General features: G+C 41.3%; 1 protein-coding gene across 1 annotated transcript; it reads left to right on the top strand.

The window, feature by feature from the left end:
- The first annotated feature begins 38,874 nt into the window (after positions 1 to 38,874).
- CD8A (CD8a molecule) lies at positions 38,875 to 59,398 on the top strand. The gene is made up of 7 exons (XM_036752549.1): positions 38,875 to 38,932; positions 39,281 to 39,487; positions 39,706 to 40,074; positions 41,643 to 41,759; positions 42,927 to 43,034; positions 44,414 to 44,444; positions 59,291 to 59,398. The coding sequence occupies exons 1-7, from the start codon at positions 38,875 to 38,877 to the stop codon at positions 59,340 to 59,342; spliced, it is 942 nt and encodes a 313-aa protein (XP_036608444.1). The 3' UTR covers positions 59,343 to 59,398.
- The last annotated feature ends 6,624 nt before the right edge of the window (positions 59,399 to 66,022 follow it).

Raw genomic sequence — 66,022 nt, 5'->3', positions numbered from 1 at the left:
GAGGTTGTCAAACAATCAACCGAGTCACTGTAAAACTTCTACTGCTGGCAACAGGTGGAGTAACTATGTTACTAGTTATATAGCACTATGTAACTAGTAGTTACTATTCAAAATAGCAAAGGGGGTGGGGTGTCAATGTAGTGATGGAGAAAGGACCTTGAGTTTGGAATCAGGAGACCTAGATTCAAACTTTGACACTTACTAGCCAATCAACAAACATTTATGAATGCTTACTAGGTGCCAGGCACTGTGCTAAGTTCTGGGAATACAAATGCAAGCACAAAGAAAGCCAGTCCCTGCCTTCTAGGAGCTTACACTCTAATGGGGGAAGACAGCATGTAAAAGGAGTCAGAAAAGTGGGTGGGTGGGGTGGGGTGGGGGGAGAAGGCAATGATGGAGAAGTCCAGAGGAGTGTGGCCTGATGGGGAATGACTGAAGGACTCTAGGAGAGTCTTAGGATTATGGCTCTTTGTTTGAAAAGTGCCTTAGAAATCACTTAGTCCAACCCATTTTATAGATGCTGAAATGAGGCCAAGGGACCTCTGAGGCCATCTAAATCAACCCAGTCATGAAGGAATTTCCACATTATGTACCTTGGGGCAAAGCCAGCATTTATTTATTTATTTTTGAGGACAAATGAAAAAGAGAAATCAGGCCTCTTGGGCCAAATGTCCTATCTATAAGATACTAAATGTTCCGTCACTACATATATTGAATGCTTACAGGATACCGCATAGATTATATGCAAGAAAAAGACCTAACCCTTAAGGATTTTGCATCTAAGCTTCAGCAGAATGTCAATTTCAAGAGATCAAAGATTGTGTTATCTTTGTCCTGGTGTTCCAGTCCTAACACAGTGACTGGCACATAGTAGGTTCTTAACAGATGTTCAGATGAAAAAAGGGAAGGGCATAGGAGAAGGAGAGAAAGGGAAAGATACATCATGGGAAAAGAAGAGAAGGGAAACAGAGAAAAAAGGGAGAGAAAAGACAGCAAGTAATTATGGAAGTTGGGGGAGGAAGGAAGGAGGAGAAATACAGACATTGAGCCGGATCTGTACTGAGGGGGCCCAAAGGCTGCTGGTTTCTGTCCTCCCCCAATGCCATGAGTTTGCTCAAAGTGAAACTCGATTTGCCGGGTGGGTTTTAGAAGGGGTTGCACTGGAAAAGAAGATGTTCCATTAGGGGGTCTACATGCAGTTTGAAAATAACATCCTCATCTGTTTCAGTGTCTAGTGCCATGTTGCTGCTGAGCAAACAGCAACTCTTCCAGCCAAACAGCTGGATCGAGTCAGAAAGTCAAGAGACTTTTAAAATTTTTATTGCTCTCCTCTGTTTTTACGTCATCTTCATTTTTAAATATTTCCCTCCTCCCTCCTTTTCCCAGAGAACTACTCACTATTACAAAAAATAAAGGGAGAAGAGAGAAAGCAGTTCAGGAGAACCAACCAACACATCAACCAAGTCTGATGGGCTATGTATGCATTCTTCCAAACCACAGTGTTCCGTCTCTGCAAAGAAAGGAGGGAGGTACATCGTCTCCTTTTTTCTTTGAGGAAAAACTTGGTCATTATAATTACACAGCATTCATTTTTATTGTGTGTTCATTTTTTTCAACTAATATTTACAAATGCCTGCTGTATGTTGGGGACTGGGAGAGATGCAAAGTCGCCAAAAAGATTGAGCCCCTGGCCTCATGGAGCTTACAGTCTCCTAAGGGGATATGACAGAAACATCAATAATTATAATACAAAAAATACATAAGTGAATGAAAGCATAAAAAAGCATTTATTAAGCACCTACCATGTTCCAGCCACTGTGCTAAGCATTGAGGATACAAAAAAAAAAGACAAAAGAAAGTCTCTGCTCTCAAGGAACTTACACTCTAATGGAGAAAACAACAAACATCTCAATACAAACAAGACATGGACAGGGCAGTTTGAGGCAATCTTAGGGAAAAGGCAGTAAGATCTAGGAGGGTTTTAGTTGAGAATTGAAGAAAGCCAGGAAGGGAACAAGGAGGGAGCATTCTAGGCACCGGGGATGCCCAGGGAGCGTTAGAAGATGAAATATCCTATTTAAGGACCTCAAGGAAGCCAGTGGCACTGGATCTCAGAGTATGAGGCTGGGTGGGATAGTGGTGGAGGAAGAGAAGTTAGGTGTAAGAAGCCTGGAGAAGTGGGAAGGAGCCAGGTCCTAAAGGATTTCAACAGCCAGACAGAGGATTTTATACTTGATCCTGAAGGCAACAGAGATACTGGAATTCATTGAATGAAGGAGGGGTGAGGGTAGAAATATGGTCAAAAAGGATCAATATCACAGATTTAGAGCTAGAAGAGACCTTAGAAATCATCTGGTCCAACCTCTCATTTTACAAATGAGTAAACTGATCCCCAGAGAGAAAAAGGGATAGCCTGGAATGGAAACCAGGTCCTTTGAATACAAATCCTGAGCTCTTTCTACTGCACCACAGTGCTACTGGGGTTGGGGGTAGACCCTGGATGGCTTTTGAGCTTCCTTCCAATTCTGTAACTCAGGGACTCAGTGAGATTGGTGTAGTATTCCAGGTATATAGTAAAGAGGGCATGCATTAGGGTGAATGAATGAATAAATTCAAAAAAGCACTTTGGGTTACAAATATGAAAAAGAGAGACAATCCCTACTCTGAAGAAGCTTACCTCCTAATAGTAGCAATGGGAATAAATATGAGAGACTGAAGAGATGAGTCCCCAAAGTCAGCAAGCTGAAGGATCCTGACAAAGTCACCGACAATAATCAGAACTGAACTTACAAGGTGATTCTGGGCAAGTCGGCTCAATTCTCCACGATCTCTGGCAACTCTTTGAGATGCTGTTTCAGGGCAGGGTGACTTGCCTCAGTAGAAGGATTCTCTTCGTCCGGGGGTTCTATAACACCAGTGAAAACACAGATCTAGTCCCAAAAATATTAACTAAAATAAAAAACAACCAACTGGAGTATAATCAGTACCAACCACCCAAGAAAACCAGGAATTTCCTCCTCTCCAAAGCACCCAGAAACCACCACAGGGACCGCTGAGTTTCAGTAATCTGGAATAACTGGAGAGAGGCTCAGTAGAAAATCCGAAAGATTGCCAGCTTCAAAAGGATGAGGTGGGATGGCTTTTCAGGACATCAGTGATGATGCTGAGATAGCCTATGTTAAAATTCATTATCTGAAATGAAAAGGAAACTGAGGACAATGTTACCGAGTCATCTATGATTTAATCTGCAAAGCTAGAATTTGTATATCTTTTTAAAAATTGAATTTATTTTATTTTTAATTTATGGACTAAAACAAGCATTTCCATAACAGTATAATAATAATAATAATAAAGATGATTGCATGTGAAATTGCAAATCTATTATGTATAACTTACTATTCCTTTTAAATATACAACAAAGTTATCATGTAAATTCCTTTTTTTTCTTTTTTTTCTTCCCTCCTCCTTCCCCGCCCCCCATGCTCAGAAAGCTCATCAGTCTAGATCAGAATTTCCTGTTTTTGTACTGTGAATCCCTTTGGCTGTGTGGCCAAACCTATGGGCCCTTTCTCAGAATAATGATTGTAAAGGGACAAAATAAAACATAAAGTTTTACAAAGGAAGTCAATTATGGAGAAATACAGTTCTCAAAATATTTTTAAGCACAAGTATATGGACCCCAGATTAAGAACCTCTCATCTGTCAGTCAGTCAACAAGCGTTGACCAAAGAAGACAGGTACCCAAGTAACTAGGATGCAGAGGAGAACATGATCATTGCATTGGGAATACAAAATGCCTCTTATTTCTTCTTGGTTTAAGGGACACCACTTTGGTGAGGGAAAGTTACATTGGGTAATGTAGGTGATGTAAAAACAAAAAATATGAATAATTTTTTTTAAAATGCTTGTTGATCGACTGGCATATATTTGTGCATTTACTTCTCTGCGTTTGTGTTGTTCACCCCCAAAAACATAAGTTCTTTTCCGGTAAGGACTCTGGCAGTTTTGTCTTTGAATCCCCACAATAAATGCTTGTTAATAAATGAAGGAATCCATAGCATCTTTTACGTTCTCTCATCTCTCTCCAGGGCAGATGCACATCTCAGCCCTGTGAGTATATTTGTACCCTTTGTATTTCTCCATAATTGAATCCAATCTCATTATCTCAGAACCCACCATTTTGGAATTTAGGCTGAAATAATATCCAGGCTTGAGTTAAGCGTTTATTTCATCTATCTATAGGGGGAAAATGATGTTGGATAAATGAGTAACATAAGATAGGGAGAATGGATTGCATACTGATGAGAAAAACCCCCTTTCACATGCTTAACTTTATAAGTACTTTTTAAACCTAATCATTGATATAGGGATAAAGGCTGGATCTGTGATTGAAATGGTTTGGGGAACTCCCATGGGAGGAAATTCTCTCTCTCAATTTGGGTCAGCACCTACTCTGCAACCTATGCTTCTGAGAAAATACTTTATAACTTCAACCAATTAAAGACCACTTGCCAGACTTTTCACTGGCTCAGAGCTGGTCTTCATTCCTGCCTCTCTGCCCCAGCCAGGTCTAAATCACTGAGGTTTGGCCATAGATATGCATTTCCCTATTGTTCATGGCCATCCAGTCAACCAAAAATGAAGAAAATCGTAGGATCGTAGATTAAGAGCCATCTAATCCAACTCCTTCACTGTTCAGATGAGGAAACTGAGGCCCAAAGAGGTTAAATCATTTGCCCAACATCAAAGACTTGAATGCTTTCCTTCTTCCTTTCTATTCTTCCCTATGTACTCATTCTGAGAAAGCCTGTCTGAATTGGGAGGTTGAATGCCATTTCTCTCCTCATTTTCCCTTCTTGTCTAATAACCTTCACTCCTAAAATTAGTTATTAATACCTATAAAATAACCATGAAAATTAAAAATGTTTTCCAAGAAAAGTCATCACAACAACATAAAACTTTCATTTAACTTCTTTCCAAACAATCAGCCCCAAGGAACTTGACTTAAAGATTCAAATCATTTCAAAAAGCTTTCACAAATTGGCACTTACTAGTACCCTATGCTCCACAGTTGTGATACAAACACCAAAAAAAACCCAAAACCCCACAGTCTTGGGGGTCAGTCCCTTACTTCAAGGAGCTTATATTCCATAGGAGCACAGCCCTATATGTACTCATATGCCTTATTTTTTTTTCTGGAGTCAAGAAAATCCCATTATATTAGACCCTACCATTTTCGATCTGAATATATTTCCGGGACTGGACTAAAGTTTTCTTCACACACACAGACAAGTAATAATAAAGTTATACTAAGTACAAGTGTCTTCAAATTTAGACTAAGAAACAAGCACAGAGAATCTCCAGAATCAGAACACTATAATATAGAAAAAAAAGAATATTGAACTTCTCAGTGACTGAGGTTAGGTCCACGGATATACTGGATCCAACTCAAATCAGCTGGTGAGACTCCACTGTCAAATTTTCAGTATGAGCATTTACACCTCAGAAATGAGCAAATGCTACAAATTAGACCTTGATTTGTTGTTTTGCTGATTGTCTAGACTTAATAAAGTGATTAATACATATTAAACTTACAAATGTGCTGTGTCTACATTTTTTTAAAACATTAAACATTCAGGGGTAAGTTATCTCACTTAAAAGAGGCAATCAAAAGCTTTTACAGTAGAGGGGAAGAGGGGGAAGGTGAGAGGGAATGAGTGAACCTTACTCTCAACAGATTTGGCTTAAGGAGGGAATAACATACAAACTTACTTGGGTATGGAAATCTATATTACCCTACAGGAAAGGAGGGGGGAAGAAGATGGGGAGTGGATATTAGAAGGGAGGGCAGATTGGGGGAGGAGGCAATCAGAATCAAACACTTTTGAGGAAGGACAGGGTCAAAAGAGAGAACAGAATAAATGGGAGGCAGGATAAGCTAGAGGGAAATATAGCTAGTTTTTCACAACACAACTATTATGGAAGTGTTTTGCATAACTACACATGTATAACCTATATATAATTGGTTGCCTTCTCAATGAGGGTGGGTGGGGAGGGAGGAAGGGAAAGAATTTACAACTCAAAGTTTTAAAAACGAATGTTAAAAATTGTTTTTACATGCAACTGGAAAATTAGATATACAGGTAATGGGATATAGAAATCTGTCTTGCTTTGAAACCATGCCCAAAGGGCTATAAAAATGTGCATATCCTTTGACCCAGCAACACCACTTCTAGGACTATATCCCAAAGATCATATAAAGGGGAAAAGGACCCTTATGTACAAAAATATTTATAGCATCTCTTTTTGTTGTGGCAAAGAATTGGAAATCGAGGGGATGCCCATCAATTGAAGAATGGCTAAACAAATTGTGGTATATGAATGTAATGGAATACTACTGTCCTATAAGAAATGAGGAGCAGACAGACTTCATAAGAACCTGGAGAGTCATATATGATCTGACGATGAGTGAAGGGAGCAGAACCAGGAGAACATTATACACAACCACAGACACATTGCTTCTGGGATAAATAACTTTAATAGACTTGGCTCTTCTCAACAACACAAGGTTCTAAGACAGCTCCAAAAGATCCACGATGGAAAAGGCTATCCACATCCAGAGAAAGAATTACGGAATCTGAATGCTGATTGAAGCAAACTATTTGCTCTCTCTTTTTTTTTCTTTTTTCTTTTCTTTTTGGTTTTGTTACATCTTTCTCATAGTTCAATTCATTGCTTATAATAGTTCTTTACAACTTGATTATTGGGAAAATAAGTTTAATGTGAAGGTATATGTAGAACTTATATCAGGTCACATGGCGTCTTGGTGGGGAGGGGGGAGGAGAAGGAGAGGGTGTAAATTTGGAACTCAAAAACTTGTGGAACTGAGTGTTGTAAACCAAAAAATAATAATAATTAATAAAAAAAGAAATCTATCTTGCCCTATAGGAAAATAGAAGGGGAAGGGGATAAAAAGGGAGGGTGTGATAGGCAGGAGGGCAGATTTGGGGGAAGGGATAATAAGAATGCATGCCCTCTTGGAGTAGGGAGAGGAGAGAGATGGGGAGAAAATTTGGAACTCAAAATCTTGTGGAAGTGAATGTTGAAAACTAAAAATAAATAAATAAAATGAAGAATATATACCCCCCCAAGGGGAAAAAAAAAAACGTTAAACATTCATCAGTGTAACTCTGGTTAGATCTCTCTAAGGCAACTGAATTGAACTGCCCTGTGTAGACAGCCAGAGAAACATTTCAAACTCGTGACCACATGATGCAAGTCAGTGGTTGATTCAGTCAAGCCATGGAGAGAAAGAAAAAAAAGAAACTCATAAAACAAATTATCTTGTGTCTTACAGCCCAAAAAAGCAGCCAAGAGACTGAATTTCTTTTACCTGTTTTATGCTGTATAAATGTGTTCTAGAAGAGCCCAGAAAAAAACGAATGTTAACAATGAGAAACTTCTATCCTGCATACTAAGAAAAAAAATCATGTCGTGGTTAATGACCAGTGACCCTGAGTTCCTCTCACCTAAAAACACAAAACCAAACAAAGCCCAATCTATAAATCAACACATTTTCGATGCATTTAATTGTATATTTTTAAAAACTAGCTCTAGTTTCTAGTAGTCCAAGAACAAAGTCAGAGAGTATTCCAATGCAAGTTGAAGTTAAAACACACACACACACACACACACACACACACACACACACTTATATATAATCAATCAAGACAAGCATTTATTAAGTTCCAACTACAGGCCAGGCTTTGTGCTAGGAATGCAAAGGCTAAAACCAGTCTGTCACTTCAGGAAGCTTACATTCTACAGGAGAAACGAAATATAGACATAGAAATAAATACAAAATCAATGACATATAGACGTAGAAATAAATACGAAATCTATGACATGTAGGCATAGAAATAAATACACAAAATCTATGCAATGTAAAAACAACATAATGGGGGTACTAACAATCCATATAACCTATAAAATATTCTATACAATTACATAATATAAATAACATAATGCAATATGTCATCAATAAGACAAGGAACATAGCATGTATAAATACATACACAGATTTTCCCAAGGGAACATTTTCTTCAACAGCTAACAGCTCCTTTCGTACTGCTTTTTCCCCCTCCCCAAAGGCAAATAAGTTTGATGCTCAAAACCGTGATCTCTAAGGCATTTGTTGACTAGAGGATGGATCTCTGCCAATCAGCTCCTCAGAAACACTAAGGCTACTCACCAAGTCTTCCTTCTTCCTTATTCTTCCCAGTGTGGTACAGTGGAAAGAACTCTGGCTCTGGAGTTCCCACGACCTGGATTCAAATCCCACCTCTGGCACTTATTACCTGTGTGACCTTGGGCAAGTCACTTAGCTTCTCTGAGACTGAGTTTCCTGAATCTATAAAATGAAAAGATTTGACTGACTGGCCTCTGAGGTCCCTTCCACGTCTAGAGCGATGATCCCCTTTTCATCTGATGTTACTAGGTTTGACCTTTTCCAGGTGCCTCCCAAGCTGTCGCTCATCCCGCTGGACCAAACGAATCTCACCTTCCCTATGTCTCCCAGTTACTGCTTGCTCAACGAGGGCAGGGAGGAAGAGGCAGCCTGAGATGAATCCTGTAGCTCAAGGGCCATCCGTTCTAGTTCTCCCCAATACCCCAAGCTCAGGAATGAATCTCTGCTGCCTACAAGACCAAACAGAAGGAAAAAAACATCTGGTTTCCCAGCTGGAGCACCCACAGGGGGACGGCGCAGACATGTAGACATGCTCTGCTTTAGCAAAGAGAGGAAACCCCAAGGTTTCCCCACACCTCAGCCCCAGGCCCTCAGCTGAAAGGGAACAATTGACTCGGAGCAGAAACCTGGGGGCAGGAGAGAGGAAAGGAAAGCCTCCAGGTGAAATTACAGCTTGGAACTTGAGGCCAGGAGTGTGAAAAGCCCTAGAAGAAAGTTGTCTCTGAACAAACAGCAAGTGAGAGCTGGGGGCCCCAGCTCTACCGACGTGCCTGACTCAAAGGAGAACTGGGGCCACCCTTCTGCAATGAAACCTCCTGGAGAGGCCTCGGGGAGCCTGAAAACCACCCTTGGGTTTGGAGTCCCACGGGAAGAGTCAACCATGACCTACCGCCAGCTTTCTCAGGAGCTCTCTGCTCCAAGGGTAAGTGTAAGTGCCAGTGAAAAAAGCCTCATTCAAAATCAATTTCCCTCCATCTCTAAATTGTATTTATTTCCCATAGAGCCTTACTCTCTTTTTTCTCACTTATCCTTGCAAGAGAGATGGCCATATCAATAGATGTAATCATATCTGTCTGGTCACATAGATAGATGCGATTTTATCGATCTGGCCATATAAATAGATGCAATTGTATTGATCTGGCCACATAGATTCACTTATATTGATCTATTTATATGTCAGATATTTGCAGTCTAACCTTCTTTTAGGGTTAGATAAAATGGGGGAAGGGTGAGATAAAAGCCATTTAAAAAAAGAGGCATTTTAAAAATTTTTATCCTGTTGGAATGAAAAAAAAAAACAACAAAGGAGTTCATCTCTACGTAACCATGAAATCAGAACCAGCTACAAGAATTAGCACCTGTCTTTTTCCTGCTTCCTCTATGGGTCTAAGGCTGTCTGGCAAGGACAGATGGGGCAATAGTTACAAGCCCCTGCCCAGTAACATGGCCAATGCACCAAAAGACACGGAGAGAGGACAATTTCCCAGGAAGGAAGACCCAAGCATCAATTGCTTCCCTACCAACTGGCCAGATGGGAAGAGGGGAGACTCTGTCTCAGCAAGACTGAAGCTGGCAGGGATCAGGGTACTCCATTGGGACCCCTCTCCTTGTAGATTATTGGCTAAATGGAGTCAGTTTATCTACCCTGCCCATGCTTCTCTTTGCTTGGATAGAACATTGGACTTAGAGTCAGGAAGATTTGGGTTCAAATCCTGCCTTTAACACAGTGAGCATGGGACCTGAGCCTCAGACATACTTCAACACTTATGGAACATATAAGACCTCTGTAACAAAGGCACCATGAGCCAGGGATTTTTAGTAAGATCTGGAATGCTGTATCTTGAGTCTTGAGGAGACTGGAATCTACCACTGTGGAGGGCAAAAGGATGGCCTTAACTGGGTGATCACACTTTCATTCACCTACTCCCCAAATGGTTATTAACTGAGCCAGAATTACACCTACTTTATTATACATCAGACGTGTGGATGAAGTCTAGGAGTATGGGTTTTATTTAACATTCAAGACAAAGGCTAATTTCCTTGGTTATTGGTTAGGGGAAGGTAGAGGAAGTAAGCATACCCCAGACTGGAGGGTAACCATTAACTTAATCTTGACTGGTTTGGCTTCCTCTCCCCACCATACATTTATTACACAAAATGTAATTATGGGTAGAGGGCAAACATATTTATCAAAGCAAGTAATAAAATGCTTATCACAGAAGCCATACAGATTAGTTTAGGATAGTGATAAAATCCACAAGAGTTAGGGGGCTCTGCGATCCAGGAAGAAGATGAAATCTCAGCTCAGCCAAGGAAGAGGATGATCTCACCCAAGTAATCCACTCTTAGCAGGCTCCGGGGATGCAAGCAATGAGACTGATCAAAAAGCCACATTGAAGTCCTGGGTCCTTTCCACAAGCCTATAGCTCTGGGAGCCTTCCCTTTGCAACTGAAAGTCAGTGCCTTCTCTCCTCTTGCCCAGTCTCTCTCTCCTCCACTTCTCCCCTCCCCAAAGTTTCTCAGTCAATCAGAAATTGCATATAAAGCTTCACAAAGTATCAGAGCTCTCTTTTAGGGGACCATCAAACCTACCCTGGGGATAGGACAACTAAGGTTCTACTCTGGGTTAATTAAGAGGGCTCCCACATTCTCTCTATTGGCTCTGATTCATATCCTAAGATAGAAATCAATTGCAATCTACTGGTGATGGAGCCCATACTAGTGAAATTACAAATCCCCTATATTTTGCTATATCCTCCCCAAAACCTTGTGAAATAAAAATCAATCTACACTCATTTTATTATAGACCTACTATGTGCTAGGCACCTTCTTAGGTGCTGGGAAATCAAAAACAAAAATGAAACTCTCTCTGTCCATAAAGAGCTTACATTCTATTGGAGAGAGATAACATACATATTTAAGTCTATGCAAATATATATACATATATATGAAGACACACAAATACATATATATATATATGTATATCTATACACACGTGTCTCTCCAAAGTAAACACAAGACAATTTGAGGGTTCCTATATTGATTTTACAGGTAAGGAAACAGACTTGGAGAGAGTAAATCACTTGCCCCAGGTCACATATCTGGTTCATTTCACTGTACATACAGAGGCTAAGTGACTTCTTCTCAGTGATGTCTGAGTAGAAATTCCTACTCACTGTGGTTTGGAAATAATCTCTAAGGTCTCTGTGACTGTGTCCATCAAACAAGGGCAACCAGAATGGGAAAAGGACAGAAGACTGTGTCATCAGAAAATGGGTGGCTGAAGGAACTGGGGGTGGTTCACTGGAAGAAGGAAGACAAGAGCCATCTTCAAGTGCTTGAAGGACATTCTCTAGGAAGACAGATTAGCTCATTCTGTGTGGCCTCAGAAGTCAAAATGAGAAGCAATGGGAGGAAGTTGCATAAAGTGAGATTTGGGCTGTATGTAAGGGGAATAGAGCTATCCAAAAATGGACTGGATGCCCCAGGAGGTAGAGCTGACATCACTTCATTGGAGGTCTTCAAACAAAGGCTGGATGACCACTCATAGAGGGGATAGAGGGATACATGGATAGGTGGTCCTCCATGACCTCTGAGGTACCTTCTGGCTCTGACATTTTGGGATTCTCTGCTGGCCCTGGAACCTTGATCCCCTGACTTCAGGCCCCAGGGTCACAGGGCTAATTAGCAACTGGAATCGATGGAAATCCTCCCTTGTAGACTTAAAACACAAGATCGTTATTGGGAGACCCACAGCCCAAAGCTTCAGTCTCTATAGGCTTCAATTTTACCATCTCTAAAACTGCACTGTCTCACCAGGTTGTTGCAAAGAACATATTCTGTAAACTCTAAAGCACGAGATAATATAAACCATTATAATAATGGGAGGCAGATTTTTAAGGAGCATTTCTCCAGGTCCTGTGGGGAGAGGCAAAAAAAAAAAAAAAGTAAAGACATTCCTTGCTGCCATCAAGTGGCTTGAGAAAAGATGCTTCTAAAATACCATTCAAGAGACCAAAGCTGACAAACACTGAGTGACTGTTCTGACCAAAACCAGCCTCAGAGAGGAGACATGGGAGCTCCTCCCTCCTTCCAGGAAAGAGGTAGCAGACGAAGGTTGCAAAATCTCACATATATTATCAAATGCATGTCACTGTGTCAGCTGGTTTGGGCTGTTTTTCTTTGTAACAAGGGAGGGTTCATTTGGTGGGAGAAATGGAGCATATTTAGAAATTACTCTGATACCAAAACAAAAGGTAACTCTCAAAAACTTATTTTTTAAAAAATTAAAATTAAAAAGTTAGGCAAGGCTATGCCCCTTTCTGGTGCTATTCCTGTTGCAGCTGCCCCTTTCACACAGGCCTAGTTATCTCACTGAGACCGGAAAAGTCCACAGAATATAATATTTCTCAACCCACACCTGCTCTTCTTTCTAGAGGCTTCAGGAAAGCCTTTTGTGTTTTTATCTGTTGCATAAGTGACTGAAGCTAAAAACAAAACAAAACAAAAAAACAAATGAGTCACCCAGTGGCCACTATGGTGACAAATCTCTTTATACTTAGGCTGGATCTGGGACACAAGATACATTTAGCCCACACTTAGCCAGTTCTCCCTGAAAGTTAGACTTCAAGAGCTGGTTTTACAAGCCTTTCTACATGTAGTTGAAAATTCTTAATTGTTATTGATGGTGCCTTTTATTTGGAGATTTGATTGTTTTTATATTCCCTCATTTCTGAATATATTATCCCCCTACATATACTTTGGGCCCTTCCTTGTAACAAGGGGAAAATATTCCAGTTTAAGGGACCAACCAAGTAACCACATCTGAAAATATAGAGACCACCCTCTGCATAGTTAACAGATTCTCTACCAAGAGGAGGGATGTGTGTTTCACCCTCTGCTCTCTGGAACCAAGATCGTCCATTGTGATTAGAATATCTGAGTTTAACTGCCTTTCAGGGGTTCTTGTATCTATGTTACTGCTATTACTCTGTCCATTGGTTCCACTTTCTTCATTCTGCATCACACTATGTAAGTCTTCCAGAGTTTCTCTGAATTCTTCATTTCTTTAGGCAAATATAATCACTCTCTTTTGGACTAGGTATGTCCCGTGCGGCAGCTGAATTTTGCACACACTCTAGTGCGCTCTCTCTCTCTGTCTCTCTCTCTCTCTCTCTCTCTCTCTCTCTCTCTCTCTCTCTCTCTGGGATGTTTCTAAGTACACAAACTGTACCGAAAGGAACTCCTGTCATTTAAAAGACTAACCTCAGTAACCAAGACTTGAGTCAAACAGGATGTCACAACATCTCAGCTGTAGGTTCCTTTTCATTTGGGGCAGAAGAAAGAAAAGGCTGTCAGAACCCCTTCCTTGTCATGGAGGGAAGAGAATCTAGGCCTTTTTGGAGAGTGGGGGAGGTTCTCTCCACTTGAATAATCCTGTTGATTTTGGTGTCCATTATATGTATGGCATTTTACTGGTTAGAATCACGGTCCTTGACTGGTTAGAATCAACACCAGATTTGAAGAAAGGACACTTGGGTCTGGAAAATACTCACACTTCTTTACAGATTTAGTCTTTCTCCGCTGTCTCTGCACTTTCTCCTGCCTAGAACCCTCTGGACTCTGGGGCACTAGAAACTTGTATCTCCTAGGCACTCGTTGGGTAACATGTAGCATTACACTCTCCCAGTGCCTGGCACGGAGGAAATACTTAATAGACACTTGTGGATTGATTGACATCAGAAATGGCAAACCAATCAGCTGCGGCTGAGAAAGAGACCCTATTCCTCTCTATAAAACACCTGGTGCTCTCCAAGATACCGAAGAGGGTGGACAGTGAGGATGGAATGATGGGAGGAGAGGAGGCTAGTGCTTGACTTAATGATGGACCGTCCCCATAGCATCCTGGACTCCCTCTTCCTGCCCTAGTACTTAAGGCCTCCCTCTGGATTCCTACCACAATCTTGTCCCCAGGCATTTGTGACAGGACTCTGTATGCCCCCCCCATTCTGGTTGTAACCTTTGCCCTCTATTCTTCATACCCTGAGGTATTTCCATATAACCTGTGAGATCTTCCCTTGGGGTGTTGGGATTTGTCAGAAGGAGGCTGGGGGGAGGCTTGCTCCAAGTCACACGTTCAGCGGCAGAGCCAACCTTTGAGTCCTCGTCCTCTGTCACCAATCCAGCCACCTTCACCAAGTGCCTTGCCAATAGCAAACGCTTAGCAAATGTTTGTTGAATTGAATGACGAGTTAAACTTGGTAATCCTGCCTATTACCGGAAGCTCATTGTTTTCAGAGTTGACTGGCTGGGAAGCCCCTTACAAATCCAGCAACTCGTGCCTTCGGAAGATAAAAATGAGAAGACAGAACTGGGGAATAGAACAGTTTAAGTCAAGGCAAGTCAGAAAGCATTTACTATGTGTTGGGAATATGAATACAAGCAGAAAGGACAGTGCCTGCCCTCAAGTTGCTTATATTCTCTTGGGGAAAAACAACACACAGAAGGGGGTTGCAAAGCAGAGATTGAGGGGAAAGGGACAGATGAAGATTTCCAATGGGGGAGGGGGAGAGAGGGTACATGGTAGAAAAAAAGGTCCAGAGAGTCAGGAGTACAGTCCAGAGAGAAATAAATGTATGTATAAATGCCCTGGCATCCTTCAAATGGAGATTCTAGAAGGAGTCACCCAAACAGGAGTTTCTTCCAATAGGTGAAGTCTAAGAGCCAAGTTAATTTGCAGACGAAGAGGTGTCTTATGGCATGGTCGAGAAAGCCTGGAGAATCAGGAGAGCGGCTCTGGAGAGGAATGAAGATTGGAAAGAAGTGCCAACCTGACCTGTTCAAAGACATTTTCTACTAAAAAAATAATAATAACAGGCAATGAACAAAAAGATAGTGAGTATGATCATCGCCATTTGTTAGCAAAGTTTAGCTGATGCAAAACAGCGACCGCAATGAAGAGACTCAAAAGAACCCGGAACCCACATCAGCCAGCAAAGTTCTTGATCTTGTTAAACCTGAAAATTTGGTTGAAGGAAACAACAGAGCTAGGTGATAGAAAAATCCATGTTGTTTATTATTTTCCCTTAAAGCATAGCAGAGCTAGCTTACTTGTATGTACAAGGAGTCTGAGCATAAGCTCTGGCTGTCTGAACAAAGCAATGAGAAAACTTATATACGTTATTTTAGCAGACCTAGCAAGCCTGTATGACCTCATTTTTATGACCCCCATGTATGTTTAACCATGATACAACAAGAGGATTTTCCTTAATGGAATAGAATTGTAAAGGATGTTGACACAAGTCAGTTGAAACTACAGCCCAGCGTCTCTGTGTCTCATTACATTCCATAACATAGTATATACCTGTAGAATATTAAGCAAGGTAATCTCTCTTGGGGTTAGGGTCACATCTTTTAATAATCTGGCCTTGTTGACAGTGGTAAGGGTATTTCCTGAGCAAACTTTAGAGAACAAAGAAGCCCAGGTCCTGGATCTTCATCCAGTTACTCATTAATTCAGGCTCTGGGTCTAGTTGAAAGTAAAAATGATATAAAATAGTATAATATTTTCCACAATTTTCATGCAAACCGAGAGACGCAGCAGCCCATGGCAATATTTGCTTAGAATGTAGAAGTTCTTTATAGAGGAGAGGTAAATTACAAGTAACAAGGGGGAAAGAAAACAGAAGAGAGAATGGCATGGAGCCCAGCTAATAATAATACCTGACGCTTGCTTCCTGCACTTACCTCACGACTCTGTCACACCTACAGGTGTTATTTTCACCATTTTGCAGATGAGGAAACTGAGGCAGGGGACGTGACTTGCCCAGGGTGACAGAGCTGGCAATAGAAAAGGTGCATAGATTTGGGGCTGGAAGGGACCTCAGCAGTCTCCTAGTCTGGCCCCTCATTAAATAGATGGGGAAACTGAGGCTCACAAAAGTTAAGTGGCTAAGGTCACTTAGGTAGTATGGGGCAGAGCTGTCATTCAAATTCAGATCTTCTCTGAATTCAAATTCTGTTTTCTGTCCCATGAATCATGCTATTTCTCAATCTCAGGATTTGAAATCCAGGTTCTCTTTACTCTGAGTTCAGCCCTCTCTCTTCACACTGAACAACCTGGGTCTGCATTTGCATAAATAACATCACCATGAAATGGAACAGGTCTACCAGCCCTTCTAGAGTGCTCTTCCCTCATCAACAACCATCGTGGTGCTAGCCCATTTGTCTCTGCACCATCCATGTCTGTGACAAGAGCGCCTAGGAGTCCAAAGCCAGGACAAGTAATTGGAACTGACCAAATCTGTATGGAAGAAATCCATAGCAGAGGCATCAATTTCTAAAAAGATCTCACAGATCAAGTTTTTGAGAAATTTCAAAGCAGGAAAGCTTTCAAAAGAATTAAAGTTGGAAAGGACTTCATTGTGCCCAACTCCCTCATTTTACAGATGAGAAAACTGGGACTCAGTGAGAAGTAACTTGTCCAAAGTCACAAAGTGCAGGAAGTGGCATTTGAACCCAGGTCCTGGGGAAGGAAGAAAAAGAAAGGAGGGAAGAAAGAAAAAGGAAAGACGCTTCAATTTTCATTCTGAGCCCATCACTTCTCTTTCTGGAGGTAGATGGTATGTTTCATCATGAGTTCTTTGGAATCATGGTTGGTCATCGTGTTGATCAGGGTTTGTAAGTCTTTCAAAGTTGTCCTTTGCTATTGTATAAATTGTTTCCGCTAGCCTTTCTATGATGATCTTTTCTCATCAGCAACCATCATTTGTACTCTATGACATAATCATATAATTATGGAGGAGTTTAGAGAATATATCTCCTGTTTGTTGTTTGTTGATTTTTTTTAATCGACTGGTAGATGAGAACTCAGAACCAGGTGTCTGTCGAGTTATCTGCTGTACTCATGTAAGATTCTTTCAAAAGAGATCACTCTGTGCTGTTCAAAGACATGTATCAACCTCAAAGGAAAAAGAAGGCATTAAACAAGGGAACGTGCTCAACAAAGGTGTTTGTCAGCATTTAGCATTCAAAGTCCAGATAGAAGGGGAATTCCCTCCTGATGGAGCAGCGTCCCTGAAGCACTACTTTGAACATGACATCGTCACTATTACATCAAGACTGGGAATGCTTACAGGGCTTCCTCACTGAGATCCCTAGGCATACCAAAGACAATGGCCAAATCATTCTCATGGGGAAAAGTGAAGAGATGAAGAAAACACATTGCCCAGATTCTGATAATGCAGTTGCTTGGGTAGCCCACTGAGTTAATCTATCAGCATAAAGACATATGTACATACATATATATACACACATATATACCCACATACACACATGTATGTGTGTGCACAAGTGTGTGTATATGTATGCATGTATGTATGTATGTAAATATATACTTACATATAAATATATATTGTGTGTATATATACACACACATATCCTGGACAGGCATAGAGGATGTCTGGGCTAGAAAAGAATCAGAGGAGATGGAGACAAATTGTCTTTGGGAAATTACCCATCACCAGGAAGGATCTCAAAGCTGTTCCCAGTGGCAGAAAGCCCATTTCTTTACTATCCATTGGGAGGTAGTGTAGTATAATGGAAGGAGCACTTGATTGATGATAGGATCAGAAGTCTGAGGATCTGGGTTCAAATCCTGGCTTTGCCTTTTACCACCTGCATGAATTTGGGTGTCATTAATTCTCCCGGGTCTCCTTTTCTTCATCTGTAAAATGAGGGAGTTGAAATAAATGAACTTCAAGGTCCCCTTGGGTTCTAAATCTATAATCATGTGAATAATCTCCCAGTATGAATGAAAAACAAATGAAGATGCATTTATTAAGCACTTACTGTGTGCCAAGCACTGTGCTAAGCTGGACTGCAGATAAAATAAATGACAACCCCTACCCTCAAGGAACTTATGTTCTAATCGGGGAGAGCACAAAGGGGAGTCCAGAGGAGGGACATTTTGGTCCAGACAGTTATAGAGATGGCAAGTAAACTCTCAGGGAAGGCACCGTTTAGAGTAACAGTGATGACTTACTTGATCATGGTTCCAGAACTTGGGGTTAGAGGTGGGCGGTGAGGTGAAAAAGTACCAGCCTGGGGGCAAGGAGACTATGGAAGAAATAGTCTGAACGAAGCAAGGCATAATTGGGGCTTTTCTTGACATAGGGGTCTAAGAACGCAACCTCCAATTAAGAGAGTAGGGCCCCAAGGCAGGAGCTTATTCGGGGTCAGGAGGTAAGGAGGGAAGGTTATGAAGAAGAATTAGTGAAAAAGCAGTTCTTAATTGCTTAGTACATACAAAGGAGAGGTAGCTAGGTAGCTCAGTGGATAGAGTGTTAGGACTAGAGTCAGGAAGACCTGAGTTCAAATTCAGTCTCAGACACTTACTAGCTGTGTGACCCTGGGCAAGTCATTTACCCCTGTTTACCTCAGTTTCCTCATCTATAAAATGGTCTGGAGAAGAAAATGGCAAACCACTCCAGTATCTTGGCCAAGAAAACCTCATAGACGATACTAGCACACTATGGTCCACTGGGTCACAGAAAGAGTTGGACACAACTAAACAACAAATATACAAAGCACTGTACTGAACAGCAGGGATACAAATTAAAAAATTATTTATATAATTTTCTGCTCTCAAAGAGCTCACATCCTCCTAGGGGAGACAACAGATCTTGAAGATTTCAGGAACAAGTCAGATGAAAAGGTCCCTCGGTCCTGGTAATGGCTCTTCTTTAATGTCACCAATAAAATCCGATAGTTTCTGATGTTGAACTATTTGAGAGTGCCAAGGTCTTGGGTGACTGGCTGATTGATGCCTGATAGGAGATACAAGGCCAGAAATCCCAGAAACAGCAGACCACACTGGCAAGTGTCCCAGAGCTCAATGGAGAGGTGCATGATGGGCATAAGTGGCTGCGACCATTACCAGGTAGGGCTTGCTCATATCATCATGGGCGTGTGTAACTGGAAAAGGAGGTAAACCAGGTACTGAAAGCAAAGGACAGCAGATAAAGCAGCCCAAATACTTCCCCAGGGGAGCCACAGAATAGTAAAAGAACCATCATCAGAAAGCCTTCAGCCCTTTGAGAATCCACAGCATTCTGGGAAGGATTCAGGGAAAGACGTGGACCAAAAAACAAAACAAAAGAAAAAAATCCACGAGAGCCCATGGATGGACAGTGATCTGCTCTGTACAGGAAATTGCCACCTCAATCAGTCCATAAGCTTCTATTAAGTGCCATAGACTGCAGAGCTCAGAGGTCATTTAATCTAAGAGGAAACTGAACCCCAGAGAAGGAAGTGGCAGAGTAGAGAAAATGCCACTCCAAAATAGAGCAGCACTTTGCACATAGCAAATACTTATTAAGTGATTTTTTTCTTCATTCTTTAATTTAAAATGTCCCCCATACCATCAGTGAAATTATAGATTAAAGAGTCATTCCTTTGTCTTTGTTTTCCTATTAAGATGCAGATAACACTGGGAAGAGTGTAACTCATAATCACCTATTAACACCTGAGGGAACTTTAGTTTGTGGGGTGTCTTCTGGTTGGGGGTGGAGGACAGATTAAATTTGAGTGGGAGGCTGGGGACCGGAAGGGGATGGGGATCAGCTGGAAGGTAGATAAGGACAAGAGAGTCAGGAGGCAGCATCCTAGGCAGCCGGTGGCTGAGAAGCAGAGCCAAAGGCAAAGTTGGCCCAAGGAACAGCCCTTGTCCATTGCACTCATTTCTGCTCAATTGCATCGAGAAAAAAAAATTCCCATCAAAAAAAAAATAAAGAGACAGCACCCCCTACTGCACCGATTTAGTCATGTTCTTTAGGGTAGTCTAGCTCAGTTAAATAAATGCTTAGCACGTTGATTGATGATAGGATCAGAGGTCTGAGGATCTGGGTTCAAATCCTGACTTTGCCTTTTACTACCTGCATGAACTTGGGTGTCATTAATCCTCCCAGGTCTCCGTTTCTTCATCTGTAAAATTAGGGAGTTGAAATAAATAAACCTCGAGGTTATCAAAGCACCTTACATATGTTAGATGATTCTCACAACAACCCTGCGAAGTAGATGCCTTTATTATCCCCATTTTACAGATGAAGAAACTAAGGCTGAGAGAAATTGAATGATCCACCCAAAATCACTTGTCAAAGGAAGTTCCTGAGCCCGGATTTAAACTCAGGTCTTCCTGACTCCAGGTCCGGCAGGCTATCCACTATACCACATAGCTGCCTATTTTAGGTGAAATATAGATTGGCCTAGATGTCTCTGTGGTTCCTTTCCTCTCCACCAACCCTTCCACCGTTACCTTCTATCCCTTCACCCAGACTCGGAGAGGGGTTGTGATGCTGAGTAGAGGTGGCCCACACCCCCTCCGGAAGCAAAGTCCTTTTCATTCTGTTTGTCCCCCCCCCCCCCGACCCGCCCCCCCATCCAACATTTTCACTGAACAAATGGTGGTTTACAAGCTGATCTCTTTGGGTCATGGAAACAGCCCACCCTCCCTCAGCTAGTGTTTCCACCATCACTTATTCCTTTATTTGCCCCAGCAGGTGTAGGTACCTGGTGAGCCCAGATCCCTGAGAGCCCCGCAGAAGCTTCTAAGACAGAATGGAAATCTTTCTGATTGAAATGAGCTTACGCTACTTAAAGGAAACCCAAAATAAAGAAGGAACCGTCTCCCACATCTTTCGTCTCATGTACAGTTCAACGGTAATTCTATTCTGTGTGTGCAATTTTTTTTTCAGTTTCTATTTCAGGAAAACTGTTTACAAGACAGAAAAAAAATAATTCCCCCCCCAAAAAACAAGTACATTTGTGTGAGTTTAATTTTGTCTAACCAAACTTTTACTGTAAAACAACGAACCATATATTGGCCTGAAAAGTGCATGCAGTGCAGCCCACCTGCAGACAGAGAGGGATGGGCTCAGGATGCAGAATGACACATTTATTTCTTAGGGCCAATGTGGGAGATGTATTTGCTACAAGTGGTTTGTTTTTCTTTTTTTATTTTCCATTGGAGTTGGGAGAGAAAGATTTTTTTTCGTTAATTGAAAAAAAAAGAAAAGTGCATGTAAGGGTAAAGCAGGTCTGAAAAGCAAGGTTCCCAGAACTATCCTGGCAGTTCTTGTATTTTTAAAAATATCATTGATATCTTTTGTTCTTACATTAACTTCATTTGTTTCTTAATATATCCCTGTCCTTTCCTGGAGAGATATCCTTATTATCAAGGAATAAAAAAGAAAGAGGAAAAACACAATTCAGCAAGACTAACCAATATAGCAGTCTGATGATATATTCAGTATTCCACACCCATAGCCCCCCCCACCCTTGGGTTCATTCTTAAGTCTCCTCCTGGAAGTCATATGTGGCCATAAGAAGTACACAGCATTCAGTTCTGATTCTACATAATCAGACAAAGGAGTTGCCTTCGTCTGTAAATATCTTTGGGGAAGAGAGAGAGAGGGAGAAGAGAGGGGATACACAGAGAGAGACAGAGAGAAAGGGAGAGAGGGAGAAGAGAGGAGATACAGAGAGAGACAGAGAGACAGAGAGAAAGGGAGAGAGGGAGAAAGGGACAGTGAGGAGGAGGAGGAAGAGGAACGGGAGGGGGGAGGAGAAAACTGTAAGAATCAACTAATTGACACTAATAAGAGAGGGAAGAAAGAAAAACCCATTTAAATATGTTTTTATTTGCAGGGTTTTTTAAATTTATTTTTTATTTTTAGTTTATAACAGTTCTACAAGTTATTGAGTTCCAAACTTTCTCCCCTTCCCCCCACAATCCAATATAATTTCTACATATACCTTCACATTTAACTTATTTTCACAATAGTCAAGTTGTAAAGAAGAACCATAACCAATGGAATGAACCATGAGAAAGTAGAAACAAAACCAAAAAAAATGTTCTTTATTTGCAGTTTTTAAAAGAGGATGTGGACCTATGGGGATGACTGAATTCGCTTAATGAGTTAAAGGCGGTAACCCACAGAGGGGAGAGTATCTTCCGTGATGTCATTTAGAAAACCAGCCACATGAGTTTCAGAGCAAAGGGAATCATTAAAAATCACAGTTATAAAAGTGCTGGAGTTTGACCATAGAAATCTGTTCAGTTTGTAGGACACTGCGCAATTAATTATAATGACCAAATTTAGCCCCAAAGAAGAGATGAGAAAATCTACTGCCCTTCCTTCTTTGCAGAGGTGAGTGATTATGGGTGTGGAATATCACACATATTGTCAGACGTATTTGATGTGTTGATTAGTTTTGTCAAACTGCTCTCCCCACACCTTCCCTTCTCTTTACATTATTTGTTACAAGAGTAACCCTTGGGAACAGGGAGGTTATTTTGAGGCAGAAGGTTATGTAGGAATAAAAGATCAACAATTTAAAATTTTTTAGTCATCTGATTACCTATTTATTACATAAATTTGATGCAACTGTTATTTCCCAGCAGACTAGCTTTTCCCTTTACTGAAACTGCATTCAGTGATCTCAACACCAAATCCAACAGGTTTTTCTCAGTCTTCATATTCCTTGATCTTGACACTCTTTTTTAAAAAAGTTTGATGGATGTTTTCCCTCCTCCGCCCTTCTTTACATTGCTGTCACTTTGCAAAGACTCCTCTCCTCCAATCCCCATAGAACAAATTGGAACAAATAAATACATTCCAGAAAAAAGCTTTTGCATTCATTTTTAAAGTCCTATTAATTACTCATTCCTATTAAAAACACTAGAGAACATAAGAATAAATGGAGCTTACCTTAAAATGATAAGCAATATTTATCTAAAACCATCAGCCAGCATTATCTATAATGGGAATAAGCTAGAAGCCTTTCCAATAAAATCAGGAATGAAGCAAGGATGTCCATTATCAACACTATTATTCAGTATCATACTAAGAATGTTAGCTTTAGCAATAAGAAAAGACAAAGAAATCAAAGGAATTAGAATTGGCAATGACAAAAAAAACTATCACTCTTTGCAGATGATATGATATATACTTAGAGAATCCTAGAGAATCAACTAAAAAGCTAGTTGAAATAATTAAAACTTTAGCAAAGTTGCAAGGTATAAAATAAACCCACATAAATTTCATCAGCATTTCTATATATTACCAACAAAGCCCAGCAGCAAGAGATAGAAAGAGAAATTCCATTTAAAATAACTGTAAAAAGTTTTTTTAAAGTAAAAAAAACAAAATAAAATAACTGTAGACAATATAAAATACTTAGCCAAAATACTACCCAGACCAACCCCAGAATTATATGAACACAATTACAAAACAGTTTTCACACAAATAAAGTCATCTCTAAACAATTGGAAAAAATATCGATTGCTTGTAAGGTAGGCTGAGCCAATATAATAAAAATGACAATTCTACCTAAGTTAATCTACTAATTAAGTGCCACACCAATCAAACTATCAAAAATTATTTTATAGAGCTAGAAAAAATCGTAACAAAACTCATCTGGAAGAAAGGAAAGAATATATCAAGGAAATCAATTTTTAAAATGTGAAGGAAGATGGCCTAGTCATACCAGATCTCAAACTGTACTATAAAATGGTTATTATCAAAACAATTTGGTACTGGCTAAGCAATAGCATGGTGGAACAGTGGAATAGATTAGATACACAAGATCTTAGACTAAATGACTATAGTAAGATAGTATTTGATAAACCCAAAGATCCAAGCTTTGGGGACAAAAACTGCTGGGAGAACTAGAAAAACAGAAACTAGGTATAGACCATTTCATACCATATTCCAAAATAAAGTAAAAATGGGCACATGATTTACACATAAAGGGCAATACCATAAGCAAATTAGGAGAGCATAGAATAGTTTACCTATTAGATCTGTGGAGAAGGGAAGAATTTAGGACCAAAGAAAATATAGAGTGCATTATAAAATGTAAGATGGATCATTCTGATTGTATAAAATTTAAAAAGGGTTTGTACAAATAAAACCAATGCAACCAAAATTAGAAGGAAAGCACAAAACTGGAGGGAGAAGGTGGATTTTACAGAAATTATCTCTCGTAAAGACTTCATTTTTCAAATATATAGAGATCTGAGTCAAATTTATAAGATTACAAGTCATTCTACAATTGATAAGTGGTTAAAGGATGTGAAAAGGCAGTTTTCAGACAAAGAAATCAAAACTATATATAGTCATATTTAAAAACTCTCTAAATCACTATTGATTAGGAAAATGCACATTAAAAAAACTCTGAGGTACCATTTCACACCTATCAGATTGGCTAATATGGCAAAAAAAAAAGGAAAATGATAAATGTTGGTGGAGATGTGGGAAAACTGGGACACTAATGCACTATTGGTGGAGTTGTGAACTGATCCAACCATTCTGGAGAGCAATTTGCAACTATGGCAAAGGGCTATAAAACTACGCACACCCTTTGATCCAAAAGTACCGCTGCTACGGCTATAACCCAAAGAGATCTTTTAAAAGGAGGGAAGGACCTATTTGTACAAAAATGCTTATGGCCGCTCTTTTTGTGATAGCTAAGAATGAGAAATTGAGGGGATGCCCATCAATTGGGAAATGGCTGAACAAGTTGTGGTATATGATTGTAATGGAATATTATTGTGCTTTAAGAAATGACAAGCAGGATGATTTCAGAAAAACTTAGCAAGCTACATGAACTGATACAATGTGAAGTGAGCAGAACCAGGAGAACATTGTACATAGTAACTGCAACATTGTTTGATGAAGAACTAAATGACTTAGCTATTCTCAGCAATACAATGATCCAAGACAATCCCAAAGGACTCATGATAAAAAATGCTATCCACCTTTAGAGAAAGAACTGATGCTATCTGAACATAAGCTAAAAGTATACCATTTTTCTCTTCCTTCCTTCCTTTCTTTCTCTTCCTTTCTTTTGCATCTTCTTGCACAAAATAACTAATAGGGAAATGTTTTACATGATCACACATATATAATTTACATCACATTGCTTACTGCCTCAGGGAGGGGGGAGAGGAGAGAGAGAGGAATAGAATTTGGAACTCAAAACTTGGAAAAAAAAACAACAAATGTTAAAAATTGTTTTTACATGTAATTGGGGGGAAATAAAATATTTTTTTAAAAAATGAACAGAAAATAATACATTCAAGCAAAAGAAATCATTGGCCTTGTCTGAAAATATATGTCTCACTTTGTACCTCTAGTAGACCACCTCCATGACAAGAAACCTCCCTGGAAGGGAGGTCAGTTCTCTCCCTACATAATCTCATTCACTCCCATTATTCCACCTCTATACAGCTAATTTCAAAATCTCTATCTCCATTCCTGACCTCTCACCCAACTTTCAGTCCTATTCTGCCATCTGCTTATTGGATATTTCCACTTAGGTATTCCTAGGATTCAAGGTCTTTCTGTAATCAAGCTCCAACCTACCTTATTAGCCTTTCTTCAATTATTCATCCCCCAAAACTCTCCACTCCAGCTAAATTGGCTTCCTAAGGGTCCCCAAAATATATCAAGTAATTTCCCACTTTTGTTTATGTCCTTTCTTCTTCTCAGAACATTGTTCTCCATCCATCTGTTCAAATGATTCAAGATTCTGTATTCAAGGCATTTTGTATTACTTGCAACAACAAGAGAGGAATCAGAGATTGGCCAAGTCATAGTTGATGACCCTGGCATGGGAAATTAATTATTCTAACCCCCTTATCTGGGGTTACGATAATCCTGTCATTTTGTTTCTTTGTTTTTTTTGCAACTGAGGCAAAGGAATGCTCTGTCATATCCTCTCTTTTTGCTTCCTCTGACTTTGGTCTGGTATTTTATTTGAGATGACAGAATTGGAGGCAGAGACTAGAGCTACTGAGCCCCAAGCACTAAATATCTTGAGGGAAGCCAGTGCAGCTCTGATGGAGGAAACACCAAGAGCAATCCAATGGAGCCACTGTATTTCTTTCAGTTATGAACCTGACAGAAGAGGGAGAAAGGGAGGGAGGAAAGAAGGGAGAGAGGACCTACTTTGTGCGAAGGACTTTACAAATACCATTTGGTCCTCACAACAACTCTGGGAGGAAGATGTTATTATTATCTTCATTTTACAGTTGAGAAGGCTGAGACAATCATAAGTGAAGTGATTTGATCAGAGTCACACAACTAGTATGAATAGAGATAGGGTTTGAATTTAGGTCTTCCTGACTCTAAGTCTAGCATCTAGTCACTGAGCCATCTACCTGTCTCCAATGAAGGAAAGTTAAAACCTCTTCCTTTTATAAACCACAGGTGCACATGGTCTGGTTGCTTCTTAACATCCATGCAGACAATTCTGGGAGGAGGTACACTTGATGAGGAGAATTTGTCTATTTCTCTGCATCGAGTTCCATGTTTTTAAAACTATGTAATCACAAAATAGTGTCTGGATCTCTGAATGCCATGAGAAGAGAACTAAGAAAGTAAACTATTTCCTGGGGTGGGGTGGGGGGGATTGATGTGGAGTCAAAGCTCCAGAGAGTAGATTTCATATTATATTATAGCATATATAACATTTCATATCTTAATATTTCATTCCCTAGATTAATTTGGGACCTGGTCAGAGAGGAGTTAACAAAGCTTTTTTTTTGCATTATGCAGGTCTTCTGTGTTGGAGAAGTAGCCTAGGTATGTGAAATTGGAGCACTCTCTAGTGGTCATCAGGGATACTATAGCTTCTTAGAAAATGGACTAACTTCATTCCCTCTCACTGGGCAAGAGACTGAGGAGGACTGGGCTGTTAGGTCAATTATAGTGCCACCTAGTGAATAATTCAGGCATTGCACTCAGCTAATAAAATTCCTTTGCTGGATAATTAACATGGTAGCATGTTGTTTCTCTGTATGCTTAAGAAAGATAGATGTTGAACTTCAACAAAGTATTATAACTATTTAACCTTTTGCATGTTTATGTCATTTCTTAACTAGACTGTGCCAGTAATAATAACTGGTATATATATAGTTCTTTAAAGTTTGTCAAGTGCTCATTTGTATACATGTTATTCTAACCTAACAACTCTGTGCACCCCCATTACATTAAGATGATCATTCTGAGTATGAAACCTCTTTATAGAGCATTGTAGATAAAGATACAGCTAAAGAAGGCATGTATCTCAACTCCACAACATAACCTGCAATTTTTTGTTTTGACAAAATCTTTTAAGTTACTGGCCACAACCATCTTTGGATGGTTTCTTGCAATCCTCTTCTTTCCTAACAAAAATAGACTCAGAAAGTCCAGCTAATTAGAGTCCTAAAGGTTTGATTGTACAGGCAGCCGCAACCTCTTCCAGGAAATATTTAGGTCTTACAATTACAGTCAGGAAGTCCCACCTCCACTGCTAACTCACTGGCTGGCCTCAAGGCAAGTCATTTAATTCCCTTCAAGAAGTCTTGGTCTCATCTGTAGAATGAGGGGGCTAAGCTAGGTGATCTGTGACAACCTTTCTTTTATCTCTAACAATCTCTGTTTCTATGAAGCTATTCTCTACTTAAGCTGATGAAACAGAAAGAAATAGTGAGAGGGAGGCACACACACATAAACCCATAGAAGAGAAAAGAAAATATGTTAACAAGCAAAGGAGCAGCCAAACATAAGGATGATAGACTTACTATATGGAATATCACGGTCAAAATTGTAGACTGTTGGCTGATATAGCTTCTAAAAGCATTAGTTTCATGGAAAAAGAAAAATCCCAGGCAACTGGTTTCCAAGACCTAGAATACATAAAAATACCTACCTACAAGTCAAGTCTAATCAATAATTCAATATTTCTTAAGCACCTACTATGTACCAGGCACTGTGCTAAGCACTGGCGATACAAAGAAAAGCAAAAACAATCCCTGTCCTCAAGGAGTTCACAATCCAATGAGGGAGCCAACATGCAAGAGGCTATATATAAACAAGTTGCACACAGGACAAATTGGAGATGATCACAGAGGAAGGCACTAACATTCAGGGGAAACAGGGAAGATTTCCATGAACTGATGCAATGATAAGAACTCAAAACTAGGAAGACAATTTACACAATGGCAAAAATACCATAAAGCCTTCTGTAAAAGGTAGAATTTTAGTTGAGACGTGAAGGAAGTCAGGGAAGCCAGGAGGCAGAGGTGAAGAGGAGGAGAATGCCAAGGGTAGGGGACAGCCAGGGAAAATGAGTGTCACAGAGGAGACCAGTGTCACTGAATCACAGAATATGTGGAGGGAAGGCATAGGCAGAGCATAGGTCTCTAGAAGACAAAGGAGAAGGAACTGAATCCTGAAATGAAACTCAGAGAGTTTAGAGACAACGATCCCTCCTAGGCCTTCTAAAGCTGCTCTCATTCCAGACAAGCTCAGATCACTCCCAGAAGACTCATAACCACACTCTCCAAGGATTAAAATAGCCAAGGAAGAATGTATTGACTTTCTAGAACCGTGGGGTTTGTGTTTTTGGTTTGCTTGCTAGGATTCCAAAGTTGCCATCTCTAGAGCAGCTGTCTATTTTCATGACCCTGCCCTGCTCTCTCCTAAAATTGCAGCTAAGATATTTACACTTGTATTCAAGGGAGAGGGCATAGTGACTAGAACTATGATTTCATCAGTATAGGGACCTCCCAGATGAAGAAATTCCCTCTACCAGTGCAGGCCAGTACCCTCTCTGCAGCTTATAGATGATTTAGCCAGTATTTGATAACCAGTATTTGTCAGAAGAAGGAATTAAACTTAGGTTTTCCTGGCTCCAAGGTCAGCTCTCTAACCACTATGCAACATTGCCTTTCAATTCCCTTTTTAGTCAAAGGGAATTCAAATACATTTATTTGGAGACTCTTTTTGAGATGGTGACATAGTGAAGTGTCAAAAATAGAGTCTATGGTCTATGAACATAGAAAATAATTTGAAACAGGAAACAAAAAACTGAAGTCAGTAAGTTAAGACTGGGACATGAAATCTGATATCTCTTCCTCCTTGCCAGCTGAAATCTTAGCGATCCTTCAAAGCTCAAATCAAATAGCACATACCCCAAAGAGACAAAAAGAAGAAAAAAATCCATATGTAGAAAAATATTTATAGCAGCTCTTTTCATAAAAGCAAAAAACCTAAAAACTAAATGAGTGCCTATCTATTGAGAAATGGCTGAACAAATTATGGTATATGAATGTAATATTATTGTTACAGTAAGGAATGATGAAATGACATTTTCAGAGGAAACAGGGAAGACTTCCATTAACTGATGCAGAGATAAGGAAGTAAAACTAGGATCACAATTTATACAATGGCAACAACTCTATAAAGAAATGACTTTAAAAGACATTGGAATTCTGATTAGTGGAATGACAAAACCATGACTCCAGAGGACCAAAAACGAAACATGCCACCCACATCTTACCAGAGAGGTAAGTCAAGGCACATCAACTGACAAGGGAAATATAGTTGATAATAAATATTTTTTCTCCAATCAGTGCAAATGCACTTAAAATACAAATAATAACAAATAGATATTACAACTTTACTTTGAAATAAAAATTTTCATATTTCTCTTTAATTTCCTTGCCACATGGTTTTTTTAAAGTGCTGCATTGAGTGGCACAACTTTGTAGCATTATTAAACTCTGATCCTCAATAAGACACATGTTTTTGGACATGGGTAATGTGGGAACTTGTTTTGTTGGACTATGAGAATTTTCTTTTCATTAGTACTATCATAGTTAAGTGGTGGAGAGAGTAGCAGGGAGAGAAAAAAATAATAAATTTTTAAATATTTTTAAAATTTTTTAAAAATTTAAAAAACAATGTTTCACTTCCTCCATGAAATTTTCTGGAATATGTCAACAAAGATCTCCCTTGGTCTTGATTTCAGAAAACAGAATGCAGAATGGGAGGATCTTTTTTCTTTTAATGAATAGACTATCATACGGTAAAATCTTCTTTTTTTTATTACAACATCAACTGATTTCTGATCCCCCACACCTGCTAGTGCCTTCTACCCGCCCCCACTCCCAAAATTACCTCTTGTAGAGTTGGGGCTCAATGAGTTAGTGCATCAAATCACCCCATCACAACTACATTTAGGAAAAGGGAACAAGTATTTATTAAGCACCTACTATACGCCAAACTCTGCTAAGCTTTTCTAAGTGATCAGATGCCACACCCTAATAACCCAAGCCAGAGAAAACATCTTGATGGAGTCCATAAACTCAGAGGTATTGACAAGGCCTGAATACCTCAATCAAAGACATTAGACTAAGTTGAAAAGTCCTCAAAAGCCATTGGATGATGAGAAATCATGTTGATAGGAAATTTGTCCTGTTTGATGGAGGGTTTGGTCATCCTGACAGGTGGAGTTTCATCTTAGACACAGCTTAGAATCTAGCAGATTTTAGGAAATGATGCATAGGGAGAGCTCAGTTCCAGCCAAGCTCTTAAAGAGTCATTTAGGGTGGGGGAAGATAGCACCCCATCTTCAGTCTTGGTTTCCTCCCCTGCCACCTCAACCGAGGAGGACCTTATGAGCTTCCAAGAGGCTGGAGGATTTGACTTCTTTCATTGGCATCCTAGCTGTGTCACTGGGGCAGAAGCAGCTGGTGGCATGGCCACATTGGGAGCTGAGAACAAGCTGGACATGAAGGCTGGACATGAAGAGGACAGCAGATCCAAGGCTCTATGAGGAGCCCAGAAGAAAAGCTACCACATGCCTAAAGGGGACTTTATGAGAAACCCCACAAAGGGGAGAAAAATACTTTCAGCAGCCAGGAGCAATGGGTTTACCTGTTTGGCACACGAGCTCCCCAAGTTTGAGTCCCTGTTCCCTGGGCCTTTGCACGTACTGGTGGGAGAGCATTCACAGACTTTTGGGGGGAGGTGCTGCTTTGTACTGATTGTTCTTTCTATCCTACCTCAGTAAATACCCCTCCTAAAAACCAATTGAGTCTGGTTGACTAGTTTATATCAATTGACATTGATGGAGGGAAGCACACTGGTTAAAGCTCCTGGACTATAGCATTAGAAAAGATACTTCCCAGCCCTTCAGGCATGAGAGATAATCCATTCGGACCCCTACTCTACTCCAATCAGAATTAGTCAGTTTTATGTTTTTCCATAAGGATAGTGTTATAAGTCCCATATATTGGGCCCCAGAGCTGGAACTGCAGATTGTAAGTTCACTTGCTTAATCGTGGTGATTTCTTTGTCTGTTTTTTGAATACCCGGTGCTAAGGACCATGCCTTGCACACTTTTGTTGTTGTTCAGTCACATCCAAGCCTTCATGACCTCATTTGAGGTTTTCTTGGCAAAGATACTGGAGTGGTTTGCTATTTCCTTCTCCATCTCATTTTACAGATGAGGAAACTGAGGCAAACAGGGTTAAGTGACTTGCCCAGGGTCACACAGCTAGTATGTGTCTGACGTCAGATTTGAACTCAGGTCTTCCTGACTCCAAGCCCCGGGCTACCTCTTTGGACACGGTAAATGCTTCATGCTACATTCTATTTAAATAGAATGAGTTTAATCTCTGTGTAAGTGTGATGCATAAAGAGAGTAATGAGGTTTAAGTAATGATGCTGCTAAGTTACACAATGGATAGAACACTGGACCTGAGTTCAAATCCAGCCTCCAACATTTACTAGTTGTGTGACCCTGAGCAGATCATCTCACCCTGTCTGCCTCATCAGTCAAATGGAGATGACCTAATAAGAGCACCTACCTCCAGGGTTGTTGTGACAACCAAATGAGATTAAGTGCTTTGCAAACCTTGAAGTGTTATATAAATGCTAAGTCTTACTAAATCTCTCTCCTATTACTATTATCATTACCTAGAGTAGAGACACACATGGAGACACCAAGCATTACGAAGATAGTGCTTAGCACAGTGCCTGGCACTTAGTAGATGTTTAATAAATACTTGTTAACAGCCAGAACAGACTTTTTTTCTTAATCGATTTCAGGTAATAGATAGAGATCTGGGCACCTAGGTAGCATAGTAGATAGCGTCTATCTATCTAACAGGCGTAGAGTCAGGACGACCTGACTTCAAATCCAGCCTCAGATACTTACTAGCTATGTGACCCTGGGCAAGTCACTTCACCCTGTTTGCCCCAGTTTCCTCATCTGTAAAATGAGCTGGAGGAGGAAATGGTAAACCGCTCCAGTATGTTTGTCAAGAAAACCTCAAATGGGGTCACAAAGTGTCAGACTTGACTGAAGAACAGCTGAACAACAGCAAAGATAGAGATCTGGCCTCAGAGTCTGGAAGACCTGTGTTTGTATCCCACCTCTGACACGTAGCAGTCCCTTCACACCTCATTGCGCTACTTCCAGACAAATCTCTATGTCTCAAAGTAGCAAAGAAAGTGTTTACCAGTAATAGTGAAGGGCATTTCCTCATCTGGGAGTTCTTTGCAGCAATAAGATCCCGGGGCCAACTCCTATTCTTATAATCAACTTGACGACATCAACAAACATTCTGATATATGAAGAAAGACAAAAAAGATGATTATATATAAAACCATGAACTTTCTATGCACATTCGGGGATAGGAGAAATATATGTTAAATTTAACAAGGTCTTAATCATTTGGGGGGGTTGCATTTCTTTAATGTGCTGATATAGTATTTGGGAGATAGTGTGGTGTGATGGAAAGAGCGCCAGATCTTATGTCAGAGCTCACCTCTTCTCTATGGAACTTTGGGTAAGTCACTTTAACTTCTCAGTGCCTCAGTTTCCCCATCTGTAAAATGAGAGGGGTTAGACTAGGTGGCCTCGGAAGTCTTCTCCAACTTTAACTATGTGAATTGAGTTAGTGTTATGATTATTTTTGTGTGAGTGTGTATATAATCAATTTTTACTAGACTATTAATTCTCTGAGAACAGAAACCCGATCTTAGTTGAACTCTGCTCTCTTCCTTGGGATGCGCGAGGTTCTCCTCATGCAGTAGCTGTTTAGTAAACATTTATTGGATCGAACTTGCCTGGGATCATATGATATGGGAATCAATGAAAGGAACAGGGGATATTTAACCTAGAGAACACTTTGGTTGGGGGTGGAGAGGAGATAGTATCTGTCTTCAAGCATTTTATTAAAATAATTTTCATTATTATCTTTTCTTTTTACACCACCTAACTTTCTGCGTTTACTTCCTTCTCCTCCCTTCCAAAAAACCATCCCTCATAACAAAGAATTTTGTCTTCCAGTCCTTGAAGGGCTGGCATGTGGGAAGAAGGATTAGCTTTTTTCTGCTTGGCCCCAAGGTGGGTAGAAATTACAAAATGGCAGATTTCAGCTTGAAGTAGGGAATTCTTTCCATTGCCAACCCTGTAAATAATGAGAATTGTCCAAAGTCATCCAAAATTGGGCTGGACCACATCAGAAAGCAGTAGGGGTCCCCATTTCTGGACATCTTTAAGCTGAGGCTGGCTAGCTACTTGTTAGGGGTGTGGTAGAGGGAATTCTCTGACTAGAACCAGACCTAGATCAGGAGTCACAGTGTCTGGAATAAATGATGATCTTGGGAAGCACAGGATCATAGATTTAGAGTTAACAGGCCCTTAGAGGTCATGGAACCTTCAGCATGAGCTCTCTCCTCATCCTTCCAGCTACTTAGCACTCCCCCCCCCCACCATCATCTGGTACTTATCTGTTTATCTTGATATATTTTTCACATAGTTACAATACTTCTTGTCTCCCTCAATAGAATATAAGCTCTTTGATGTCAGGGACAGTTTCTTTTCTGTCTTTGCACCCAAATCACTTAATATACTGCCTGGCATATAAAAAAGCATCGGGTGCAAATTTGTTGATTGATTGAGTCCAACTTCTACATCTTACAGATGAGAAAAGCAAGACACATTGAGGTTAGACAGGCTGTCCAAGGCCACAGAAATGACAAATGGCAGAGCTGAGATTAGAAGCCAGGTCCTCCAAGCTTTAGATACTGTGTGGTCTCCAGTGCCCCATGACACCTTAAACTAGCTGAAAATCCTTCCAACTCTGAGGTTCTATGATTCTCTACATTGACCTGAACATTATTCAAGCCACCAGTGTGCCTAAACGCAATTGGATTTGGTTTTGTTTCCCTGCCACGTTGTGGCTGTGTTCATGTCTGGGTCTTGTGAGTTCATCTGACTTGGGAACTGAAAGATCTGGCTAGGTCCACATCTTGGTCTGCAATGTGTCAGGGTCCCCATGCACAACTCAACAGCATCTGCATGCTTCTTGCAGGGAGGAAGTCATGGTGGTTTTGTTGAAACCCCACTGAGATCGGCACAAATATCACTGGGGTCATGAAACCACCTGGGTGGGATTGACACCCACTCTTCAAATTGTGCCCCCCTTGCTGTAGCTTGGTACAAAGAGCCTGCCCAGGCTTTTGTCTTTCTGAGCTCAAGGATGGAAGAAACGTACCCAGCTGCAGCTGGTTTTCTGGAGGATGACGCTTGAATGTCTACTTTTTCATAGTGTATACCATCCCCTCCCCATCTCTCACTCTAGGTATCATAAAGAATCTTGATTTTTTTTAAAGTAAGTTCAACTACTTATTATTTTGTGGAAATGCAAGGGAGTGTTGAAGGTAGAGAAAGGCAGTGTGGGATAGTGGATAGAGTGCTGGACTTGGAGTCAGAAAGGCCAGGGTTCAAATCTTGCCTCAAGTGCTCATTAGTTGTATCACCCTAGGAAGTCACTTAGCTGCTCTGTGCCTCAGTTTCCTAAGGGGATTGGACCTGATTGCCTCTAAATGGATGACCCCACAACTATGGGCAAGTCACCCAACTCCTCAGGATCTCAGGCAACTTTCTAAGCCTGTGTGTTACAGAGTAGTATGAAATCTGCATTTGATAGAGGGAATTTCCAGACTGAGACTATCCTACACCAAAAAAAAAAAAATCACCTGTTTTATCCAAAACCAAAGAATATTGTTGCTTTCTGTTTTTATATCAGTCATCTCTTTATCTACCATCCCACAACCCACCAACGCTGCAATCCCTCTCTTCTAACAGAGAAAAACAATTCGATGAAGCCAACCAACAAAGGAGCTAGTCCAACAACATAGACCAAATTTCACCCCTAGATCCTCCCACCTTTCCACCAAAAGGAGAGAGGTGTGTTTCCTGCCTGGGGCTCCAGAGTCAATGATGGCCATTACAATTAGAGAGTTTTGCTTCTCTTTGGGGTTCATCTTTACACTACTGTTGACCTTGGGTAAACTGTTTTCCTGGTTCACACTGAATCCCAGTTGCTCAACTCCATCTAGCTTATGGATTTCATTAGCAGGTTTGATATAGCCATGTCGCCTAGAGAAGAGACTGATCCAATTCGTTTGTGGGCCGCCAAACAACTAAGGACCCTGTTGCTGTTTGGTTCCTTAGAACCCTATAAGAGCCAGAGAGAGAGGACTGCTGATAGAGAGCCAAGAAGACTGAACTCCAATCCTGCTTCAGAGGCTTAGTAGTTGCGTTGCCCTGGGCGAGTCACTTAACCTCTTTCTGCCTCAGTTTCCTCATCTTTAAAATGGAGGTAATCATAACACCTACCTCCCAGAGGATCAAACGAGATAATGTATGTACAGTGCTCTGTAAAATTTAATGCACTATGTAAATGTGAGGTATTATTATTTCTTTGAAGGCAGCCAGGCAGAGTGAAAAAAATCCTGGATTTTGAGTCAGAGGACCTGGGTTCTAAACCTGGTTCTACTAAATACCACCTTCAGGTCCTTGGGTACTTCATCCCTCTGAGCCTCAATTTCCATATCTGTAAAATAAGAGGATTGGATTTGATGATAATTATGGTCCTTTCCAGCTCTAAATCCTATAAACTCACTACCAGAAGAATAGGAAATCCAATGACTTTACCATTGGTTAGTATCTATGCAAAAACTGCTGACTTAGATGGTTTTCCAATCATCACGGTTTTCACTTATTCATTTGTGAATTCAATAAATAGACATTTACTAAGTACTTAACACTTCCAGTGCTCCAAGCTAGGCACTGGGAGAGATACAAAAATAGATAAGACAGAGTTCTTAACCTAAAGGGGCTTACAATACAGTAGGAGGAAGTTAAGACCTGTACATGATATATATTAAAGTCATCTGACTTTTCTCAAACTCACCCTCCATAGACAATGGCTGACAAATCTTATTCAACCTCCACATTTCTCACCCACACCCTCTCTCTTGGACTACAGCAATAACCTCCTAACCGAGCTCTTTTGCTTCAAGGGTCTCCTCTCTCCAATTCTCCTTCTCTCTGCAGGTAAACTGATATATACCTAAAGCATAGGCATGACTTTCCTGCTCAAGAAACTCTAATGACAAAGACTTACATGAACTGATACAAAGTGAAGTGAGCAGAACCCAGGAAACATTGTACACAGTAACAGCAACATTATAGGAAGATCTGTGAATGGCTTAGCTATTCTCAGCAATATCCATGACAATCCCAAAGGACTCATAATGAAAAATGCTGTCCATCTCCAAAGAAAGAATTAATGTTATCTGAATACAGTCTAAAGCATCCTATTTTTCACTTCCTTCCTTCTTTTTTTCGTTTCCTTCTTTCTTGAGTCTTCTTGCACAAAACGATTAATATGGAAATGTTTTACATGATTGCAGATGTATAACCTGCAACAGATTATTCACTGTCTCAGGGAAGCAGAAGGAGAGGGAGGGAGGGATAGAATTTGGAACTCAAAACTTAAAAAAAAAGAACAAATGTTTACAATTGTTTTTACATGTAACTGGGGAGAAAAAATAAAAATTTATTTTAAAAAATAAATAATATAGCACCATAAAAAAAGGAACTTCAATGGTTCCCTCTTGTCTCCAGTATACAATATAAACTCCTCTCTGTGACATTATAAGGCCTTCACAGTCTGGCTCTAGCCTACCTTCCCAGACTTAGTGTTTTTTCTCTTTGCACAGATCTATAAACCATTTCTCCATGCATAGCCTGCCATCTTTCATCTCTATCCCCCATTCCTGGACTGTACCAGTCAGTGGTATTGGCATCAATTACCACTAATTACCATTCATTACTCATCCCAGTTCATAGAAGAGAGAGATAGAACCGAAGTGGGCTGAAGAAGTTGAGGAAGGTTTCCTCTAAGAGGTGGTATTTTGGCTAGGCCTCAAAGGAGAAGAATTTGGATAAGAGGGGGGACAGAAGAGATGGCCCAAATGAGCAGAGACCCAGAAGCAGGAAAGTGTATGTTGTGCTCAAGGTAAGGAGAACAAGATCGCCCCCACTGGAGCAAAAGACTCCTTTTGGAGAAAAGCCCATTCTAATATTAAATTTGATGATCCCATGATTCTAACTAAGAGCTCTGGCAAAAGTGTGCCTCTTCCAATCCCATTCCTGCCTGAAAGAGGTTCTCCTAGACCCAACAGAAAACATCCCCAGGCTTTACGGATCTACAAACACACACAGAAGTCGACTGACTTCTGAACCCTGTTCTCCAAGACAGGTATTTCATCTAAAGCCACAGCTACTGAAGACCCAGAAAAAAAGTTCTCAGCACCAAAGTCCTTGGCAATGTCAAATGGCTCAACATCAGAAATGCATATGGTCTTATCCATGGAAATGACATTGGTAGAGATACATCATCACCCAAAGGGCTGTATGGTCTTTCCACTTAACTTGCAAATGAAACCTTCTAAATGTGTTGTCTCCCCCTTAAAAGGAGCTCCTTCAGAATAGGGACTGTTTTACTTTTTCTATTTATATTTCTAAAGGATGAAGACAGTGTTTGGCACATGGTAATGGGTTAATATATAACTCTCTCAGTCACTCAGTCTCTTACCATGTCCTTGAGAAGAGTCATAGTTGGGGCAGCTAGGTGGCACAGTGAGTAGAGCACCAGCCCTAGAGTCAGGAGAACCTGAGTTCAAATCCAGCCTTAGTCACTTAACACACTTACTAGCTGTGTGACCTTGGACAAGTCACTTAACCCCAATTGCCCTGCCTTCCCCCCCTCAAAAGAGAAGAGTCATAGTAAGTACCAGTCATTCCATCCCTATACTTTTTATAGAAGACATAAAGATCTAAATCCTAAACTAGGAGTGAAGGCTGAAACTCTGATTCATTGCACATAGTAGGGACTTAAGAAATATTAGTGGGATTTCATCTAACTGAGGCAATGTGATGCAATGGAAAGACTAGATTGGGAGTCAGAGGATCTGACCCTTACTAGCTCTGTGATGGAGCAAGTCACTTAACTCCTGGGCCTCTGTTCCTCCTCTTTAAAATGAGGGGAGGACTAGGCCTTTGAGGCTCCTCTTGCATCTCTAAATTGATGATCTTCTAGAATAGGGGTTCTGAACATTTTTGTGTGTCATGGGCCTCTTGGCAGCCTCGTGAAGTCCATGGAACCCTTCTCATAACTATGTTTGTTGCCTACTTTCATAACTGAAAGAGATTCTAAGTTTCAGTTAGAGGTTAGTGAAAATGGAAAAGTTACTTCCCCCCACCCACCCAAGGTCCTGACATCCTGAAATCTCCCCATGGACTCCAAGTTAAGAAGCACTGCTCCAATACAATGTTACTAGTCCAACAGTACCATTATATACTTTACTCTCTTTTTCACATCCTCTCCCTTCTTCCTCTAGAAGATTTTGTAAGGAAGGTCCGTGCAGATGGGACTGTGCCTCTGCTCCTGGCTCAGCCCAGCCTACCCTCCAGGATGCCATGCTTTGCATAGAGTTAACTCTCAATAAACGTTGGTTGAATCCAATTGAATCATCTCCTCTCTCCTTTTTTCTCTGTCAAGTCCACTGACAAATTAAGGCTAGGCATTTCCAAGCCCTTTCCACATATACATCACAAGCCACCCACCCACCCATTTGCCCCTTTCTTCTGCTGGCCATGAAGGATGTCCTAGGCTCCAGGCTGGACCCAGTGGATGATTGGGAAGGATTCCCACAGCTCAGCCCCATCAGCAGCCTTCTCTCCTCCGATTTCCCCTTACCTCCCTTAGATCTCCGCCACTTGCAGGTGGGAGGTGGCCAGCCTCAGGGAGAGTGATTTTTTTTTCTTCTTCTGTGGGGTATCAAGTGACATCACATCCTCTGATCTCCACAGAGCGAGACAGAAAAGTTTCCCCACCCTTCACCCAGCGGGGCCCCCCTCCTCTTACCTGGACTTGCCCAGCTTTCTGGCCCTCTGGCCGGGCGGGAAGTAGCAAGGAAGCTAGGATGGGCTCCTCCTTCGCTGTAGGATCCCTGCTCCTGCCGCTGGCCCTGCTGCTCCGTGAGTAACCACAATGAGCCCAAAATCTGTGACCCCGGCCGGGATCCATCCCAGAGCATCCCGGCCAATGCCCGGAGGTGGAGGGTAGGGAAGGATTCCTGGCTTGCGGAGCCCTGAGGACACAGCCTGGAGAGGTAGGGTGCACCTGTGGGGAGACCCTGGCCAAGGACCGTGTGACTCAAGCTCTTCTGCCCATGTCTCTTGCTTCTCATTCCCAGTGTCCGTTGGGTCCCAGACGCAGCTGATATTCAGGATGAGGCCCCCGGAGAAGCGGAACGTCCGGCCATCTGAGAAGGTGCAGCTGCAGTGCGAGACGCTGAGCTTTTCGCAGACAGGATGCTCGTGGCTGCGCCTGGCCCCCGGAGCCCAGGTCCCCACCTTTCTGCTCTTCATCTCGGGCAACAACCCAAGCGTGAAGCGGGCCGAAGGCCTGGACCCCACACGATTTGGGGGTGAAAGGATCTCGTCGTCCACGTACCGCCTGACTCTGAATAACTTCAGAGACGAGGACCAGGGCCACTACTACTGTGTGGTAACTCGCAACTCGGCGCTGTTCTTCAGCCCCTCGGTGCCTGTCTTCCTGCCAGGTCAGGACCTGGTCACCTCTGCTGGGTACCGGGAGGGCTGATTGCCCGGCTGTCCCTACCTCCTCGGGGGGCGTGCGCACCGATGGAGGAGAGGCGGAAGCTGTCCCGGGCACCACCGAGGCTCCCATAGGGTCGGGATGTGGGGCAGCCTCCGGGCAGCGTCAGAATTCCAATGGGTAACCCTGCCCCCAGGAAACCAAGGCAATAGACGAGAGTGTTCGGGGCTGGGTGACTCCGGGCATCTTGGGCACTGAGGATTAACAGAGATCAAAAGAGAAGTCACTCACCCTCTCTGGGCTTCACTTTCCTCTGGGGGCATCTAAGACCCCTTCTACTTACACATCTATGAACCTTTGATGCATGTAAATGCATGTGCGCTATTATTATTATTAGAGATCATCAGTAGTGCGACCTTCCTCAGTATCACCGGACCTCCTGATCCCCCTCCCGACTCCACCCGCACTAAACTGAAGGGACCCCAGACACATGCACACACAATGCAAGAAGTCATGCAACAGCTCCAATAATGATAAATCCCTGATATTTGGGTGACCTTCCGACATAGAGAGAAAAAGAAAGTATGTGGAGCAGAGCCCCTGTGGCAAACTTAAGGAGGACCAGGACAGGAGTGGCTCAGGATGGGTTAGAATCAGCATCACAGAAGCCAAAGTTTTAAATTAATGAGCTCATGTCCATCTAAGTATTTTAAAGTTCTGAAAGTGCTTCATGTGTATTATTTCATGTGAGCCTCACAATAACTAGCTGAGGTTAAGTACTGCAGGTGTCATTATCCCCACTTTAAAGATGAGGAAACTGAGGCTTCATGACTTTCCAAGGCCATATACTCAAGTTAGCTAAGACTAAACCCCAGGGTTTCTGACTCCAAGCCCCCAAGTGGTTTTTCCATTCTCTCCGCCCTCAGAGAGGAAGACTGAGACCCAGAGAGGTCCAACAGCTTGCTCAGAGAAGGATCCAGATTAGAACCCAAGACTACTGACCTAAAATCCATCCAAGGATCTCTTGCTCTTTGCTCCCAGAGCATGTTATTCTGCCCCGGGTCAGAACAGATATCTGGATAAGGACAGATATATGGATGACCCATCCAGAGAAAAAGTCCCAAAAAATCAACCTCTGTACCTACAGAAACACAGAGGCCCTGCTCCGTCCCTAGATAGTGCCAACCTGTCAATTGAAAACTTCAAGAATTAACTCAGTTTCTTCTCCTGATGAATGAATAGTGCTGAGCACATGGCTGCCACCAGAAATGTCCTCCATCGGCAGATGAAGTTGTGCTAATGTTTCCTTTGTTCCCAGCCTGGGGAGAGGTTAGGGAGCCTAGAGGGACCCCTGAGCAGGACTTAGGACTGTTTGGCTCTGCAGAAGGATAATAGATGCCCACTGCCCTGTATCTCTGCATTCAACCAGGAATAGAGGAAGAGGGTTTCTTGCCTGGGAATAAAGATCAGAGAGAGAATGGTTTGTTACTTTTAAAGGATGAGGAAAAATTAAGAAGAGGGGAGCTATATAGACCAACTTGATTCATTTTCCTCCCTTTTGTCTCTTCCCAGTAAAGGCTACCACCACCCCTGCACCCAAGCCCAAGACCACCACTCTCCTAGCCACCACCAGCTCTTCCATCCAGATTTCAGATTCTGAGAAGTGCAAGTCCATCTTGAGGAAGCAAGGTGAGAAAATGATTCTAACCTTCTCTCTTCTCCCAACTTGTTAGTTAAGGGAGTTCCAGCCTAACTCTGACATCTCTCACTGCGTTTGGAGGGGGGTGCCATCCAAGCACTAAAGTTGGAAACCCTGGACCAGAAACTTGGACTTCACCCACCACATACACCCCCCACTTCTACTGGCTCACCCTTTCCTGTCTTCAATCCCCCTTCTCAGAACCTCAGTGCTACCCTAGCAGAAGGCAAAGGACATTTCAGAAGTAGAAGTCATGGGGATCTCAACAAATGTCTTATTAAGTTTTTACTATGTGCAAAGCCCCACATTAGGCAGTAAAGGTTAAAACATTGGCTACTATGCAGCCACCGCTTTCAAGAAGTTTATAATCTATTTGGGGGTGAGGGGAGAGAAGGGTTAAGCATGCACTTTGTATCATAGTTATGATACAAGTCAGAGTGAGATTAGTACCGGGGTAAGGTCCACACAGAGGGCCCTGCATATTAGAGGGGTGGGGTGGCTAAATCACCTCAGGGTGTGGAGGGTGGGGAGAGGCAGGTAGGAAAGGCTTCTTGGAGGGGGTTGCCTCTGAGTTGGCCTGGAAGGAAGAGAGAGATTTCAATAGATGAAGATAGGAAATGTGAGGACATCCATTCCAGCCTTGGAAGAGATGGCCTGCAAAGACCCAGAGAGGAGAGAGCACAAAATGAGGAGGGGTGAGTGGAATCTAGAGGACTAGAGTATAAGATAAGGCTGAACAGGTCATTTGGAGTCAGAGTGTGGAAGGCCTTGAATGTCAAGACTAGGCATTTATACTTTATTATGTAGGCATTGGAGGGTCAACAGAGTCAAGTGAGAAGTGTGTCCTGCTCCCTTCCACCACTTCTGAGGAATAGAGTTCCTTTAGAAGGACTTATTGGTTCTTTTCTAAATTCTGGAGAGAAGGGCATCTTTGCCCAGATAAGATGTGGTAAGACAGACTTAACTGGCAGGGTTCCCAGACTGCCAGGCAGGCTAGGGACTGACCCTGGTCCCTAGGACTGCTTGGTCTCCTGGATTTCATCTTCATTCTAGTGATGCTCTCCCAAATCCTCTGTTAACACCCAGCTTCCTGGCATGGTTAGAAAGACCAGGACCCAGCATGCCTCATTGAATTTCCCTCTGTTTTGTGTATACAGAAAAGAAGGGATTGGATTTCTCCTGTGACCTGTACATCTGGATGCCCCTGACCGGTGTCTGTGTTGTCTTGCTTCTGGCCCTGATCACTACCATTACCATCTGCCAGAGTAAGAAGCAACCCTTTTTTCCATACCCCCTCACCCATCCCCAGTACACATTCCTCCCTCCCAGAGAAACTGCCTGGTCCCTTGAACTCTAGAAGGATAAAAAAAACTCCCTAACTCCACCTGTCAAACTGTTCCTTTTATTCCATAATGCTCCCCCCGGCATCAGTCTTCTTCCCCAATGTTAAGCAGCTAGTGGGAACTGAGATTTAAACCGGTGTCTTCTGATTCCCCAAACCAGGGCTCTTACCAGCACAGCTCCTTGGCTAGAGCTCAGCTATGGAAAGCCCCAGGACTGGCACTGGGAAGGAAGGCTTTATTTGGCCTTGGAGCCTTTCTGAAACCCTAAAAATCACCAGTTTAGAGATGACCTATCCAAGTAGAGCTTGCCTGAGGCCGCAATCAATCAAGCATCTGCCTCGATAGAACTCGGGTTGAGAGCTGGCCTTGGAGCCAGGAATACATGGGTTCATATTCTGGCCCATCCTGGCCAAGTCGCTTAAACTCTCAGTGCTCCCATGCAACTCTCTGGGACTAAACTGCAAAGACCTGGTGATTTGCACTGGGACAGGGATTTTCCTCGCCTGGGAGGTGAGTGAAATAGATCTCCTCCCTATCCCTTGGTGCGAGGTCCTGAGGAAACAGAAACAAAAACTTCTGCTCTCAGAGATCATTGGGAGAGATATAACACGCTCATGGAATAAATGCCAAGTGATTGGGGTGGCATCAGGCACCAATAACTGGAGGAATTAGGAAAAGGCCCTGGAAGGTGACCCCTGAACAGAGCCTTAAAGGGAGCAAAAGCTTCCAGGAATCAGGGGTGAGGAGAAAGGCTATTCCAGGCATGGGAGACAGCCTGGGCAAAGGTGGGTGATTGAGTAACCTAGAGGGAATGAGCCACTGGACCAATTTGGCTGGAGTGTGCAGGGGTGAGGGAGTAACATGTGATCAGCCTGCAAAGATGGGCAGACAGACAAGAGGACTCTATGCTGCCCTGTTCTGGCTGTCAGACACACTCTTAACGGGAGGAAACTTTCAAATGAGCAGTTAGTCGACCAGGATCAAAGTGCCTGCCACGTACCAGGCATTGTGCTAAGCTCTGGGGATACAAAGAAAGACAAAATAGATATCCTGCTTCCAAACCCTCTGAAAGCTAGATGTCATGCTTGGGGTGGGAGAGGGAAGAGATGGGGAGAAAAGTTGGAACTCAAAATCTTGTGGAAGTGAATGTTGAAAACTAAAAAGTTAATCAATTAAAAAAAATTTTTTAAAAAGAAAAAGAAAATGAAGATAATACCAATAAAAATAAAGCAAATTTTTAGAAAGATAGATGTGAGGTTTCTTATCTGCGGGTTTTTAATTCTCTGATTTTTTTTTTAAAGGGTCACGAAAACGAGTCTGCCGATGTCCAAGGTAAGTCCGCCATTGTTCCTCTGGGTGAGATGGCCGTAACTAGCATTACTGAAAATTACCTTGTAAATGTCTGATTGAGGCAGTGTGGTGTACTGGGCTTGGAATCGGGAAGTCTGGGGTTCAAATTCTTTCCTGGACCTAATCACAGATCCTTCAAGTATTTAATAAATGCTAAATGCAGCATGTGTGAAAGGGTCCCGAGCTGAGAAAGCATCGGCTCTGGGGATGGGAGGAAACTTTCAAGGACTAGCGCTATCCAATCTTGGGAACAGAACTGGATGGGGAATGTGCGTTCTAAGTGGAGAATCATGAATGAGATGGCGGCCTGTGTCCTGACCCAGCCTCTGTAATCCAGAAATTCTCCCGTGAGTGTTTGTGTACACGTGTTCCTCAGGGTAGCCCCATTGAGTCATAGATAAACCGACAACTGGAAGGAACCTCAGAGGCCATTTAGTCAACCCTCTTTTTTTTTACAGAAAAGGAATTTGAGGCCCAGGGAAGTGGGAGGGCTTGTCCAAGGTCACACAGGTAGTACGAATCAGAAGCAGAATACGAACCCAGGCCCCTCTGATTGCAGAATCACTGCCTTTCAGTTGTACCATGTGGCACAGACATACAAGGAAGAGCGATGAATTTCCCTAGACTCCTAGATCTTCTGCTCTGAGGACCTACTTGGTCAAAATGCCTGTAAGCCGGGATTTTTTAAAATTAATTTATTTTTAGTTTCCAGCATTCAGTTCCACAAGTTTTTTGAGTTTTAAATTTACTCCCCCTCCCTCCCTTCTCCCCTCCCCAAGACAGCGAGCTACAGTGTGATACAGGCTCTACATATACATTCATATTAAACATACTTTCACATTAGTCATGTTGTAAAGAAGGATTAGATCCAATGGGATGAACCATGAGAAAGAAGAAACAAAGAAATGGGATTTTAAATATTTTATTGTTATCTTTTGATTTTATACTATGTATCCCTCCCCTCTCTTTTCCCCAGCAAGCCATCCTCGGTCATAAAAAATAAAAAAGATAGAGGGAAAAACAGTTCAGCAAACCTAGCTATGAATGGACAGTCTGACAGTGTCAATGGAGCAACAAGCATTTATTAAACACCTACTGTGTACCAGGCACTGTGGGGATACAAAAATACAAACATGAAATAGGGAGACGACATGTACATATCTAAATGCACACAAATAAATACAGGATTATGGATGTCAGAGGGGCATAGTACCCAGGAATAATGAGAACAGACTCATATTCAACAAAGAAACAGTGTCCAGCGCTTGACTTGTCTGATTTCTTTTTCCTCTTAAAGGACTCTTATGGCCAAAATGCCTAAAGTGGTGACTGGCTTTGGGGGTCTCTAAAAATCATAATATTGAAAATATATCCCAAGGAAATAAACAGTAAAGACATCATGTAGGGAGTCCAGGAAAGCAACAACAACAAAACAAAATACCAATACCACCTTCTACCTGAATTGTCTGGTAGTTTCAGGAAGAAAAAAAAGTTCTTTCCAATGCAACAGATTTAAACACCCTGATGTATGTGAGGTACTGCAATTTTAGCTTAAAATATACAGATAATGATCTCCATTCTGCATCCTCCTTCTTGGGGCACATACTTGATATACCCCTGCCCTGCCCTCAAGGGGTTGGAGGACTGCCAGCTGATAAAAGAACTTGGGGGCCAGTTGAACCTATTAGTATTTTAGGACATGTGAGGGATTAGAAAGTTTACTTTCCTCTATTTTTAACGAATAAACCCATTATTAGACAGCCAAAATGTAGAGCAGAGTAATGATAGCCAGCTTGGTAGCAGGAGTGGGGAACTTGTAGCCCTTAAGCCACATGTGACCCTTTGCACTTTGAGGGATTTGTTCTGTTCAATTTGGATTCAGTCAAAGGGATTCACTTGAGGACCTAGATGTCCACATGCAGCCTCAAGGCCACAAGTTCCCCACCCCTGGATAGGGGGCAGGGTTCTGGACTGGGAGTCTGGAAGATGAGGGTTCAAATTCCCTCTGCAACATTTACCAGATGTGTGATCCCATGTCTCTAGGCTTCTGTTCCCTCATTTGTAAAATAAAAGATTGACTGGGTGACTTTTCCTAATGGCACCCAGGGAGCACAGCGCACAGAGAGCTAGAGTTGGAACCAGGATATACATACATGAGTTCAAATCCAACTTCAGATGCCTATTAGCTGTGAGATGCTGAACAAGTCTCTTAAATGCTGCCTGCCTTAGTTTCCTCATCTGTAAAACAGGAATAATAGCACCTATTATGATGCCTATGAGGACTGTTAAGAAGACCTTTGCAAACCTTAAAGGGCTAATAAATAAATGCTAGTAGCTATTATGAAACATATGATCTTTTCAAAAGAAGAGGGACCCATTATGTTCTCTCTGTCTCTGTCTCTCTCTGTCTCCGTGTCTGTGTCTCTCTGTCTCTGTTTCTGTCTCTCTCTCTGTCTCTCTCTGTCTCTGTCTCTGTCTCTCTCTGTTTCCCCTCCCCCCCCCACCTTGGTGAAGTAAGTACACACACAGGGCTACTGTCCCCTTCATCCCCAAGGAAGATTGATCAGTGAATTTCTAATTTAGTAGTAATTATTAAGATGAAATCAATACATTTAATTTCAGTGCTGAAACCCTATTTGACTTCATTAGATTCATAGGCACCCTAGCTTCCATCATTGGTCAATATCTTCACTGAAATTCATTTCACAGATGGGGAAACTGAGGCCCACGGAAGTAAAGTATAACCATGGACAGGTCACATTGGGAGAAAGGGCCAGAGGTGGGATGTGAGCCTTGGCTTCTTTGATTGCATAAAGCAAGATTGCTCTTTCCACTGAACCCCACTGCTAGGGGCTTTCCTGCCTGAAAAGATGCCGCAACCCCAACAGCAAGAGTCCTCAGTCTTCTTAGCACCTCCTTTAAGGAGAAGAATCTACAAAGAACTTCGGGTGGTCGGGGGAGGAGGCAGGCAGGCTCTTATGACTGGCTATCTTCCAGCACCCTTGTTGCTGGAGGAGAGGAAGAGGGCTGAGAATGAGGTCAACTGATTCCTACTCTGTGCCACCTACCACCACCACCACTACCACCCACTCCCTGGGCGTTTGTGGCTGTGAAACAAAAAGTTCTTTCTTGAGTTTACCCTTCACAAATCATGAGCCAAGACCTGTTTCTCCTTTTCCTATGTTCTGGGCAAAAGTATCTTGACAGGGACCAGGAACAGTTAACAGACTGTCCAAGGTGGTGAAGTTAGCTGACTTGACATTTAAAGTAATTGATACAGACAGAGAATACCTTAAGATTTTGCAAAGCATTTTATACACATTATCTAACTTAATCCTTACAGCAACCTGTGTTGTGGGTTCTATTATTCTACTCATTTTATAGATGGGGAAACTTGGGTATATAAGATATAAGTGACTTGTCTAGTGTTATATAGCTGGTAGTAGTGAAGGATTCAAACCCAAGTCTTCCTGACTTGAAATCACAGCTTAAAAAGTACACATCTAAAAAATAACATCTGAAAGTAAGAGACTAGAGCAAAATTTACTGTACATATGGTGAACTAAAAAACAAACATAGGACTTGCAATCATGCTGTCAGACAAAGTAAAAAAGAAAAATGCATATTTAAAAGGAGCCTGGTGTGGTCAAAAGAGACTCCAGCCTTCAGGCCAAGAAGATCTAGGTTCAAGTCCTATCTCTGATACATACCATGTGTTCCTAGGTAAATCACTTAACCCCTTAGTGTTTGGGCAACTCTTAAAGCTACAAGTTGAAGAGAAGGTGCCAACCTGTCTCAGAGACAGAATTTCCTCACTGAGGAGTTTCCTATGCTATGAAATCAAGGACCCAGTCCATATCCATATGTTATTACCAGAAGAAATAAACAAAGAAACTACACACTTAAAGGAATCATAGACAATATATTAATACTTAACATATAAGCACCAAATGACATAGCTTTAAATTTATAAAGGAAAAGTTAATTGAATTGCAAAAAGACATGGATAGTAACACAACAATCATAGGAGACATTAACATTCCTCTCTCAGATCTCAATGAATCTGACCAAATTATAAACAAAAAGGAAACTATAAGACTGAAGACATTTTTGTGGCATTTTCCAAATGGGAACATTAAAGAATACACATGATTCTCAGCACTGCATGGTGCTTTTGCAAAAAAACCAAAAATCTCTAGGCCATGCACTATGGCACAGAGAGGTTAGAACAAAATTATAATTAAATGTAGAAAAGCAAAAATATGAAACATATACTTTACAAATAATATCACAGTAAAAATAACAATTATGTAGTAGACACAAGCAAAACATGCAAAACTAATAAAAACAAACCATAGAAACACTTAATAATAATGTGAAAGAGAATTATAAAAATGGGACAAAATATCAAAATTTCTGGGATGCAGCTAAATCTGATCTTACAATAAAAGTTCCATCTCTGAAAACATACATTAACCAAATAGAAAAGGAAGGGGTTATTGAACAAAAGATGTAATGTTAAAATGAGAAAATAAATAAAAAATGAACACAGAGGAAAAGTTTAATATTAGAGGAGAAACAGAAAAAATGGAAAGTAAAAAGACTACAGAATTTATAAAACTAAAAGTCACTTCTTCAAAAAGACTAATAACTGCTAAACTTTTAGCCAACTAGTTTAAAAAAAACAGGGAAGAAAGTCAAATTATGAAAATTCAAAATGAACTAAGAAAAAATCATAATAAATAGAAGAAATGTCTTGTTTTAGGTTATACATGTACAATCAGGTACTCATTTCTCTTCTTTTAGTAATGAATTTGTATTTCTTTATTTAATATTTTTTAGTTTTCAACATTGATTTCCACAATACTTTGAGTTACAAATTTTCTCCCCATTTCTACCCTCCCCTTACCCCAAGATGGCATGCATATATTCTGATTGCCTTTTTCCCCAATCTGCCCTCCCTTCTGTCACCCCACTCCCCCCCTTATCCCCTTTCCCTTTCACTTTCTTGTAGGGCAAGATAGATTTCTATACTCCATTGCATGTATATCTTATTTCCCAGTTGCATGTAAAAAAACTTTTTTTTTGAGCATTTGTTTTTAGAACTTTGAGTTCCAAATTTTCTCCCTTCTTCCCTCCCCACCCACCTTCCTTGAGAAGGCAAGCAATTCAACATAGGCCACGCATGTATCATTATGCAAAACATTTCCACAACAGTCATACTGTGAAAGGCTAACTATATCTCCCTCTGTCCTATCCTATACCGCTTTATTCAATTTTATCCCCATGACCCTGGCCATTTTCAAAAGTGTTTGCTTTTGATCACCTCCTTCCCTGCTCTGCCCTCCCTTCTATCATCCCCTCTCTCTTATCCCCTTCCCCCCTACTTTCCTGTAGGGTAAGATACCCAATTGAGTGTGTATATTATTTTCTCCTTAAGTCAAGTCTGATGAGAGCAAGATTCACTCATTCCCCCTCACTTGCCCCCTCTTCCCTTCCAACAGAACTGCTTTTTCTTGCCACTTTTATGTGAGATAATTTACCCCATTCTATCTTTCCCTTTCTCCTTCTCCCAATATATTTCTCTCTCACCCCTTAATTGTATTTATTTATTTATTTTTGGATATCATCCCTTCATATTTAACTCACCCTATGCCCTTTGTGTGTGTATGTGTGTGTGTGTGTATTCCAGAAATAAGTATTTTCAGAACCATTTATATACAATTGAATGCCAGAAATATTTAGAATTTTAAAAAAATAGAGGATTACCTATAAAATATATAAGTTAATAGAACCTGAAAAAATAGATCTTAATCCAATCTCAAAGAAAAAAAGGAACTAACTGTAAAGAAAAAACACCCTGGTACAGATAAATTCTATCTAAAGTTTAAAAAGCTATTAATACCTCTGCTACACAAATTATATTCTCAAAAATTGAGGAAGAAAACACTCTACATACTCCTTTTGTGAGGTAAATATGGTTGTAACATGTAAACCGGGGAAAGATAATCCAAGCAATAGATCTAAAAAATGATTAATGATGATCAAGTTAGATTTATACCAAGGATACAATGACAGGATAACATTAGGAAATGATTAACATAATCATATTAAAAACAAAACCACAAGATTATATCAATATAAGTAGAAAAAAAACTTTTGACAAAGCATAAATATTTAATAGCCAAACCTTACAAAGCATAGGCAGAGATGGGGAGGAAGGGTAATTTCTTTTTTGTTGTTGTTGTTTTTATGAGGCAGTTGGGGTTACGCAGCTAGTAAGTGTCAAGTATCTGAGGCTGGATTTGAATTCAAGTCCTCCAGACTCCACGGTCAGTACTCTATCCACTGTCACCTAGCTGCCCCAGTAATTTCTTAGTATTATAAGAAGTATATCCAAAGCTAAATCCAAAAGTTAGCATTAAGTGCAATGGGGAAACACTATTAATCAATATACAAGAATTAAGTGCTTACTAAAGTGTATTAAGTGATAGGGACATAAAGAAAGTCAAAAACAGTCTTTGCCCTTAAGAAGCTTACATTCTAATAGGAAGACAAATAATTAGGTATATACAAAATAAACAGAGAGCAGACGAAAGACACCTTTAGATACATACTAGTCTAGAGACTAGTGAATGTCTCCTACAGAAGGTGGCATTTAAGCTGAGTCTCAAAATAATTGAGGGATATTAAGAGGTAGGGGTGAGAGTGAGAACATTGATCTTGGAGTAATAAGTAGGTAGTCAGGATTCAAGAACAAGTCGGTTGATATTAGATACATTGTACTGTCTCCTGGCAGGGGAAGTCTCGTGGCTTTCCATTTGTTTCCAAGTGGTCCTTAGTCTATGAAGGACCGACATAATTCAGTCTACAAGCTATAAATCTGAGAGCTAGCAGGATGACTATGAGGACTTTTGCCATTTCTCCAATACTTGATGTTCCCATCTAGGCATAAGACATATCTTTCAATTCATTATTTCTTTCCTACAGCTAGAGCTACCAAGGGCCTTAGAGGTTCTTGAGTCCAACCTCTTCACTTTTCAGATAAGTAAACTGAACCTCGAAGAGGTTAAATGACTTGTCCAGAGTAAAATGGCTGATAAGTGCCTGAAGCAGGATTCAACCCGATCCTAAGTCAAACACTCTACCTTCTACACTACCAGTTCTCAAAGTGTGGTCCAGGGATCCCTTAGGAGTATCCCCAAGACCCTTTCAGGGGGGTCTTTGAGACAAAAACGATGTTTATAATAATGCCAACATTTTGATTTCTACTATGGTAAATATCAGTAGATATAATCCACATAAACCTTTTAGGGGAGGGGTCTTCAATATTTATTAAGGGTGGAGTCCAGAGACCAAAAAAGTTTGAAAACCACTGCCTCTCGTTCTGTTTCTTCCATTATGGTTTCATAGTCTTCCTTTAGTAATTTTGTCTCTAGAGTTAAATTAATCTTCCACTATTTCAAGCTCATGTTGTTACCATGAGTGAAATTTGTCTTCCTTCATATTTTCTACCTATGTGACAGTAGTATAAAGAAATGCAATTGGGAAGGCAAGAGGCAGACCACTTTATTCAACTAATTACTTAGTTCTAGTCATTTTGAAGAGAATTTTAAAAATTATTTGTATTTGTGTTCCCAGAGATCAGCACAGTGCCTGGCACATAGTAAGCACTTAATAAGTGCTTGCTGACTGATAAATGTTAAGTAAGATAACCGGGAGTCATTATGGCTTTGCCCAGGAGTGACATTGGCATCACTAGATATAAATTCCAACTTGTAACAATTTTAGTCAAAAAGAGAAATAAGAGGCCTCTTCCTCTCCCCACCTTGTTTGGCTGTGCTCCAAATGAAGTGAAGACCTCCGTCTTCCTAGTATTTCTCTTCCCAGCCCTTTGAATTTGTCTTCAAAAGTTGATTTGAAGGTGTGTCTTATGAGTGTTAAGGTTGCTTGCCCAAGTTTCACAAATTGCTAGTTAGAGCTCTGTGTAGAGGTATGTTTTGTTTGTTAAGATTTCAGATTTTTTTCATCTAAGTTCATAAGTGAGATCAGTCAAAAATTTTCTTTTTTGGTGTTTTCCGTGTCGGCTTCTTGGAACAAAACCATGTACCTTTTGAAGCCACTCTTGTGCTAGTATTTATGTAGCCCTTGAAGGTTTACAAATTGAGACTAAAGAGGTTAATTTAATCCTCACAACCTATTAAAGAAGATGTTATAATTATCCCTGTTTTACAAGAAATTAAGGCTGAGAGCTTTAGTGACTTGTCCCAGAGCAGAATAGCTAGTAAATGTTTGAGGATTCGAACCAGGGTCTTCTTGGCTCTGGTCCAGCTCTCCACCATTGAAGTTTTAGGAATATTCTCAAGAGAGAGAATCAGATCTCATCTAAGTCAGGTATCCTTCCCCACCCCACCCCCACCTCCCAATTTTCTTTTCTGGCATTCTTGATAACCTTCCCTATTTATGCTTGCTATTGAGCTGGTCATATTCTCTATTTCTTGCTTCTATTCAGAACATTTATGTTTTTGTAGGTAGTCATCTATTTTGCCTTGGTTATCACATTTGTATGTATAAATGTGATATTTATTTCCTAAAACATTATAAATATTCCCTAAAAAAATTTTTTTAACGTTTCTTTTATGTTAGTTGTTAGAGAATCACTATAACATTAAAAAAAAAGATGGTGGACTTGCTTGGAGTCAGGACAGTCTTGGTTCAAATCCCCTTTCTGACGCTGAAGCTCTTTACTATCCTAGCCTTCAGTTTCTTCATCTGCAAAATGGAGATTATAGTACCTCCTTCCATTAAGGAGGCTTAGATGAGATAATATATGTAAAATATCATATTTCCTCATGTATAAGACACACCTTAATTTTGGGGCCTGAAATTTGAAAAAAAAATGCATTACATAAAGTTATTGAACTCAAGTTTTATTCATCTCCTCATAGCTTTCAGGCGTCTTTTGGCCAAGTCTGGTGCATGTACGCATGCTTAGTCCATTCCGTTTCATGAACCTGAAGCACCAATTGTGTCCTCCTTTGAAATCAGTAACTTCTTTTTCATCAGCAATTCTTCTTGCCTCATGCTGAACCATCTTCGTGGACACAGGAATTCCAATTGCCCTTTGCTCTTCAATCCATATCTTCAATTCTCTCTCTAAATCAGGCCATTTTGCTGACTTGCCTCTCATGGCCTTCTTCTGCCATGGAGTTTTCAGCAGGGTTTCTTCTTCCCGTAGCCAGTCTCAGATTGTTTTCTCAGTTGGAGGAGGACCAAACTTACGTTCAGCAGCACGATTTCCATTCACTTTTGCAAACTGAATCACTTTTAACTTGCATTCGGCACTGTACGAAAATCTTTTCTGAGCCATTTCCGGGCAGAATGTGGCAAAATGTAACCTAATATACCAGTAACAAATGTGAAACAATGAGTGCAAAGACCACAAGTGCAAAAAAGTGGGAAATGCAAGTAAAAAAATCTAAAACCACTGTACAAGACATACCCAGTTTTTAGACCCCAAATTTTTCGGATAAGGTTGCATTTTATACATGGGGAAATACAGTACTTTGCATTTGTTAAAGTGGTAGATAAAGGTTGGTAATATTTTCTTTCTCATTCCTTATTTTATTAATTTGCTTTCTTTCTTTTGATTGCTTGGTTAATGTTTCGTCAATTCCGCTTGTTCCTTCAAAACAAGGTCTAGTTTTGTTTTTCAACTTTGGGTTGATACTTGGAATTTCCCTTTCCTCCTTTCTCTAGACCTGAGCTCAGGACAGGTTGTCAGAATTCCTGGGTTTGAGTGTGGACTCTGTCCCTTGTTGGCCTTGTGACTATGAGCCTCAGTTTCTTCAGATGTGAAATGGGGATGATAATATCTAACCAACAAAGGTTATTGGGAGAAAAGCATTTTGTAAAGCATGAAGTGCTACGTAAATATGAAATATGGTCTGTTCTGTTTCTGAGTTCTTCGAGTAGAGAATTTATCATTTCCCTCCCTTCCTTCTTCCTAATGTAGGCGCGGGGGGTCACACATTTCTCTTTAAGTCCTACTTTGTCCGTATCTTTTAAGTTTTGATATACTGTATTTGTATTGGGGTGGAGGCAGCTAGGTAGCGAAGCAGATAGCGTTCTGGGTCTTGGAGTCAGGAAGACCTGAGTTCAAATCTGGTCTCGGACATTTGTTGTGTCTGTGTTCCTGGGGAAGTAACTTAATCCCGCTTGCCTCAGTTTCCTCATTTGCAAAATGAGCTAGAGAAGAAAATGGCAAACCACTCCAGAGTCCTTGCCAAGAAAACCCCAAATGGGGTTATGAAGAGTTGGACGTGACTGAACGACACTTTTTGTATTTTTGTTGGTTTTTAAATATTATGCGTTGTGTTATAGGTTTCCTCTCTGATTCCAGTGTTATCTTAGTAATCTAGTGGCCTTTTAAAAAAATTTCCATGAGGTCAGGAAATTCTAAATGATGTTTCTGTTTTCTAAATTTGTTATATGAGAATATGGTATGTAAAATTTCTGCCTTTCTGTGTCACGAAGTATGACTTTGTGTATCCCAGTATATAATCAGTTTCTGTGATTGGTCCACATACATTCTCCTTACCTACGTTAATTAATTTTACTGTAGATATGGAATCCTTCGAACTCCCTATTTCCTTTTTCAACCCTTTGTCTACTTGCTTTGTCATGTTCTGAGGGGAAAGTGGTGAGATCTCTGATTACAATTACACTTGTCTATTTCTCCTTAGAGAAATTTTTTCAATTCAGAATTTTATTATGCTGTTTGAGACATTTGGTGCTATCAGGATTCCATGGTTTTAGTATATTGTTTGCCATTCTTTAATTACCTATAAAATTTACTGAATACTAACTTTTTTCTTGTTTAAGTCTTAATTTTAATTCAATGCAGCTGGAAGGTCTTCCCCTCCCTGATTGATTACTCTGTGAAGGCAAACTAGGTCAGTTTTTGCCTCAATTTTTACCTAGCCTTTAATTACCGAATAGATGCTGCCTCAGACAAGCTGAGACCTGGTAAAGACCTTAGTTTAAAAAGGCCAAGGTTTCCCATTGCATCTGGGGCCGTCGCCAGCCATCCTGACCTGTTGTCTTGCCACTGGACTCTGTCGGCTCAGGAGAGTGAGGCTCTGCCTCATTTAAATCCAATTCACTTGCAAGTCAAGACATCACCTTCCTGATGTCTTTGGTCCCCTTCAAGAACAAAGGACAAACAACAACAGAACTGGGTGGTTTGAGGGGTTCTCGCTTTAGGTTTTTTCTCATTGCTTTCTCAGCATGTCTTGTCGGTGTTTGCTGTTTCCCCATATTTCACGCAGGAAATTCTTTTTTTCTTCAGTGATGTTACGCTAATACAAGAACTCTCCCTTATTGTTGACATCCATCCCATCATATTCCTGCTCCATCATTCTCTGCTGCCTGTCCTCATGTTCTTCTTGCCATGCTGAGTTGTAAGGTGGCTCCCGATGGTTCTTGGGCCAATTGATTTCCCAGCCAAAACATTTTGAAGCTGTTCCTGCCACACAGCTCAGACCACAGGAAGGGCAGAGTTCTATTTGTAGCACCATATGGTCACAGAATCAGAGAACTAACCAAGACCTTGGAGATCATCAAGACCGATCTATTCATTTTGTATATGAGAAAGCAGAGGCCCAGAGAGGGGAACTAGCTTGTTCAGGGTCACATCAAGTTAGTGGCCAACCAGTACCTGAATCCCAATCTCCTAAGTCCTCTTCACCAAGTTCATTGGATGTGCTGAAAATTTGTTCTTGGCCTGGGTTGCAATGGCCCACATAGAGGTAGATGGTGCTAGAGATGAGAGTCCTTTCTCTACACAATGAGGCCTGGTCTTTTCCTCTGGTCACTCACTTTGTGTCTTGAGACTGGTTCCTCCAATGTCAGAGGCCAGACGAAGTTTCGATTTCAGACAGAAAACAGCTTCCAGGCTTGAGCATCCACCTACCTGACTGAAGGCGGTAAATGCTCAGGGTGGGTTTGCTTTACCCACTGGGCCCTCTTCTCATCACACCCCCTTACCCTAAACCAAGCCCGTCCCCTTCCTCCCCTCTGATCTGTGCTGGCTTCCTGTGGAAGCACTGTTTGAAGCGAGGTGGGGGAGTCCACCAAGCCTGGGGTGTGGATCAGAGTGGGTATAATTCAGTCACTCTGGGCATTGGCTTTACCCATCTTATCTGCTCACTGTCCATCCTGCTCCAACTCAGCACTCCATCTCCTGAGTGAAAAAATAAATTAAAAGGGTTGCTGACCCTAAAAGGAGCTCCTGAGGCAACATGGGGGTCACCTATTATTCCCTGCCTTGTTTTCCCTCTACATTTTCACTTTCTCCTTTTTCCTTTTTTCTCCCTTTTCATTTTGCTTCTCTCTCTTCCCTGATGGGCCTTAGGTCTTGTAGAGGGGGGAAAAATGGGATGAGGGAAACACGCTTACTCCTTACCCCTCTTTTGGGGATTTCAGGGCAAAAGAGGTGGCCTCCTTGTGACTTAGAACAAGCGGGACCCACCCAAGGCAAAACCGCAAAACTGGAATAAGCTATAGTGTCCCCCACCCCATCCTGCCTCTACCTCCCCCACAGACTTCCCAGTCACTCTTTGGTAAACTACTCTAAGGCCACCCAGGCCTGTCCTCTCTTTCATCCTGTGGTCTGAGATGAGAAAACACTTGTGGGTTTCCAAGGTGATAACAGGTCCAGTGGATGGAATACTGGACTTGGAGGCAGGAAGCTCTGGGTTCAAATTCTGACTGACACTGGCTCCCTGTGTGAGCCTGGGCAAGTCTTTCTTCAGCTTTAGTGTCCTCATCTCTACTAGATTCGATGGCCTTAGGTCCTTGCCAGCTCTCAATCCATGGGCTTATGATCTAAAACATGCTGATGTATTAAAGGGCGTGAATAGGAACCCCTCTGAGGTAACATGCATTTTAACAACTGGTCCTTTTGTGGTAGAAAGAATACAGAATTTAGAGTCAGATGACTTGGTCTAGAATTCTAGTTCTTCCACTTAGGACCTATGCAGACTTAGCTCTGCTACGTCCTGCCTGTGTGACCCCACGCTCAAGTCCTTCCCCTTTCTGGGCCTTAATTTCCCCATCTGTAAAATGAGAGGGTTGGACTCTATGTCCTCCAAAGTCTCTTCCAGCTCCACAACTAGGATGCCATGGCCTTCAGAGCTGGAAGGCCCTGGAGAAGGAGAGGCTGCATCTCACCAGAGCCTCCCAGATTCCTCTGCCTACAGCCCGAGCATCCCACTCACTCAGTGGTTCCTCTCTATGAAACAATCAGCAGAACCTCAAGGTTGGAGGGGGGAGGTGAACATGACCCCCCCTTAAAAGGCTTTGTGATTGTTATGCCCAAACGGGGGATGTGACCTGGTGCATGAGGAGGAGCTGAAGCCCTAACAGCCCAACGCTTTACGGTAGGGTTTGACTATTTAATGAGCCAGCTGATGATTAGATGTGACCTACGTCTGAATCTCAACTTTGCCTCTTGCTAACTTGGGTGACCTCAATGGGCAAGCCACTTGCTTCACCTTCGTGAGACTCATCTGCAAAATACGGAGAGAGGCGGAGAGGATAAATCTGATACTAACTATGTCACCGGATTGTGAAAACAGATGTAAAATAAAATAGAAATAGGAGGCGTTGTTTTCTTTATTCTAAATTTGAATGAGTGAATGAGAAAGCATTTTGGTGCTTACCACATGCCAGTCCCTGGAACGATGCTGGGAGCACAAATACATACTGAGGCAATCTGTCAACCAAGGCCCTCAGGAAGCTTATATTCTAATGAGGGAGATAGTATACATAGTGGTGACCAGGGAGTGATACTTCTGCCTAGAAAGTTACAGGGAATTTAGTAACTGTCAATGAAAACATTTAAATGAGCAAATGAAAATAAGAAAATTATTGTACCTGAGGCTAAATTCCATCGTTTATGATGTTTACCTTTAACCATGTAATGGTCAAAATATCCTATGTCCATGCCCCCTCTCTCAACTCATTTTCTGCCATGTATTTTTGGGGATTTTGTTGCTATGATTTTTCTTAAAATATAGTTTTCATCAGTTTTTTTATTGTTCTGATTCTGATTTCTTAAATCTGCATCAGAAGGTAGTTTGGTACTATGGATATGAAATCAGAGGACCTGAGTTCAAATGCTGACTCCATCACTTGCTTACAACTATGTGATCTTGGGCAAGTCATGTTATTTCTCTGGGCCTCAGTTTCCCATTTGGGAAATGAAGGGGTTGGACGAGGGGGCTGCTAAGGTCCCTCGTGGCTCTAGAGCCAAGATCACTTCAAGAAAGTCTTCCCAGATGGCTTTGTATCCCTCATAGTTTCTTTGTCTGCTAGGTGGCGCCACAGTGCATAGAGTGCTGGGCCTGCAGTCAGGAAGACTTGAGTTCAAATCCAGCCTCAGATGCTTCTTAACTGTGTGATCTTGGACAAGTCACATCACCTCTCCCAGAATCTACCTCCCAAAGTGGTTGTGATGCTCCAATGAGATATTTGTAAAGTGGTTTGCAAACCTTAGCATGCTCTATGAATGCTAACTACTAGCATTATTATTCAGCTGCTCCTCAATCTGGACACGTGGGTTGTTTCCGGGTCTTTGCTCATATGATATAAAATGTTGTATCTTGGTATAAACTGGTCTTCTTTAAACCTCCTTTGGGTCGAGTGCTAACTAGCAGGACTGTTGGCTCCAAGGACAGGAATGAGCGTGTAGTTCTTGCTGTCCATTGCCAGACTGAATGTGAAATGTTATTAATGAGAATTGTCTCTTCCCTCCCAATCTGCAGGCCCCTGGTCAGACCAGGAGGAAAATCTGCCCCATCGGAGAGATATGTTTAACCCAGCTGATGAATGTGCGGCAGCGTTGAACATGGAGGTGTCTACTACAAGACGGTTACCTGAGATATTTCCCCGTATAAATTAGCAACCGTTTCTTCCCTCTATTCCTTCCTTCTTTCCTCTTTTTTTGGGGGGTGGGGTGGGGTGGAGGTAGGGGTGGGAAATAGGTGTGTCTTGGGGAGCGTTCATTTTCTGTTTATTTTGAGAATTGCAAGAATAATGAATTTTGTATGTGGGCTACAGTCAGGATAGTGCTGTGAGTGTGCAAGGATGGGGCCCAAAACGGTGGGATGTGCCCATCTCCTAGTCATGGAATCCTGGGGCTGGAAGTCTTAGAGATGGACTCATCCGGGGGTGTACTAGAGCCAGCTCACAGAAGGCCCGTTGTAAAATTCTCAGTGTGAGCATTTACATCTTGGAAATTGGGGGAAAAAAAAACATGGGTTGTCTTGATTTATTGTTTTGTTGGTTGTCCAGTTGTAAGAAAGTGAGAGAGAAAATGTTGGTAATGCAAATCAAACTTTAATATGTGTCATATGGCACATGTGTGGGGGATTTGTTTGTTTCAAAAAAAACTGGTTGTTAAATATTTACCACCACACCACTGGCCTAGTCCAACACATTTGTTTTACAGATGGGGAAAAGTGAGGACCCGAGATGTGGTCATTGGTGGCTGAGCTGGGATTCAAGAACAGGGGTCCCAGCTCTCAGGCCCACCTGGCAAAATTCTGTTTTCACACAGGTTACAGAAAGGATTGAGCTAGGCCAGGAACCATAGGTTAAATGGATGTGGTTATGGAGTGAACAAAGGAGCAAAAGCAAACAGCAGAAATTACATCTAACTGTGCCCTCTCGTACAGTAGAGACAAGATGGGTATTAGCTGTGTGACCCTGAGCAAAAGTCACTCAATGTCTCTAATCTGCAAAATGAAGCTAGTAACAGCTGTAACTACCCCTCCCTCACAAGGGTGCTGTGAAGCTCAAATGAGAGAATGTACATAAAGTGCTTTGTAAACCCTAAAGTAACATGTAAAAGGTCAGCCAATATTAGACACATCGCCTATAATAATGACAGCCTTGGGGCAATCTATGAACCTCAAATACTGCTTGAGGAGCCCCTAGCTTGCCAGGGAAGTTCAAGAAAGAAGGAAAAACCTTTTCTGCAGAGATTTCCTTGCAGTTTAGCACTGGAAGGGGAGCTTAGAAATCATCCGGTCCAACCCTTCTGTTATACAAATGGGAAAAATGAGACACAGAGAACGTAGAGAATTTACCCAAGGTCACAGGGAAACACTGGAGTTGATTGAATAGGGAGGTGTCTTGGTCAGACTTGTTCTCAAAGCCTAGAAGAGTCTATGTAGGAAGGGAAGTCTTTCTAGGGTCTGTTTTATTTTAACTACACAATAAAGAAAAAAACAGGAGCCTGAGTGACTTGGAGTGTGAGATGCAAGAGACCTCATCTCAGAGAAAGCTCCAAGAGAAAGAGACAGCTTTTCTAGAGGGATAGTATATGTGTGACTCTAGGAAAGTCACTTAACCCTGTTTGCCTCAGTTTCCTTATCTGTAAAATGAGCTGGAGAAACAAATGACAAACCGCTCCAGTATCTTTTGCCACGAAAACCACAAACGGGGTCAGACACAACTGAAACAACTCAACAGCAACAAAATGGGGTTAATAATAACACTTACCTGACACAGTTGCTGGGATGATCAAATGAAGATATTGGTAAAGTTCTTAGCAGGACCCTAATAAAACCTGGTTTCTTTCCTTCCTTCCTCTACCCTAGTTCAGGTGTCCTTATCACCTTTTGCCTGAATATCGCAATGGCCTCCTAGTCTCTAGTCTCTCCTTTCCAAAGGTACCAAATTGGTACAACCATCCAACCATGTCTTCCCCCTGCTCAAGAAGCATTAGCAGTGGGCAGCTAGGTGGCCCAGTGGATAGAGCACCGGCCCTGGAATCAGAAGGAACTCAAATCTGGCCTCAGACACTTACTAGCTGTATGACCCTGGGCAGGTCACTAAACCCAGACTGCCTCCAAAAAGAAAAAAGCAGCATTAGCAAGCTCCTTCTTACCTGTAGAATTAAATACAAAACTCTTCACTTGACATTGAAAGCCTTCTACAATCTGGTTCCCAACAACCTTTGCAGGTTTATTTAATGTTATCCCAGGAAGCCCATCACTGGGGTTGAAGTTTAGAATTCTGGTCCACTTTCCATTCACCATCCTGCCCACATACAGTACTCAGGTTCCCTTAGCCCCTCGGAGTGAAGGCAGGGCTCTCAAAAGATACATGGCACAAAGAAAATTTCTATAAACTGGATCCCATTTCAAATAGGGAAAGGCTATTTAAAGAACCCTGCAGTGAAGCATCAACAGATATTAACAGGGAGCAAGCATGTATTGAGTTCATGCTACGTACCAGGCACTGTGCTGAGCACAAATGTTAAGCTCTTTGATATTTGCTTTATTTACTGAATGCCTATCCTAGTGAAGTCACTGTGAGGTACTCTTTGGAAATGAAAATTTCTAAAATTATCAGCTCCTAATTAATTTTTAGAGTGTGAATTTTTATGCAGTGGGTTTCCTCAAAGTAGGGTAGCAGATATTAAGATATTCCTCTATGCCCTGAGTTCTATGGCACTGACTCTCTCCCCAGATGCTGATTTCCCTTGAGCCCCTAACAGGAGTGAAGGAAGAACAAATCAGGGACTCTCATTGGTAGGAAGCAAAGACCATACAGGGGCCCATCCAAAATGCCCCATATTGCCTATTTCCTGTCTCCTGCACTCTTTTTGCCTAGAATATTATGGATTAAATGGGGGGCAGGAACCCTATCCTACCTTAGACTGTTTACATGAGGCTGGTACTTGGTATCCATGCCTATTGAAATCCCAGGCATTCTTCAAAGCATAGTTCAAAGCCCATCTCTTTTGTGAAGCCTTCCCACATTTCCACATATACACACCCAAGCAGAAAGTGATCTCTCCCACCTCAAATCTCTCACTTACCCACACTACTTGGTCGCTACTTGTGTCCCTGCCTTATCTCCTGTCCTAGACTCTGAGGGCTTTTTTTTTTCCTTGCAGAAAACTTTTTTCTTTTTTCAATACTTTATTTTGGGTTTTTGTATTTATTTAGTATTTAATTTTTCCCCAGTTACATGTAAAAACAATCTTTAACATTTATTTTTAAAACTTTTGAGTTGCAAATTTTCCCCCTTCTTCCCTCCCTACTCTGCCTCGTTGAGAAGGCAATTCAATTTAGATTATACATGTGTAGTCATGCAAAACATATCCATAATAGCCATGTTGTGAAAGAAACCATAGACAAAAAAAGTTTAAAAAGTGTGCTTCGATTTGTATTCAGCCACCATCAGTTCTTTCTCTGACGACAGATAGCCTTTTTCATTATAAGTCCTTCTGAGTTGTCTAGGATGGTTGTATTGCAAGAATAGCTAAGTCATTCACAGCTGATCATCTTAAAAATTGCTGTTACTTTGTACCCAGTATATTTCACTTTGCATCAGCCCATGCAGGCCTTTCCAGGTTTTTCTGGGAGCATCCTGCTCATCATTTCTCATAGTACAATAGTATTCCATCATAATTACATATCACAATTTGTTCAGCCATTTCCCAATTGACAGGCATCCCCTCAATTTCTAATTCTTTACCTCCAGAAAAGAGCTGCTATATTTTTGTACATATAGGTCCTTTTTCTTTTAGTTTTTTTTTTCTCATTTCCAATACAGACCTAGTAGCAGTATTGCTAGGTCAAAGGGTATGCATGGTTTTATAGCCCTTTGGTTGTAGTTCCAAATTGCTCTATAGTTTGGTTGAATCAGTTCACAGCTCCACCAAGAGTTGTGTTAATGTCTCATTTTTCCCACATCCCCTCCAACATTTGTCATTTACCTTTTTTTGTACTATTAACCAATCTAATAGGTTTTTGTACTATTAACCAATCTAATAGGTATGAGGTAGTACCCCAGAATTGTTTTAATTTGCATTTCTCCAATCAGTGAGTTAGAATATTTTTTTCACATGGCTATAGATAGCTTTGATTACTTCATCTGAAAACTGATTTTTTTTGATCATTTATCAATTGGGGAATGGGTCTTATTTTTATAAATTTGACAGTTCTCTATGTTAGAGAAATAAAGCTTTTATCAGAGAAACTTGCTTCAAAAGTTTTTTTTTCCACTGTTACTATTGCTAACTGTATTTCCCTCCACCCCTCTGTTTATTCTCTCTCCTTTCACCTTGTCCCTCCTCAAAAGTGTTTTACTTCTGACTATCCCTTCCCCCAATCTGCCCTCCCTTCTATCACCATCCCCCTTCTCTTATCCTCTTCCCCTCCTACTTTCCCATAGGGTAAGATAGATTTCTATACCCAATTACCTGTGTGTTAATCCATCTTTGAGCCAATTCTGATGAGAGTAAGATTCACTCACTCAATCTTACCTCCTGCCTCTTCCCCTCCACTGTAAAAGTTTTTTTCTTGCCTCTTTTATGTGAGATAATTTATCCCATTCTACCTCTCCCTTTCTCCCAGTCAATTCTTCTCTCACCCCTTAATTTTATTTTTTAGATATCATCCCTTCATATTCAACTCACACATATGCCTTCTGTAGGTCTTATGACTTACAAATATCATCTTCCCATGTAGGAATGTAAACAATTTAACTTTATTAAATTCCTCATGATTTCCCTTTCCTGTTTACCTTTTTACTGCTTGAGTCTTGTATTTGAAAGTCAAATTTTATATTCAGCTCTGGCCTTTTCATCAAGAATGCTTGAAAGTCCTCTATCTCATTGAATATCCATTTTTTCCCCTTAAGTATTATACTCAGTTTTGCTGGGTAGGTATATCATGAAGGTGGAATTCATGATCTCAAAGAAAATCATAAATATGCCTGAATGGCTCAGAATCACAGGATATAAGGAATTCTCTAGGTAGAAGGCAGAGGAATTAAAGCATTTATTCAAGCTCCAAAGTAGCAGACCCATGGGCCAATGTCCCCAACTCAATATCCTAGCCAAAAGCTTCCAGACCCAATAAGTCTGCCTCACAATAGTAACCAGGAGGTTACAGAAAAACATTATGACAGTAAGACAAATCATATTCCTGCTTCCCCCCAATGCTAGGGCCCTCCGGTAAGATTAACCACTGGCCTCAATCCCTTGCCCTCTGGTCTGCACGCAGGTCAGTCCTGCTCTCAGCAGTGCCTGCTGCTTCGGTTTCTTCTGCTTCGGCTTCTGCTGCCACTGCTGCCGCCGTTGCTGCTTCCACCGCTCCTCCTTCTCCCGCCTCCACCATGTCTCAATCTCCAAGCTGTGTTCTCTCTTTTTATACAGTTGTTAGACATCATCCAATTGACTAGAACGTCATCTGAGCGACCAGAACCCAGGCGCCCACTATTGGCTCTGGTCCCAGCAACTCCCCCCAGCACCCTGGAGGCCTCACGCTCACATCAGCCCAGCACCCAGTAGCTAGGGGTTTTGGGCCTACTTGGGAGCAAAGATATAATCAGACCTCCCTTCATGGGCCCCACCTGGAGCCTCACCTGAAGCCTATTCAAATGCGTGGGGGGGAAAGATCTTCTCATTTACTGATTGCCTTAATAGTAGGTGATTCTTGGCTGAATCCTAGTTCCTTTGCCTTCCTGAAGATCATATTCCAAGCCCTCACATCCTTTAATGTAGAAGCTGTTAAATCCTGTGTTATCCTGACTGTGGCTCAGCCGGACTTGAATTGTTTCTTTCTGGCTGCTTGCAATATTTTCTCCTTGACCTGGGAACTCTGGAATTTGGCTATAATATTCCTGGCAGTTTTCATTTTGGGATCTCTTTCATTTCCTTCCACTTCTATTTTACCCTCTGGTTCTAGAATATCAGAGCAGCTTTCCTTGATAATTTCTTGAAAGATGTTATCTAGGGGCTCCTTTTTTGATCATGGCTTTCAGATAGTTCAATAATTTTTAAATGATCTTTCTTGGATCTATTTGTTTTTCCAATGAGATATTTCACATTGTCTTCTATTTTTTCATTCTTTTGGTTTTATTGTTTCTTGATTTCTCATAAAGTCATTAGCTTCCATTTGCTCCATTCTAATTTTTAAGCAATTATTTTCTTCAGTGAGCTTTTGGATCTCCTTTTCCATTTGGCCAATTCTGCTTTTTAAGGCATTCTTCATCGCATGGGCTTTTTGGAGCTCTTTTGCCATTTGGCCTAGTCCGTTTTTTAAGGTGTTATTCTCTTCAGTATTTTTTTGGGTCTCCTTCACCAAGCTATTGACTCTTTTCTCATGATTTTCTTGCATTACTCTCATTTCTCTTCCCAATTTTTCCTCTACTTCTCTTACTCGATTTTCAAAATCCTTTTTGAGCTCTTCCATGGCCTGAGACTAATTCATATTTTTCTTGGAGGCTTTGGATGTAGGAGCTTTGACTTTGCTATCGTCTGAGTGCATGTTTTGATCTTCCTTGTCACCATAACTATCTATAGTCAGTTTTTTTCCCCGCTGTTTGCTCATTTTCCCAGCTTATTACTTGACTTTTAACTGTTTGTAGGGCTCTGCTTCCAGGGTGCGGGACACATTGTCCCAAGCTTCAGGGGCTTTGTGCAGCTGTTTTCAGAGAAACTTCTAGGGACTGTCTGTGGGCTGAGAGCTCCAGGA

Source organism: Trichosurus vulpecula, chromosome 3 (genome assembly GCF_011100635.1).
Source record: "Trichosurus vulpecula isolate mTriVul1 chromosome 3, mTriVul1.pri, whole genome shotgun sequence".
NCBI lineage: Eukaryota > Metazoa > Chordata > Mammalia > Diprotodontia > Phalangeridae > Trichosurus > Trichosurus vulpecula.
Note: the sequence above shows the minus strand (reverse complement) of the source record. Positions and strands in the feature narration are given on the sequence as shown.

Coding starts and splice junctions, on each gene's coding strand:
- CD8A (XM_036752549.1), top strand. CDS start 38,875: ATGGGACTGTGCCTCTGCTCCTGGCTCAGCCCAGCCTACCCTCCAGGA. Junction 43,035..44,413: donor TACCATTACCATCTGCCAGA/GTAAGAAGCAAC, acceptor TTTTTTTTAAAG/GGTCACGAAAACGAGTCTGC. Junction 44,445..59,290: donor CGAGTCTGCCGATGTCCAAG/GTAAGTCCGCCA, acceptor CCCAATCTGCAG/GCCCCTGGTCAGACCAGGAG.